This window comes from Vipera berus (assembly GCF_964194415.1).
Source record: "Vipera berus genome assembly, chromosome: 2".
Classification (NCBI taxonomy): Eukaryota; Metazoa; Chordata; class Lepidosauria; order Squamata; family Viperidae; genus Vipera; species Vipera berus.
In genome coordinates, this window is record NC_138203.1 from 120,725,775 (window position 1) to 120,780,843 (window position 55,069).

Below are 55,069 nucleotides of genomic sequence, written 5' to 3' on the forward strand. Positions count from 1 at the left end.
ATCTGCCTGTCAGCAGCCAACTAAAGCTTAACCCGTTTGGACTATTTCTTGACCTGTATCAGCATAAGAGCAGTTCCCCAATGTAAGTCATACTCTGTCCTGAAGATCTGACATGTTGTATGAAAGTCGTTTCCTAGTTTCTCTGCTGCGCTGCAACACAACAAGCAGAAAGCTTTGGGAAAATATTGAGTTTTAGCAGCCAATTTTCACTGGAGAATAAGAATGTGAACTCTTGCCATTATAATTTGTAAACCACAATGGATGGCAAGCATCTTGGATGAATCTGATCCTTGTGGCTTATTTCACAAATCATAGTTAAAGCAAACAACAGCTTGTGAATTTAGGGTTAGGGAATAGGATTTAAAAACGTGCCTGATTCTGAAAGCTTCTCGTGTATCAGTGTGGTTTTAAACAGCCTGCTTCTGCTTGCATTGTGCCTTCAGAGAGTTGCCAAGGGTTTAGCCAGCCCATCATCTTTTGTCTCCAGTTCGTTTCAGATGAACATCCAAATGCATCCAAACATGTCTCCGTTTCTTCATCTTACCATTAGTATGGTTTTGGGCAGCTTTTAAGTCTAGCCAATACAGGTAATAGAAATGAGTGGAAATGTAAGAGAGCCAGTATAAAATCACATCTTCAAAGCTGCTGTTTAAAGACTTTGAGCTAGTTGTGAGTTAGTTTTTGCCCTCATATTATGAAAAAAGAAAGCTTAAAAAAGCAGATGGTAATTAAAATTGAAGCTTGTACTTTAGATGTATATTAAAAGGATGGTTTTCATTGTTCCGTGACTTTTTTTATAAGTCATCTAAAATTTCAGAGATAGTCAGTTGAAAGTTTTAAATTAAGTAGGCAATAAAAAGGTCAGATACATTAAATCTATTTACTTAATGAATACCATATTTGAGCATCAAGGTGGGAAAGCTAAACCAACAACTTTGCAATTTCCAAATTTGCCTTGTAAATATGCAGTGAGGGTGAGAATACATTGCACTAAACCATAGTGTGATCAATTTTCTTATGGTTTAGGATACCACTAAACCTAACAGTTTATGGCTTACAAACCATGGTTTATAGCAGAAACATGCAAACTTTTCTGGGCTTGAAGGCCATGCAAAGCCCAGCATGTTAGAGAGGCACTTTAAAAAGGTAGTTGCTGTGACCATGTAAAGAAACTAAAGTGGACCTTTTTTTAAAAAAAATTAAATTTCATTAAAATGAACAGCGTCCTGGTGTATCAAACCAAGGAAGGAAGCCCTCTAGTCTAGAAAGCACAGGAGTCAAAAGCCAAAAGTTTCTATTAATTGCTTACAATTGGCACACATAGCAAGGAGGAACAACTTTAGAGTATCTTATGTTGTAAAAGGAAAGGGCTGCCCAATTTGAAAGATTCCAAGACTAGTCTACAAGTCCCACTTTAGTAAGGAGAATATTACCCTGATGACATTTTATCTTTTGATCTGGAATCGAGGAGCATGAATTACCCTACAAAGAGCGCTGCTTAAGCCTAATACATGCAATGGAGCCTTTGGGAAAGTTCTAATGACCCATACGTTAATGTAAAATTTTACATTACAATTTTACATTTACAAATTTATATTTGATTAGAGTGTGAGATCTCCATCCATGCTTTTTGCTTTATAATCATTATTTATGATAATCTTCTACCACACATTTCTGACGACTACTGATTGTTTATGCAAGAGATGTTAATAATAACATGCTCTCAGCCACACCATAAGCAACCTTTTCCCTCCCAAGAATGGAATTTAGGCTGATTCATGAGGATTGTTTTTTAAAAAAATTCTAAATGACATACAAATATTATTAGCTTTTTCTGTGTAACAATATCTAGTGTAGAATTCACTAAATATTCAGGCCAAGACATTTTTATTATTCAAGTGATTGTAAGGCTGCTCTCAAACTAAAGGCTCTACTGCAGTAGTGGGATTCAGCCAGTTCGCACCACTTCGGCAAAACCGGTAGCTAATGTTTTGTTGCCCAGGCCCAGAGCGGACTTCCGGAAGCAGCATCCACAGAGAGAACCGGTTGTTCACACATTTGAATCCCACTACTACTCTACTGTAGTGCTATCAAGCCAAAGATGCTCTTTCCAGCCTAATTTCTCTGTGCATGTTTGTGTGAGACAGATGGAAGAAAACAGAAGAAAGGCCTACTGAAGACATTGCAATCTGTACCTCGTGTCCAATGCTGCGTGAAAATGTCTAGCAAGCGTCTCCTCTACTCTCATCCTAGGATCGATGTCCTGAAGGACATTGCTGTCCTTGCCCCTTGCTCCAGCCTCTTCTTGACAAGGGAGTGTCCTAAAGTGGATCCCTCCATCTCTATTGAATTTTGATAGCAGGTGGGTGCAGAAAGTTTGGGCTGCCAAGCTCCAGCCCTCAGATCAGGGAAACTGGGGGTCAGGCATAAACGCAGAAAGAGAAAATGTGTGCCATTCTCCTCAGCCAGAGCATTTGGAATGACCAACATGTAAACATTTAGAGTCCTTGATTACAAGGCCAAGATTCAGGTTCCTGTCCCAGGAGGCTGCTCTGGGCTCTGGGGAGGGAAGACAGAGCATCTAATGCGGGAAGAATTGATGATGGGAAGGGATAAAGATTCTGCTGGCATCTTCCTGTTTATCTGAGCCTCGTTTCTACTAACAAGACCTTCCATTCTGCAGTACGTACATAGTTGAATAATTAGTCAGCCTCAGAAGGAACCAACAATATGAGGAGATGAGCAGGAAAAGGCCCTGCCTTAAGACACCAAAAGCCCTGCCCTTAAAGGAAAGCCCTAGTCTTACTTCCAGCCTGAATCTTCAAGAAGCTTTCATTGTCAAAAGGCACAATATATCTGATGTAAACATTAGAATTATTAGATTCAGGCCTCAGACCCGAAAGGAGTTACCTCATTTCCAAGATGCAAGAACAGATGGCTCTTATTGCTGAAGGAGGGATTCCTTTGACACAACTGATAGAAACTCAGTAGGTGACTTTCATCAGCTGTTAATGCCTCAAGAGAGATGGAAGGAGAAGATGGATGTAGGAAGACAGCAACCCCCCCCCCCGAGAAAGAAATATTTTGGGGGATATTTAAAAAGGCAGAATATATTTCCTCAAAGGAATAATAGAAAATCTTAGGCAGAACACCCTCCCCCCCAAGTCTCTGTGCCCCAAACAGAAACCAGCTCTGTAGAAATACACATTTGATAATCCTTTCAGAAAGACTGGAGCCAGGAAGCTTAAAGCTAATGGGGTTAGAATGACAAAAATCCCTAGAACCAACAACCCCTCACCCCAAAAAAAATCCAACACAGGACATAGCCATCAGCCACAGGCCCAGGAAAGTCAGACAAGACCTTTAGGACATAATAGGATCAACACACCACCATTAGAATACCAGAAGGGCACACTGAACCTCAGGTCAAAGTTCATGCCACAGGAACAACCTGAACACAAAAGCCCAAGAAGGTATAAAAACCCACCTCTCCCAGCACCATGTGGTCAGCTACCCCAGGAACATGCTGCTATCACTGAAGTTTCTGGCAACTCAATAAACAAGAACCTTATTTCCTAAAGCAGTCACCATTTGTTTATTCCTGGCTTGGACTGGACCCTGATGAAGATTTTTCTTTCATCAGGGAGAAAGAAGATAGAAAGAGGAATTGTGAGACTTAGGGAAAATGTATGTCTTCAGCTGTTGCTGTATCTTCATGTCATGTATTTTCATATCCATCACTGATTTTCTGTTTTTTCTGATTTGCTGCTTTGCAATGGGATATCTGTATTTTTGTTCCCTTTTTGCCAAAATTTGCTATTTGTAACACACTAATGTTCTAGAAAAATGTACTGTATGTGCCTTAATATTTTTGTGTCCATTTCCACTTCTTTAATAAATTCTCACCAACTAACCAATTTACCTTCTTGTTCTAATGTTGGGAGTCATTTACTTGCAATAATCTAACCCATTAACCCATCAAATGACACCATCTTTGTCCTTGATATGTTAAAATGCAAGTTCATACTCCTAGCTGCAACATGTGGTCTATCATTAAATTGCTCAGTCAACTACATGGCATCATCTGCATACAGAAGGCACAAGCATTCATGAACTCTGCTGTGATAAGGGCATGAGTGACTCTTGTCAGAACTCCTACTCCAAGAAAGTCACAAATGTTGCAACATTACAAACTGTTCCCCCACCCCCAAGTAGGTAGAAAAACATGTCCTCTGGCAAAAGAGCTGTGGCATCAATAGCATCAATTCCAACCCATATCCTAGTAATAGCAATTGTTGATTCTCAAAGCTCTGTTAAAAGAATTTTATTTTTACAGCTTTCCAAAAGGATAGGTGCCAACTAAACTTGGGGCTGGATGGGCAGGATAGGCTGCTCCATCAAAGAGAGCAGCCATAGAATAACATTGTCTCCAAGATCCTATCCCTCTTGTCCCATCCCATGTGGACAAGAGACAATGAACAGCCTAACCCAGGATGAGTGTGTAGAAGATGGGTGGGCTCCATATTGAGAAGATGCTCCTAAAAGTCCCTGAAACCAAACCAATGGAGGGCATTAAAAACCAACACCTTGAATTGTACGTATCTGAAGACTACCATAGTCTAATATAATGTGCATTACACAGGTTATTGTGAGTGTAGTTGGCTACTACATTTTGGATCAATTGCTGTTTCCATATGGCCTTCAAAGGCAGCTCTACATAAAGCATTTTGAAAGGAGGAGGAGGGGCGCTAAAATGTCAATCCTCTCCCCATCTGCTGTGCATCATGTCATCTGTTCCAGTGACCTCATTGTCTTTAGGAAGAGTGCCTCTGCATTCCCTGTAGGAATATTATATGCTAGACATTCTGTTTCTGTGCTTATTGCTCATCAAGTTACAACTCTCATAAAAAAAGAGTCTCCTGCAATAGTCCAAAATAGGATGAATGGTGGTTAAATGTCCCAAAGAGATCATTTGATTCTTGTCATCCACAAATTATTTTCTCTTCTATGTATTCCTGTGTTTTGACAGAAGCTATGAAGTCTTTCATGTGAACACTGTGGTCTACTAGGGGATTTTGGAAGGCAGCCAAGTGCTTAGCCCCTACCTGTACTCACTGTACACATACGACTGTGTATCGTCTGACCCATCCATTGTGATCATTAAGTTCACAGATGATACCACCGTAGTGGGTCTTATTACAGGTGGAGATGAAACAGCGTACAGGGGGGAGGTACAAAAACTATCCCCATGGTGTTTAGAGAACTTGCACCTGAACATCGGCAAGACAAAAGAGATGGTGCTAGACTTCCAAGGAAAAGAGAGGTACCTGCCCCACTTTACATCGGATAGGAAGATATTACACAGGGTGGTGAGCACAGCACAAAACATCATGGGCTGTCCCCTGACACCACTGGATGACATTGCCAGGGCTCGCTGCCTTGGAAGAGTGAGGAAAATTCTCAGGGACGACTCACACCCCAGTCGGTACCTCTTTACACTCCTACCATTGGGCAGGAGATACAGGAGTATAGCCAGCCATACCAACAGGCTGAAGAACAGCTTCTATCTATGGGCTGTCAGACTCCTGAATGGGAAATAACTTTATGTATGATTGACTTGCGAGGCCGGTGTGTTGTGCAATTAGCTCACATGGTGTAACAAGATGGTGGGTTTGTTGTCACTGTGAATTGTGGTGGTGGGGGGCACGAAGGGAGGCTCAGCCAATCTCAATGTATACATGGTTGTACTTTGACAATAAAGGTTCATTTGTTCATTCATTCATTCATTCATTCATTCATTCCCACCCAAATTCTAAATTTGGTTGTACCTGCTAGAGTAGCCTGATGCAAAGGAAATTGGAGCAGATAAAAATACTGCGACATGATCGTTCACATATCAGTTTTTCATTAGCTTCAGTCAATGCAGATAAGGGAAAGGATTATGGGAATTGCAGTCTAAGATGACTTGAGGGTCGCTTTCGCTTATTCATCCTCTTATTTGTTCCTGAACCAGAGGACAACCCAACTTCCATGCCTTTGTGTACATTTTTCTTCCTGCAAGATTGTATACTATTGTTACAAAGAGTTATTTCTGCAAGGGCACCTTGTCATGAAGAACTGCCAGAATCACCTCTCTTTTGAGGAAACTAATAAGAGATGGGCATGTTGTTGCAAACAAACAAGAACCAGTTTGGCTTAGTGGTTAAGGCAGCAGGGTAGAAACCAGGAGACCTTAAATTCTAGCCCCACCTTAGCCACGAAAGCCAGCTGGGTGACTTGGAACCAGTCATTTTCTCAGTCCACATGTGCTCTCAGCCCATCTGGTTGATCTGAAAAAAGCAGATCCTGAATTTGTGGGAAACCACTTGGGGGGAAAAATGCTAATGCAAGCAATGATCACTTAATAACTACCAGGTCTTTGTTTGTTAATTAATTTAATTTGTTTGCCATCCATCTCGCTGCAAGACTTTTAATTCTCACACACCCATCTGAAGCTAGGGTTAGAAGAACATAAGCAGTGATAGTTTAGGGTGTAGCTTCAAATTGCTTTGAAGAAGAAATATGAGCAACCACATCTAGCCAGTATAAATAACAACTAGTTATTACAATGCAAGAAAAGGCTTCTTTAGACACAGGATCATGCGAACGTTTCCACTGCCTGAGAAAATAAACTTGGGGCAGTGCACTGCTAGCAGGAAATGCTCCCAACTTTGTGAGGAATGGACAAAAACCTTAGTCAGTAAAATTCCAAACATAATCACATGCCCTGTAATTAACTGCATTTAAGTGTGTCTGTATAATTTTACATTCCATACAGATAATGGTCCATGGTCCATGAGCCCAATGGTCAGTGAACTTGTTCACACCACTGGAGGCCAATTTTCATTGCTTCAGATAAATCCTGTGAAAAATATCAGGCTTCTGGAGATCCTTGTCAGCCATTTGAACTTGTCTAGAACAGACTCCACAAGAAGACTAGAATTCCACTTTATGAGATACACTACATTAACAGGTTGGCAGAAGCTGGGACGAGTAACAGGCGCTCACTCTGTTACGCGGCACTCGGGATTCGACCCACCAAACTGCCGACCTTCTGATCGACAAGCTCAGCGTCCTAATCCACTGAGCCACCGCGTCCCTTCCACCGCTTCTGCCAACCTAGCAGTTCGAAAGCACGTAAAAATGCAAGTAGAAAAATAGGGAAGGTAACAGCGTTCCGTGCGCCTTTGGCGTCTAGTCATGCCGGCCACATGACCACGGAGACGTCCTCGGACAAGCGCTGGCTCTTCGGCTTTGAAACGGAGATGAGCACCGGCCCCTAGAGTCAGAAACGACTAGCACTAGCACCTTTACCTTTACCTTACATTAACAGGATCTTGCAAATCTGATTCTGATCTTCCTCCTCTTCCTCTTATGCAACAGTGAGCCAGGAAGGAGTCAGCTTAAGTCTTTTTCTCCCCTTTTCCTCTTTCTGATGGCTTTGGAACATTTCCCTCAAAGCCATCTCCATGTATCTCTATATCACTACATGAAGCAAGATTTACAGCAATAATGAAAAATATTCCATAAATATTTTGTTCCCTGAAATGAAAAATACAAATAACACTTAATCTAAGAAGCGTGGGCCACTAGGACAGCTTCCCCCAACTTGGTGTTCTTCAAACATTTGGATGGTCATCCTCCCCTGTTTTTTACAACGTTTGAGAATTTGAAAACTGATGTCTAAAGAGCCTTAAGCTGGGAAAGGTTGATCTAGAACATTTAGTTGTGAAATTCCATTGAGATATTAGAGCAAGAGAAAGAACAATAAACAGAAAGGAAATAGTTATCAATAAGTGGCAGAAAAACGTATGATTCCCTTTTAGCAGCAAAGAAAGAGGAAAAGTTGGAATCTGCAAGATACTAAAAATAAAGTCTTGTTCTACATAGTGGCTGAATTATTTTTTTATTTTATTTTAATTCCATTTATATCCCGGCCTTCTCCGAAGACTCAGGGCGGCTTACAAGCTTAGCAGTAGCCTTCATTCTATGTATATGCCTGCTTATTAGGGCTTTCACACACCCCCAAGCGGCATTATTACAAAGTCAGCTTAATTGCCCCCAACAATCTGGGTCCTCAGAATTACATGGTGACATTATCCATATGGCTGTCTTTTTTGTTTAAAGTAAGAGCATTACCACTGAAACTATTCATTCACATAATCAGTCATTTTAAAATCTCAAAGGCCTCCAAAAATCAAAATGAAGTTATGAAATCACCTGAAGAACAGCATCATAGTAGATTAGCCCAGGTTAAAAGTTTGTCCTAGGCTAGGGGCAATTCACCAGATAATTTTCTTTTTTCTTTTAGATAAGATTGTTGGACAAGATGTTCATGCAGCTTTAACTCCATAGTAAGTTATAACTATTTCAACCATGGAAGTAAGCAGGAAACAGGACACACAACTGGAACAATTGCAGAACATAATAGTAAACATATGACCAGGAGCAGAAAGAGTTTTGGTGGGAAAATATTCAGATTTGGGGGAAGACGTTTTGATATGTTTCAGACCTATTGTGCAAATTGATTAGCATTTTTGCATAAAACAAATTCTTGGATTAAAATTATCAATTGCATAAATAACAAATTCACATAAAGCAAAAGAAATCTGTAGATTTCCACAGTTAAATCAATGTTCAATGTTCTATGTTAAAGTCATAGCAACCCAGGCCAACAGACTGAGTTATTGGGAATTACCACTCATGTGATATCCTTTGCCAGGACTGAATGTGGTAATTTGGTTTATCTCATTGCCAGCAAAAACACAGTGAGAGAGGCCAGTTCTAGGATAGAGTAAGTTTAGCGAGGATCTGGAAAAATATTCTATAAGTTCAGTTATTCAGAGCTGGATTCTCCATCACTTAGTGCTATCTATCATACCAGTGTAGCCAAGCCTCCCATCTTTTCTGCAAAAAGGTTTTTATCCCAAGAATGTCATGGTTTAAAATAGGTATAAGTGATTGATTCTCTCCCTGCGACTTGTAGGAAAAAAATTAATGGCAGCTTCAGCAAACAAAAAAATCCTAAGGTAAGTCTTCTAGTGTAAAATGAATACCAATTTGTACTGGATAAATTCTATCAAGAAAATAAATATGCTGTTGAAGGAAAAGGCTTCATCATGGTTCAGTCCAAGCCGGGAATAAACAACAAGGTGACTGCTTTAGAAAGAAGGTTGCAGTTTATTGAAGAGGAGAGACAGACAGAAAGATGGCTCTGGAAGAAAAGAGAGAGAGAGCACATGTAGGGAACGGGTTTTTGTACCCTTTGGGGCTTTTGTTTGGAGTTGTTTCCTGTTCCTGTTTGAGACTTTGTATTTCCTGTGTCATGTATTTTGACCTGAGTTTGTGTGTGCCCTTTGGCATCTGTGGGTTAATCCTATTATGTCCTGTCTTTAGAGTTTGGGTGGGGTATGTAGATTTTAAGTGTCTTTGTCTTCCAACCTCCAACCTTCCTGAATGGATTACAGTATTTACATCTGCATTTCTATAGAGCTGGTTTCTGCTTGGGGGAGGGAGACTTGGGGCTATTAAGAAAACTGGGCATGCTTTTCTGCCTCTTTAAGATCCTTTGAGGAAATATATTTTTCTGCCCTTTTAATATTTCCTTCTCCTGGGGGGCTGACTTCCCACAATGCTTTAAACTAAAATCCAAAAGGTGAGATACAAAGGACCACACATTACTTCCTTGTCAGCATGAGACTCTTTCAGCTCCTCTTCATCAGCAGCAACGCATCTTATTTTTCCATTTTCTTTTTTCATATTCTTTCCAATGCAGTTCTAATAAAGATGAAAAGGAAAATGGCCACCTACCCTTACACAGAGATGGAAATACTTACATTCAAGCACAATGGAGCCTTTGTGTTCATTAGTGAAAACAATTGGTTTCAAAGGAGAAGTGGATCTGGAGAGAGAGCTTCTCAGAACTATTTACAGTGGAGAATTTCCCACTGTACGTCTCTGTAAAGAGACATCCACACCATTTGTGCTCAGAGGGATATTTACATTTTAAGGAAATTTCATTTATTAGAGTTTGCTAGAAACTGCTTCCATTCACAAAAGAGTTATCTGCAAAACACATCTTTCCCAGTACCAAGCTAAAAGCCAAATAAATTGATAAAGAGCACAGATCAGGGCAGAGGTGGCTTTGCTCCTCCCCAAAACTGCTTTTTTTAAAACTTTACAGGTATATTCCCAACAGCACCATCCTACCTAGACCAGAACATATTAGAGGAGTCCAAAAATAATTTGCAATAGCGGAGAATCTGTCTAGCTCAAGGTTAAAATGTTGGGATATTGGTTTCCCAGAGCTGCAAGAAGAAAACCAAGCTCATTGAACCCCAAGACCAATTTGGCCAAGGAATTATGCTCAAGTGAGGAACAAAGTATGAGGTTCAAAATCAATTCGCAGATTTGCCCCTACAAAACTGAAGCGTGTCCACTTTGGCAGAGGTTTAGAGGAACACCCCATATTTTTATGTCCTTGAAGGAAAGCATAAGATTTTGCAAAGAAGCTCCTCCATCTGTTTCTTTGCCTTTGTCTTGTCCAGATGTTTTTCTACTTCCTAGTGTAATCTACAGTTTTACTATTTCTGGTAGTCTCCAATGTAAATGTTATTCAAGCCCAAGACTGCTTACCTTTCAAGCCCCAAATAAGATCAAAACCAGGGAACCTAATGAATGCCAAAAGGTGTTGCTGTGGGCACATATCGGTTCCCACTGAGAACTGCAGTGCTCAAGGCTTGCTTCATTTTTTCCATGAAAATAAATCTGGACATTTTGAGAATGGGATATTTAAGGTAGGGATTTAGAAGAATACTGGTGGAGGCAAATTTGGATGCTTTATTCCTAGCAGATCCATGTTAGGAAGAAATGAATTCTGATAGACTTAATTTCCTTGCTTAAAAAGAAAGGACTGCAAAAAATATATCAACTGACTGGAAGAATTCTTGTGGGCATAGGATGTTTAAATGCAAAAGAAGTGCAAATGGAAGACATCTCCCAGGGGATCACCTACAATGGAGAATGTAAGTCCAATTTGCCTTCCCAAATCGTCTGCTTAATGTTTCCATGAGAAATTGTTTCCGATAAAGATTGAAACAGAGCAAACTTTAGCTGATACGTATATTCCTACCTTAGATAAGTTTACCTGAGCATGATGTTAAGTTTCCCTTGTTGCCTTCTTTCCTTCTCTTTGACACCTGTGTTCTAGATGATGTCCTTTTCATCTCCCAAATAGAATAGATGCCTAGGTGTACACAAACATATATTTACTTACATTCAGGTCTTCGACTTACCATTCATTCAGCGACCAACTGAAGTTATGAAGGCATCATATGGTGGCCATGACCCTCCTTTGGAATTCCCTTCCCAGACCAGCACTTCTTCCACTCTTTATGACCACATCACTGGGCAGGGGGTTGGACTAGAAGAACTCCAAGGTCCCTTCCAAACCTATGATTATGATTGTGATTGTGATTGTGCAATGGAAAGTTTGGTCACAATCACTGTTGTAAGTTAAGAAATACCATATACTTCACCTGATAGCTAAAGACCCAGTGGCTATATTTACACAACATGCTCGTCTGGTTAGTTATGTGCGACAGAGTGAAAAAGTTGTGAAAACCCAGCCCATTTCCCTGGCCCGCAATTCAGAATATCATGTGAATGCAGAAAAAGGGTTAATTCCAGAAACTATCTGGAGAGCAACAAGGGGAAGGGAACACACTCCGTTCCTTTAATTCTTATTATAAACAGTTCTATGACTGCCTTAAGAGGAAGTTGGAAATCATATCCTGATGGGCTACAGTGTGAAGTGCAAGGAATTTAACACTTTTCCCTGGCGCTGGCAGAACGCATGATGTGAGAGACAGACGAGGGTCTGCCGAGAGATTGAAGTCTACGATATAAGGGGGTTCTTCTCCCTGCTTCAGCAAAAGACGTGGGTTCACGCAACAAAAGAGCTGGATGATTGTTTTGGACACTGAGGTGACCAGTACACAGGTAAGATAGTGGGACATTGAATAGATTGAAAGGACAAGTTACCCAGAGGTCCTTCTACACAGAAGTCCTTTTAAAAAAACTGCCAATTCTCATCTATATATAGAACAAGGTTATTAATGCAGGTCATTTTGTATTCCTTTTGCCTTTTGGTTTGGAGAAACTTTGTGTACAAGGAGCAGTGCGTCTATGCAGGAAATAATCTATTCTGTTTATAAATATCATGAGGGGGTGCACAGCTGTTTAATCTTTACGACAAAATGGAATTGAGTAACATGAAACAAGTTAGTAGGAAATAGGCCTTCCATATCCAAATAATGTGGACGAAGACTTGAAAGCGTCCTTGGCTGCTCTTCCTTCCATGCCATTGCTCGTACGGTGTTGTCTCGTGGGGTTGGTGGCAGATTGGTGGTAACGTTGACTGCTTCTCCCCAGTCCTATATCCTACAGGCTCAATTCTCTGTTCAGAAGTAGGAATTCAAATGGCAGTAAAATATTGAACCGATACCAACATTTCTACCTGAGCCAGGCAGAGTCTGCCTATTCGCATCAGACAGGTTAAGGGGTACAGGCTGAGAAACCATCTTTCAGGAAAGATCAAAGGGGAGGGAGCCAGGAATCTGACCTTCTCAATGGCAGATCCCTCAGTGGAGAATTCTACCTGCCCACCCATTCCAATTGCATATGGGTGAAGTTATGTTGCTCTTTCTGGAAGACCTCAAGACGTTTCCTTCAGGGATTCAGGGCAGAGGATGCAAGTTAAATGGATGCAGCCAATCCAAGGAGGACTGTCATGTGGTTTAGATGCCAATATAATGGGTTTTATTTTGATGATTTGAATCTTTATTTTATGGTGGCTTATATGTTGTTATTTTACCTAGAGGTACCTAGAAGCTTAAGAAGAGGCAGGATATAAGTTATTGCAGTAGTTCTCAACCTGTGGTCTGCAAATCCCTGGAGGGCCATGATGTCATCATAGGGGGTCCGTGAAGGCTTGAAGAAATGTTGTGATTTAAATCTTGAGTTAAATCTTGGGGATCAAAATACAAAAGATATTTAAAGGGGGTCTGTGGTAAAGAAAAGATTGAGAACCATTGAGTTATTGAACAGCAAAAAAAATCTATATGATTGCTAGAACTGAAAACAACTTGCTAGTAGAATAATTAAATAAAATAAATTTCCCATGGGAGTTTGGTCAGTTCATTTTATAAATATGTGAAAGAGAATATCTCACATGCATAATGGAAGGCAGATATATGTAATAAATTATTATTATCTGTTCATAACAATGTGAAGTCACAGCTGCCAATATCCATCAAATTCTTTCCAAGAATCTCAGATGTCGTAATGTGTCAGCATATTATCTATGTAAAATCAATTGATAGATGGAAATTTTGTCAATGTGCAGATTTAAAGGTAGTCCTCAATTTATGATCACAACTGAGCCCAAAATTTATGTTGCACGTTTTGCCCCATTTTATGACTTTTCTTGCCAGATTTGTTAAGTGAATCACTATAGTTGCTAAATTAGTAACACGGTTGTTAAATGAATCTGGTTTGCCCATCGACTTTGCTTTTCAGAAAGTGGCAAAAGGTGATCGCTTGATGCTGGAACACAGCAACCGTCATAAATATGAGTCAGTTGCCAACCGTCTGAATTTTGATCACGTAACCATGAGGATGATGCAACGGTCATAAGTATGAAAAATGGTCATAAGTGTTGCTGTAACTTTGAACGGTCACTAAGGGAACTGTTGTAAACTGAGGACTACTTGTATTATGATTCATGGCAGAAGTCAGCTAGATGTTCAGAATGGATTTGGCATTTTTATCCACCCATCGAGTCCTTTCCAAGGACCTGGGATAGGCAGATGTGGATGTTTGATGGTGTTAAGGGTATTGTCACAGGATGTAAACTGTGTAACTTACTTGCAATTGACTGAGGTGCTTTTTGTCAATGCCAATGGTGTTCTAGTGGTGGTCCAATTGTTTTGGGATTGCACCCAAGGTGCCTATTACTATTGGTACAATCATTTTATTTGCAGGTCTTCGAATTTTGTGATTTTTCTTCATTTTTTTCTTTTATATTCTGTTATCTCCAGGTACTATCCGCTATCCAGACTTCTTTATCATTATCATTATTATGCATTTTTTTTTTAAAAAAAGGTTTTGTACTGAATGTTATTTAAAATGGTGTTACGTCATAACATACTGTAATTAGTTTTCCATTGCCTTTTTCATCAGGTTGAGAGAAAATGATTGGCCCAAAAATCATGTAGCTGGTTTCATGACTAAGGCAGATTAGAACTCGGTCTCTTAGCTTCAAACTCGCTGCCTTTCACCACATTACTAAACTGTCTTTTGTTTAAGATCTACCTTTGCTTAAAGCCAGTGGCATAGTGTGGGGGGTGCAGGGGGTGCCCGCTGCACCGGGCGCAACATCTGGGGGGCACGCGCTCGCACTTGCAGCTCTCTGCCCCTGCCTGGCTCACTCACTCTCTCTCACTGCAGTGCTGGCTGTGCGAATCCGATCTGAGCCGCCGGGTTGCCGCCCACTGTGGATGGGGGGGGTGCCAGGCGTGCAGTGCGGTGCACGGGTTAGGGGGCGCAAATTACTTGCCTTGCCCCGGGTGCTGACAACCCACGCTACGCCACTGCTTAAAGCCATCCTATGTGAAATCTGGGAAGGAGAAGGAAAAGTTCAGTTCCAAGAAAATGACACTCTGTATCATACAGGAATAGTGTAACTTATCAATACACACTCTGTGGGGGCTCACAAGCAAAAAATCTGATTAGTTTAATGCAATTTCAATTCAGTTCAAATTTGTGGGGTCCTTGTTTCTCTTTGAACCTGTTTGCTTTCTTGCAGATGTTTCATTACCAAACTAGGTAACATCATGAGTTCCTATTAGAACATACATACATACCTAAATACATACATACACCCCAAAGTTCAGCCCAACAACTATTCTCTTCTATCAATTTATTAAAGCCATAAAGCCAGATTAGTGCCATTTTATTTACATTCCTTAGAAATAAATACAACCGTATTTAGTAATTCTTTCTCTCAAATAAGAATGTTTAGGACTGCAGCCTTTGTTGATCTATGGGTGAAGCAAAATGAGACTTGAGACTATAATGTTCTGATTTCCAGCCTAGCTATGCTTCTCTTTAAGTTCCACGTTAAAGTTGCCTTTAATACATTACATCTTAACGCTGTGCTTTTTTTCTGGATTTTGTTGAAATCCTAGATGTACCTTACAGTATATCAAAACAAATATCTATTAAATTTCGATTCTCAGATTTTTTTTTCATTCAAGTTGAGTTTAGGAATTTGGAAATCTGGAGGCAACTGGTTCAGAAGCTCATGCCAAACGCAGAAGAAAAGATTGTCTAGAGCAGCATTTCTTAAACTTTCTTCTCTCAGGACTCCTTCCCACTTTTCAAAACTATGGGAAACCCCAAAAAAGCTTTTGATTGTATGGCATACATTTATGGATGTTTATGATGACGCGGTGGCTCAGTGGGTTAGGACGCTGAGCTTGTCGATCGGAAGGTCGGCAGTTTGGCGGGTCGAATCCCGAGTGCCGCGTAACAGAGTGAGCGCCTGTTACTCGTCCCAGCTTCTGCCAACCTAGCAGTTCGAAAGCACGTAAAAATGCAAGTAGAAAAATAGGGACCACTCCGGTGGGAAGGTAACAGCGTTCCGTGCGCCTTTGGCGTCTAGTCATGCCGGCCACATGACCACGGAGATGTCCTCGGACAAGCGCTGGCTCTTCGGCTTTGAAACGGAGATGAGCACCGGCCCCTAGAGTCGGAAACGACTAGCACGCATGTGCGGGGGAAACTTTACCTTTACCTTTACCTTTTATGATGTTAAAAAGCTAAAATTTACACATTCACTACCACTAGTGCTTCTCACATTTTCTTGAAGGGATTTTAATATTTACTATTTTTCAAGATAGGCTGGCAAATAATTTTGATTTCTCAGACCTCTGAGAGGTCATGAGGACCCCCAGAGATCCCAGGACCATATTTCAAGAAATGCTACTCTAGACTGCTCCTAAGAGCAAATGGTGTAATATTAAATGCATCTTCCTCTTTAATGTATAAGATAATATTTTCATGCAAATGCAATAATATAATTGCATTTGCATGAAAATGCAATTATTTTATTGGGGCTAGAGAAAAGAGGTGTATTAGGGGGAATTCAGTGCTTTTGCTCCTGTGCTGCAATCTTGAAAGAAGGGGTGGGGGGAATCCTTCTCTGACATTAGATGGAAGAATATTGGTCAACGACATCAAATAGAGCAATTTTCCTCTAAGCAAATGCTGGTAGTCCTCGACATATCACCAAAATTGAGCCCAAAATTTCATTTGCTAAGCAAGACAGCTATTAAATGAGTTTTGCCCCTTTATATGACCTTTTTGCCCCAGTTGTTAAGTGAATCACTCCGGTTGTTAAGTGAATGGGCTTCCCACTTTGACTTCGTTTATTGGGAGCCAGCTAGAAAGCCTACAGATGATGATCATATGACCCCAGGACAGTGCAACTGTCATGAAAACATGCCAAATGCCCGAATTTTGATCACGTGACCATGGGGGTGCTGCAATGGTGGTTAAGTCTGAAAAACGGTCATAAGTCACTTTTTCCGGTGCCATTGTAACTTCAAACAGTCACTAAATGAATAGTTGTAAGTCAAAGACTACCCATGTGGGTTACAGGGAAAATATTTTTCTCAAGGCCACCTGAGAAAAGGTATGTTAAAATTCTGTTTCACGTCAGACGTAGACTGAATAGTGATGAGTCCCTTCTCAGCTGATGCTTAAAAAAAAGCTGAAGGTGACATACATCAAATGCCAATGCATACTTTTGGCTCTTATGGTACAGTGCTGTGTATGGCTAATTAAATGTGGCTTAATTCAGAAGGCAAGTGCATGGGATTACAGCTGTAGTTGGCTTGCATCTGATCTCTTGCAAGGCATATCTGGGGGGGGGGGGAATGGAATAAATTGCTTGAAATGAAATTATTTTGGCAAAGTAGCTGGCTGACACGAGATTGCAGACGGTGTAATGATTTTCTGTCCTTTCTTTACCAACTTGTCTGAAAATAGCCAAGTTGGCTGGTTCCAGCCCTCCCACTGCTAACAATAAACACTACTTGCAGCTATTTTAATCTCCTCTTCTGCTCTTGAAAGCCAGCGTGAGAACAGGGACAGGGAGAAAGGGTGGGGGTGAAAGAAGCAGTGATAAAATCCAGATGGAACTGCCCAAGAAGCCTGGGAGTGGACGCTCTTGTTTACACAGGAATTAGGAACCTCATCTGTCCAGGGTTTATCTCTTGCTCCCCTTCCCTCTCAAATCCCATTGCAATGTTAAGCCAAACCTAAACTGATTATTTGCCAACCATGAAGTTTGTAAGATGGAAACACCCTTCAGGGTTTCTGCCTTGGCTGCTTCTCACTTGTAGAAGAGAGATGTCCAAGGCATTGAGCCATCTCACATGTGAGACTTACATCAGTTTTGTTTTCAGTCGGCTCCAAATACTGACGTGCAAAGTGGAGTTTTCTCCTCTCATGAATTATGATAATGAAAAAGTCCAAGGGAAGGCCCAGTGCAAGTTTTGTATCATTTGTGTAAACAGGTGGCTTTACTTATTTCATTGTGCATTCCTTGTTGCTAAGGCCTTATTGGGTTTGAAGCTGTTCATCCTCTGCTTTGTAGGTCTTCCGAGAGGAGGACTTGTTTCTGATCCCCCCTGCTGGCGGCTTTTGGCTCTTTCCCCACAAGTATGGAGCCTCAATCCTCAGTGTTAGTGCTGCTGTTACTGAGCCTGGCCAGGCCAATCGTCTCAGGCCCTGAACCAATCACTGGACCAAGATGTACCCATACCTTCATCTTGCCTCAGCAGAAGTTCACAGGAGCAGTGTGCTGGAGCAGTGTACGTCCTCCCCCTGAGCCTCCAGGTCCCAACCGTAGTGAGGTGGAGGAGATCCATGTCCAGCTGAGCCGGCAGCAGGCCCAAATGGATGAACTACGGCGACTGGTGGAGGTGGATGGGGCCATGGTGAGCGAGGTCAAGGCGTTACGCAAGGAAAGCCGCAATGTCAATGCCCGGGTGACCCAGCTCTATACTCAGCTGCTTCATGAGATCCTTCAGCGACGAGAACGGCCAGTGCAGACCTCTCAGCTGGAATGGCGTGTAGCCAATGCTTCTGCTGAGGCTGCACAGGTGGCGGCCAGTTATCGCCAACTAGAGGGGAAGTACAATGCTTTGGCTGCCCTTGTCAACAATCAGAGTGCCCTGATCAGCCGCCTAGAGAGAGAATGCCAGCAAGGAAAAGCCGGCAAGGAGGTGCCCCCACAGGTACTGGCCAGCGGGAACTGGGACTCAGGAACCAAAGAGAGGACAAGAGGGTGGGCAGGGTAGAAGGAAGACTGGTTTCAGGATTATGAGGATAAATGAAAGCTGATTTTTTTTTAATTTGAAACCGGAATTTTCTAAAATCATACTTTCTCCATGTGAAATAAGCAAATCCATAAAATCGCATCATTTCAGTCTTGATGTCAGCAAAATCCATTAAGGATTAACAACATATCTATTTTAACCTTGATCAAAAAATCAATTATATATTCCTTCCTTTTATTTTTAACAGTCTTGAACTTTAGTCCCGTCACATAATGTCCTAAGATTTGATTCTTTTTTATGTATGTATGTATGTATGTATGTATGTATGTATGTATGTATGTATGTGTCTCTTTGCAGAGAACTTCATAGCTTCAATAATCCTCTTTTGTAAAACCAATATAGGAAAATTATCTAGATCACTCTCTTGGTTTGTTATTTGTTTATCCCTTTTAATTTTTAAGACATCAGCTCGTTTGTTTTATATATCTGATATGTAACATCTTTTCCCATGTCATTAATGTAGCATGTCATTTTAAAATGCACTTTCAAATCAGTATCAATCAGTCAGATAATTTCTATAGCGCCTTTTAAATACAGTCTATGTATAGAGGCAGACACTTTTAAAATTAACTCCTTTAATGTGATCTTTAGTTCTTTCTAGCTCCCTCTAATGTACAATTTTTGGTCTTATTATGTTGTTTTTAAAAGAATTCAAATGGAGAAAGATATAAGATATAAGTTTCCCCAGGAGAAAGATTTTTATAATTATTCAAAATCGTATTTCAAATTCATCTGGACCCTTAGTCTGTTTCTAACTTTCCAAAATCAAAGTCCTAATTACTCTTTTGCTGCTTTTTCAAAACAAAAACAAAAAATCCAACAGTTTAAGTCCTTAAATTTGTATTTAAAATTCTTTTGCTAAGAATTTAAGGAAAGGCGCCTGGGGTTTTCAGACTTGACTATCCAAAGATTTCTAATAGCTGAGAAACAATTAACAAGCAATTCCTAAAAGTAGTGACTAGAAAAGGAACTATGCAAACCCAGTGTCCTTTTAAAGACACCAACCTGCTTTGGACAAAGGTGCCATTCCTTTCTCTCTCAGAGCATTAAACCTGCCAAAGACCTCTATCCTCCAGGCTCCTTGTGGAAAGCAGTTGTCTGGAGCATTTTTGGGTGATCCCAAGTCCTCACCTTGTCTCTAGAGAAATTGTCGAAGATTTGTCCAGTCTTCATTCTGTCACAATTGCCATTCTGCTTTTCACAGAACCATCTTCAGTTTGCCATTTCTTTTCTGAATCCCATTTTTCTCATGGAATGAGAAATATATTCAAGGCCTGATCTTGGAGTCTCCCGGTTATTTAAAACAAAATCCTGCAGAGAGACCTTTTGGTTATCTTTATGTGTGCAAATGCATGTGTGTGTTTCCCTGCCTTAACAGCAACCTTGGAATGATAAAAGTTTTTCCCACCCCTTTATCTCATGTCTTCAAAAGCTACATACTTGTACATCAGGAACCCAGGAATCCTGATAACAAGAAAACCTAACCTAACTTCACCTAAGCTAAACTCTGTCTTACTTTCAATTCTTGGACAACTTTATTCCAGCTTCAGCTGTAAGCCTTGATTTGTGTAACAACCACCCTCTCTTTCACAAACTTAGGAACTCAATGAGGTTGGAGCAAAATTCAAACCTGTGCTGAGCTGACTCCAGGATTTTCCAGGGCCATATTTATAATGGTTTGAATTGAAATATTTTTCTGGCTAGACATTTAGGTTTAGGTTTAGGTTTATTCAATTTCTATACTGCCCTTCTCCCGAAGGACTCAGGGCGGTTAACAGGGCATATATAAATAACAGTACAAAAATTAAAAAGAAATTAAACCAATGCCCAATTAAAATACAATGACAATAAAATAGTAAAAAACCCATTAAAAAAAACCTAATATTCCCCATCAGGCCAGGCCAGCTAGTTCAAATAAGTGGGTCTTCAGCCCGCGCCGGAAGGAGCAAAGGTCCGATGCCATCCGGAGCTCAACCGGCAGTTGGTTCCATAATGCCGGAGCACCCACAGAGAAGGCCCTCCCCCTGGGGGCCACCAGTCGACATTCCCTGACCGGAGGCACCCTGAGGAGGCCCTCACTGTGGGCACGCACAGGGCGGAGGGGAGTTGACGCCGGCAGCAGGTGGTCCTCGAGGTATCCCGGACCCATGCCATGTAAGGACTTGAAGATCATAACCAAAACCTTGAACCTCACCCGGAAGACAACTGGTAACCAATGTAGCTCGCGGAGCAAAGGTGTAACATGGGAGTACCGGGAAACTCCCAAGACAACTCTCGCGGCCGCATTCTGTACCAGTTGGAGCCTCCGAGTGGTCTTCAAGGGAAGCCCCATGTAGAGAGCATTGCAGTAGTCCAGGCGAGAGGTCACGAGCGCATGAGTGACCGTACACAGGGCATCCCGGTCCAGATAGGGCCGCAACTGGCGCACCAGGCGAACCTGGGCGAAAGCCCCCCTAGTCATTTGGGCCCAATGTAAGAGCAAAGGTGCAGAAAGGTTTTCCCACTGCTAGTTGAATCTCCTTTGGCAAGAAAAACTTTTACCTGCTGAAATTTTATGTGTGCTGCACTGCTGCCACAAGTCCAAGCTCAGAGGAAATAAAATGGTAATTGTGACAGCCTGCATTCAGTCGCAGTGGCCTGCTGGCTGTTCATATATCCATGCAGTTACCCAAACAAAGAGAAAGTGAAAAGTGAATGGACGGTTTAGTTTCCCACTTTCTCACAGGAGAAAAAGGGGCTGTTGTTGAGCTGCCATTACAGAGTTTTTTTAGAATACCCAAAAGAATTCTGGAAAGAACTAGAAGGAGAACTTTGACGAAGGAAGTGTAATGGCTGGAAGAATCTAAAATAAGATCAGAATTTCTTAATCTTGACAACTTTAAAACTTGTGGAGTTCAATTTCCAACATGTTGGGGAACTCCAGGAGTTGAAGTCCACACATCTTAAAATTGGGAAAGGTTTCCCAAGGTCTGGAAAAACTGGTCTAGACTATCTAGATTTGTTGTTTTAATAAAGTGTAATCAAGGCTAATCAACAAATTGGACTGGGCAGTGTTATATTACTGCAGACCTGTGTGTCTGAGAACAGTTCCAAAGAAGACTGATAAAGAGAGCTATTGGATGACATCTGGAAGTTTTTACTTGGCAATTTTAGTAGTGTCAAAATCAACAAGATAGCAGATGGAGCATCGCAGTTAAAGCTGCTACCTTTTGCACATGTGTCATGTACACATTCAGAAAGGGCAGGGCTTGCATTATAACGCACCAGCCACCATTCTTGTTGATTTTGACTCCAGCCACCCATGGATACCATTACATTAATTGAAGATCCAAAAAGAAGGATGCCCAGGGGAGCTTTTTCTATTCAACAAATATGAGGGATTGAAGAAGATGGAAGGAAAAACGTGTCAGAGCCAAGGCAGAAATCTTTTCCTGGATTGTCCGAGAGAGAGGACACTGGCCAGCATATACTTTGTCCTTTCTTTATCTCTTGAGCAATTCAAAAATAACTGTGTGGATATTTCTGTTAAAATAACATCATTGCCTAGACTATGATACTTGGTTCTCTCTGCAATTTAAAAACCATGTGGCAGCATTACTGGAAGCAAACACTGAAATGCAGATAGCTAAATGTAAATTCTGCGTGCAGAGCTAAACTGGGGAAGATTAAACTAACTGGTGCAATTAGCCTTGATGTGTTTTCTTAATAAATTACCCACATCCAAAAATCCAAAGAAGTTGTTGCACTGTTTTATCCATCAACTCCTATGAACCCACAGGAAGCCCATGTGACAGTAATCATAGGGTGAAAGGCTTGTGATTTGCACCACCCACATCTGCAGCACTCCAAGTTAATCTGCTTTCAGACCACCAGGGTGGGATGAGCAAAACACTTCCCCCACACTTCAGATCTAGCATCTTGTTTTCACTTTAATCATCTAGCTCCTTAACTATTGTTTAGAAATAAATACACACACCTATTCTATGGGGGCATAATTCTCTTCAAGTGCATTGCTCTAAGACTGGGACCTTTTGGTTTCTTCACAAAATAGCCTTCACCAATTTCATGCTTTCCAAATGTGTTGTGGAGAGCAACAGGCAAGTTTAGGATGGGCTTCTACAGATGTAGCTCATTTTCTCCCACATATTGAAAAGATTTGGGTTTGCTCTCTGTAACTGGTTGTATCATAGTCAGCCAACAGCAAGTCTGCCTTGAAACATCCGTTTTCTGGGGAAACATTTCCCCCCCCCAAAAAAAACCAGCATAGGAAGAGTTGTAGAGCTCAGATCAGATGGTTTAAACTGGATGTTGCTCCCTGAGGATATGATTATTGGATGAGATTGCTCCTCTTCTTCACACAGCCACCTTTGGCACCAGTGGTACCTCACAACCCGGCAAGCACTTCCAATGAAAGCAGAGTCTACTTTGACACCATCAATGACATCCAGCGAGACCAGACAGCAACTGCCCAGTACTGGCCTGACAAGGCTCCCTCTTCACTGGATGACACTCCTCTGCTCCCTGCTGTTGGACCCACCAAATCTACAGGTGAGGGAGCACACAACTGCCAAGAAACACAGCTAAAGTTGTGCTTAGCAGTCTGTTGCCATGATGGGAAGTGACCAGATCCTAGGTCACCCAAACGGGGAGGTAAAGTTATTTCCAAAGATGAAGATGTAGCGCTCCTTTACCCACCGGTGAGAGAAATCTTGAGTTACCCTTCTATATGATATTGGTATGATGATTTATGCTTCATTTTCTGTAGGGAATTATTCAGCTATGCAATTACTCCACCTATAATTTGAAGTAAATCAGTCCTGGAATGATTTAATGCTACTTCTCTGTGTAAAATACAGATTAACATGTACAATTCTTGGGATGTTCATGCAGACAAAGCATAGATATCCCATGAATTCTTTATCTTGTAAACAGTTCGCCACTTTTCTCTGCACTGCTTGATTCCCCTGGCCCAAAATATAAACTGCAAGTGCTTCATGCTATTCCTAGTATACCTTTAGACTGCTAACTAAAGGGTGTTCCATTCCTCAGATTTATTAGTTTGGTTTTGAAAGCTGAAGTAGAATTATAAAACACTATGAATAGCTCATTATAGTTATATTCTTAATGCAGAGTATTGGTCTTATAGCTTCTCCCCACCCAATACTATACACCCTTACTCAATCATGGGGCCTCCTGCTTTTTCCATAAAGCATCTGTTGACCAGAACCAAATAAAAAATAAAAAAGATCGCAGTCTATACTGAAACTACATTCCATCCCTTTCATCTTAGAGAGGCAAGCCCTTGATCTGATGATCTAGCTTGGCTGAGCATCAAACAGTGTTTGCTAAGAGAAACCAGTGATTTATTCATAGGCTTTCAAAACTGACCTAAATGCCAGAACATGGCTTCCTAGTATATAGGAGGCCCTTGATGCAGGGGAGACATTCCCTCTGTCTGAGTCTTTCTATGGAAAATGTGGTTTATGATTAAAGGCATGCTTACCACAAGGCAAAATATCAACAGTGGTTCCTTAGACCAAAATGTGTTGTTTTTCTAAAAGCCACAAGAGCATCAGTCACTTTGGAATAAGCTTTATTTTGTTTCTTGTGCAGGGCCTTGGCCTGACTGTCAAGCAGCTCAACAGGATGGCCAATCCAGTGGAATCATCATGCTACAGCCCACTCATGCTCAGGGTATCATCCAGGTTTGGTGTGACCAGGAATACAATGGAGGTGGTTGGACGGTCATCCAGCGGCGGCAGGATGGATCAGTCAATTTCTTTACCACTTGGCAGGATTACAAGGTTGGAGGATGTGGCTTCTGGTACCCCCACAAAGAGAGGAGCTCTGAGGAGGAAGGATACCCAAATTGTGGGTACAGTTAGGTGGAGAGAATTGCAGGATGCAAGCTTACCTGAAGTTAGCATTAGAGAGCTGAAGTCACCCAGCAGGGCTGAGGATGAAGAGCCATACATGATGAAGCTAGGAGCCAGGTTCATAAACTGAACTTCATTGGGTGGTTATAAGTAGCATTCATGAACCCGAAAGCAAAAAAAACCTCAGGCTTACATACTTTGGAACCTGGTTACCATTATAGAAAAATATTTATATTTATCCTCATTGACAAGGAATTGAGTTATCTAACCTAGGATTGTTTGTAGTTTAGTTCTTGAGAAAGCTATAATGGATGGATTCTTCCATAATGTTAAGCTATAAATCATGGTACACAAAATACATTAAGCCAAAAAATACACATTTTGCCTTAGTAGCATACCAGGGATATAGGGCTGTTCTCTTAAGCGTCCTAATGGTTCCAGAGATACCAGATGATCTCTTTGCAAAGGAAGGAGATAGGGTTGAGTCTGGATGGCAGATTATTTTGGGTATTCACCTGGCATGATTGAGTGCATGTTCTGTGAAAGAAATTTGTAATTTCCCACCACAGAAGTACTCTAGAGAGAGTCATCCACCTTAATGACACCTTGGTAATCATTTGCCTGTTGTGTTTTTCTTAGAATGGTTTTGGGAACCTGGAAGGGGAGCACTGGCTGGGCCTGGAATTCATTTACTTGCTGACCCACCAGGGTTCATACATGTTGCATGTATTAATGGAAGACTGGAGTGGGCGACAGGCATATGCTGAATACAATACCTTCACTCTGGAGCCCAAGAGTGACTTCTATCGGCTACGGCTGGGCAAATATCAAGGCAATGCTGGAGATTCTCTCTCCTGGCACAATGGTCGACAGTTCAGCACTCTTGACCATGACCATGATGCTTACTCAGGTAAGAGGGCATAACTGCTGGCAGAAACTGCTGGAAGGACATATCAAAAACCGAGCAGGAAAAACTATTGGTAAAAATAGTTTGGTGTAATGTTTAAGGACGTGGACTAGAAGCCAGAAGACTATAAATTACAATCTTCCATTAGCCATATAATCTAGCTTGGTGACTTTAGGCCAGTTACTCTTTCTTAACTCACCTCACAAGGTTATTGTTGTGGGGAAAATAGGAGAAAAGAGCCTCATGGACGCTTCTATGAATTGTACAGAGAAGGGTTTATACTCATTGTATTTTGATCCCCTTCTTTCTCCTCAGAGCTCAGATTGATGGGTGGGAACTTTCTATTTGTTTCCTCATGAAAACTGTGAGGAAGGCTTCAGCTCAACATCAGCCAGTTGAGCTGAGGCAGCAATCAGAACCTGCTTCCACATGATGGTAAAATAGGAGAAAGCTGTTTTGATGGGACTTGGAGGCAGAACTATATCATCTAGAACAGGGGTCTTCAAAATTGGCCCTTTTATGACTTGTGGACTTCTACTCCCAGATTTCCTTAGCCAGGCACTCTGGCTGAGGAATTCTGGGAGTTGAAGTCCACAAGTCATAAAAGGGTCAAGTTTGAAGACCCCTGATCTAGAATCATTAATATAAATTTGTGACCAAAATATGGTACTCACTTCACATTAATCTCTAAGCTAAATCAACATATGCAGACCATAAGGATAGAGTATTGGGAAAGGTAATTATTCTGTCTCTGAAGAGAATGGTTAAAGGGCTAGCTTATTTTTTCAAAACAACACACTATGTGTATATGTATGTGTTTTCCATATCTTTAATTAAAAAAAGCCCAGATTGTTAAATGTACAAAGAGATGAAACTGGTCCCAAGACCAGGATTACATTTATAATCAAATTTCAGCCAGTTTAAAAGATTTTGACCTATAAAGGCCATATGTTGTCTTGTGTACATCAAGGAGACTTGGAGGTTTCTATTCTCCTGCAAAATGCATTATCTACTTAGATATGCTGCCTCAGCAGAAACTTTCATTTTAGGAGACAAAGCTATTTTTTTTATTTCCAGAAAATCAAAGATTTCCAGGTAGAAGACTGAAAAGGCCTTGTGCAGCTAATCTGTCTTTTCCTCTTGAAGATTTTTTTGTCATAATTTATATCAATCATAATAGGGAAAAAATAAGAGGGAAAGAAATAGCAAGTCAGCACAAACTGGGTTTTCCACTTGCCTAAACAGAATTTTCTATTTGGGGCAGAATGGCTGCAAAAGAAAATCCTTGTCTGTTTTATGATTTTAGCAGCTGACTTGTACTCTGGCCCAAGGTATATCATATTAGCTTCAGTGACGTCCATTGGTTTTATTTACCGGTATGTCTTTAAAACACAGTGTTGGCTCTTATCTCCCATTTTGTTGAGCAGTGGGAAGAGCAAGTATTGTGCTACATTAAAGAACACTGAGAATCTAGAACAGAGGTGTCCATCTGCCGGCCTGTGGGCTGGATGTGTCATGCCGAAACCATGCCTACTACAGCTCCGGCAATGGGGAAAAAGTCGTGATATGTCGCGACACGTCACAAGATGTGGCGAGTTTGACACCTCTGATCTAGAATGTGCAATTCACAAGATATTAAAGGAGAGCTTAGCAGCAGTAAACTTCTTTAATTCTGCCTCAGATTTCTAGAAGGGTGACTGAACATTTAAAGGATTTCAATTTCAATTGATTATCTTTCTCTCTCTCATTTGTCTTCCACCATTGCAAAGTTGGTTCCAACAGTTTCTTTTTTTCTTCTTCCAATAATTGGAAGTTATGTTCATTCCAAATGCTGCTTGATACACAAAGCAAAACTGGAGAGAAACACACTGCACCAATAAAACATCATCTGATTTATCTACAGGTAGTCCTCATTTAGTGAATCCAATTGGGACTGGGAAGTGGGTCATTAAGCAAAGCAGTTGCTAAGATAAAAATAATCACTGTGTTGTACAGTTTTGTATAGGATAACCTATACTGACTGCATTGGTGAACATTGCTTGCTAAGCCAATGCTACCCAAATTTATCTAATCAACTGATATTTTCTCAATGCAGTATAACATTTAACTCAAGTTTTGGCTTTTGGTATTGTGTAAAGTTTGGATAATATGTAAATGTATATGAATATATAGACAAACATGCAGCACCACATTAATTAAGCTCCAAATTAAAAGAGAAAACAGATTATAACTTTCCTGCAATATTTGTTAAAAAATCATAAATATCCATTTTCCAAGGTTGCCTGGAAGGAATGTAAGGGAATTTCTTATGCACTCATATTAAAGATAAAGATGGTCAGCAGCCTTTGAAGGTCTTAAGAAATTGTGGGCACCCTTTTTCCTGCGAAGGAAACACCATATTTTTTCAGTAATTTTTTTAGAGATTGCATTGAATGCTAACACTAGATTGGGCTGAAGCCAGTGGAAGGCAGGGCCAAGAGTCAGTGATTTCCTTCCTTCCTTCCTTCCTTCCTTCCTTCCTTCCTTCCTTCCTTCCTTCCTTCCTTCCTTCCTTCCTTCCTTCCTCCCTCCCTCCCTCCCTCCCTCCCTCCCTCCCTCCCTCCCTCCTTTCATACCATTTGCTGGATTTGCTTGATGTTTAAATGTGTTATCTGCAAAAGTCATTTCAATTAGGCCAAGGAACATCAGTTAAGCTCCATGTGACCCAGTGGCTGCCCAGTTTTGACCTAGGTTACCAAAAGTTAATGGCATCTGAATTCATGGTTTCACGTTCTGATCTCCTCCCCCTCTCCCCCTATTCTTTCTCCCTAGGGAACTGTGCCCATTACCAGAAAGGTGGTTGGTGGTACAATATGTGTGCCCATTCCAATCTCAATGGCATCTGGTACAAGGGTGGTCATTACCGAAGCCGCTATCAGGATGGAGTCTACTGGGCAGAGTTTCATGGTGGTGCCTACTCCCTCCGTAAGGTGGTAATGATGATCCGGTCTACGCAAGGCAACTAAGTTCCATTTTTATCCACAGAAAAGACGGCAAAGCAGACCAAAATCCAGATGGATGTACTTTACAAAAGAATTCACTGAACTCTGGATGCACACCATGCTTTTTTAGTATCTGACCTCAGGAGAAACATCTTTAACTGTGCAATGCACTGATTGGCTGAGAGCCTTGTACTTCACAGATCTCCCCACACCCACCCACCTGCTTCTCAGGCCGTTCTTTCATAAAAAAAAGTATTACTTTTATCTTTCATCAAAAGAAGAAAGTGCCAAAGATATCTCAAATAGTACTTTAAACCATTTTAAAAGTCCTTGAAATCTGGCAAAAAAGAAAGAAAAAGTATATTGAGGCACCGTGTGGCAGAAAGCAATATTGTACAGTAGTAAAAAGAATTACATTTTAAAAACATTTTTGGCTTTTTCCTGATATACAGTAGTTCTCGTCACCCACCTTTGAGCTGACAGAAAATACTAACATCCAATTTGCATTCCCTGTTGTTGCCAGCCCTGGTCCCTGCAATTGACCCAGTCCTCCAAAGACACAAATTAGATTTTATGCATCCTGAGGCTGACCTTGGGAAATGTTAGGGTAAAGGAAAAATACTTGCTCACCAGAACAACAAAAGACATCTTAAATCTGTCTTATACACAATGTAGAGTTAAGAAGGGAGGGCAAGAAAAAATGTTGCCAGGGTGAGTTTATCCAGTGTTTTAAGTGTATGTGGGGACATAGCTTTGAAAGGGCACCTTCATCCTTAACCTGGCATTGTGCAAAGAGAAATTCACTCCTCCAGTGGAGTTCTCCAGTCTGGCTTCAACTGGGAGTCTTGCAATGGTGATGCTGTCATTTCCAACCTGCCTGCATCCTTTTTGGAAATTAAAGGCTAGTCTTCCTGCCCAGTTTTTAAAGATGGAAACTGGAAGTAAAACTGGCCTTCACACAGCAATGAAGTCGAAGTTGCTTGGATCACTCTCTTACTTCCTGGTAAATATATTGACATCCCGGGGTTTATTTTTGAAGGGGTGCTTTTATTAACTCTGGTGGATCTTTTAACACTTGATGTGGCTCGTGTTCTATTTCCCTGCTCAGAAAATAAAATCCTGAACATAAAAAATGCAAACACAAATCCTGCAAATGAAGACAGATGAATTTATTATGGATAACACTGCCTTCTCCACTTTCCCCCCCCCCAGCACCGTTTTAACCTCTCTTAGATTTTTATTCCATTAAAAGGCGCAATAGCTTAATAGCTGCAAAAGAAAGCTGTAGAAAAGCAGCAAAAGGAAGGGACTCTCAGGCAGATCTATGTGTCACCCTATTAAGAGCTCCTCTCTGCAAGTTTTCGTCTCAGCAATCCCCTAGTAAGAATAAGAGATGAATGCATAAAGCCATATTATACTGTAGATACAACTGTGTCCTGATTAAGGTGTTTTATACTAGATCTTGGACATAATCATAATAATCATAATAGTAAAGTTGGAAGGGACCTTGGAGGTCATCTAGTCCAACCCCCTGCTCAGGCAGGAAACCCTATACTATTTCAGACAAATGGCTGTCCAGTCTCTTCTTAAAAATTTCCAGTGTTGGAGCATTCACAGCTTCTGGAGGCAGGTTGTTCCACTGGTTAATTATTCTGTCAGGAAGTTTCTTCTTAGTTCTAGGTTGCTTCTCTCCTTGATTAGTTTCCATCCATTGCTTCTTGTCCTGCCTTCGGGCACTTTGGAGAATAGCTTGACTCCCTCGTCTTTGTGGCAGCCCCTGAGATATAGGAACACTGTCTATTCTGAGGGAGGCTCCCTTGAGTCTCTTGCAGAGGTCCCCTGGTGCTGCTATGTGGACATGCCTGAAACAATCTAGGACATTTGCCTCTTCAAACCAATCCTTAACATTTCTTAAAGAACAGTTGTTGCACTTAGTAATTCCAAGAGAATAGTTGTGGTCAAGATCTTGAGAGTTTCTCAACATCCCCTCTCAGGTGGTATAGCAGGCAACTTCTGATTGATTTTAGACTAATAGTAGGACCTTTGTTGGTGAAATCAGACGTCTTCATAGCAAAAATATTTTAATTTGCATTTTAATATACCAGGGCAACGAAAGATACATTGAAGTTTGTTATGTGCACATCACTGATTTTTTAAAAAATATCTGCACAGTAGGAGACATATTAACGCTTTTCATTTTAAAATCTCAATTTTAAGGCATTGTATATATTAGCTTTTCCCCACTCTGATGCCCTTTAAAAAAGATAAATCTCTAATACCTACAGAGAAAGACGGTATATATATGGTATAACTAATACTTGAATAGCATTACTATTATTATACAAGTACTTTGGAGGGTATTTTCTTGCTCTTTTTAATTAAGAAAAACATTTGGTCTTTCAGTTTCATATTTCAATAATTAAAACATATCACAATGAGAATTATTCTCTCCATCAATTAACTTATTACTTGGGATCCTCCAATTCCATCATCTTTATTGTTTTTGTTAAATAGCGGGTTCTTTGACGCAGGAATGAAGACGCGAACAGAGTACAGGAACTCATACTTTATTTCGTGCTGTGACTGTACTAAGGGAAATGGCTGCAACCAGCCGCAATAAATAGTCTAGCCCCTAGGCGGCAGCCCATAGGTTTGAATCAACCATTGCCACCTGGGAATAACCAATTGCAGCACAGGAGACTGGTAGTCTGGGTTGCTGGAGAGCTGTTAGCTGCTCCAGCAACCCACGTGGTATTCCCTCAATAAGCCCAGTACATAACAGTTTTGGCCCCATGAACTTAAAGTGCAGGTCTATGAGCTTTGTGATGACGACAAAGCTTCCCCAGTCCCCATCGTATCTTTTTTATAGTATCAAAATGGGCTTGAAGCAAATAACTTTTCATAATTAGAACAGACAGGCATGGAGCTCAGGAGAATATAAAGCAAGACTCCATACAAATGCCACTTTCCCTAATTTGCAACCTTCTGCCCATCTCCCGCAAGGTGGTTGGTTTCTCAAGCCCACAGATGGCTAATTGCTGCCCTCGCTATCGTTCTCCTCATCCTGTTCTTTCAGATCCTCTAAGATGAGATCACTGATGTTCGAACATGCCAGGCTGCCTTGGCTTATGCAAGTGGCCACTGTGGAACCCGTGCAATCATGCTCTTCGCTGGGACAGATGACTTTTGGCAAGTGATTCCTGACCCGGCTTCGCGGATGAACACAATGGGTTCCAGGAATGTGAGGCTCTGCAAGAGAAGAGAAAATCAGATAGTAATGGCTGCTTGCTGCCCCTCTGATGAAAGTGGAGATCTATTTGTTGAAACCTGAGCCTAGCTTACCTTGCTTTCTGACCCCCCTCCACTTTCACTTTTTCTAGATGACAGCAAGGTCCTTTCCAAGCCCCAGGGCCTGACACAGATAGAGGGCACGGAATCCATAACCGGAACAATCCCGCGAGCCCAACAAAATTGCTTACCTGCTGTCATATTTTTGAAATTATCCCCAGAAAGTATTCCGTACAGCCCTGCAGAAGGCTGTTTGAATTTTTTTAAAAAAATAATGTGGTCAGGACCCACCTCAATCCACATCTTAGGAAATAAGAACTCTTGGATGCAAGTTTAGTCCAAAAGGAAAATGTTTACTAGGATGGAATCGATTGTGGCAATACAAGACGGAATCTAACAAAGTTACATTTGAATCCTATATAAAGCATTCCCATTTCAGCCCCTCCCCTCATCCATTTGGTCAGGCTCCCATCATTTGCTTAGGTGTCAGGCCCTTCCATGGGAAAGGGAACCCTCCTTGGTTTTATGGTTATTGCTTTCCTTTTCAGTTGTAAATGAAGATGCGATCCAGATCTGTCTCTCCCCCTCCCTCCCCCAGTTCAAACGTTCCCTGTTCTTTGAAGATCGCCTTAAGTAACCATCCTCTCCCCCCCCCTCGGAGAGATGGCAGAATCCCCAGAATAAGCCCAATGTTCTAACTATACATTTATGAAATGTGATATAAATGGATTCTGACAAAGGTATTAAAACCAGTTAAATAAAGAAAAATGAAAACCACATTTTAACTGCCTTTTTGGTGATAATGACCAACATCAATTTGCTGTAGCATCCCGGAAGATGACACGCATACTGCCTATTGGGCATGGCTGGGATCCTGAAGATTCAGGCACAGCCAATCTCACCTGATCGGTTGTAGCAATCCTCTGCAAAGCAAGAATGCTGCTGTCTGCCTCGGGGTCCTGGGTTCTTTCGAGGTGGGAGGATACAGCTTGGGAGTACGGGCGTATGGCACTGGAAGCAAGGAGATGGTGTCCCCATCTGAGCTGATCCCCTGCATGGGAGAGAAAGTAGTAGTAGATCCTTTACTTATTTGATTTATATAGCCACCCATCTCACATATGTGACTCTGGGCTGCTTACAACAAAACTTTATGGCCAGTTCATTCTACCCCCCAACTCCCATGGCCTGATTTTATTATAACTCATAGCACTGTATTTTGCAACTCTTCCTCAGGCCACTGAACTAAAAAAAAGACAACTTTTAACGATTCAAAGTGTGTTGTGAGACTGTACAGATTTTGCAAGATGCAAAGTTTGCAAAATAAATACACATCGGTCAGAACAAGGAAGCAGCAAACTAGCTTATACCAATGGACAGCATCACATCCATTGCTCCCTGTGTGATAAGAAATACTAAAACGATTTTTCTTTGTTTGAACACTGGTAAGTAGTGTCTTAAACTCAACATTAAGAAGACCAAGATCATGGCATCCAGCCCTCTCAATTCCTGGCAAATAGATGGAAAAGAAATGGAGGTTAGTGACAGATTTTATTTTCCTGGGCTCCAAGATCACCGCAGATAGGGACTGCAGCCAAGAAATTAAAAGACACTTGTTCCTGGGGAGGAAAGCTATGGCAAATCTAGACAGCATAGTAAAAAGCAGAGACATCACCTTGCCAACAAAAGTGCATATACTCAAGGTCATGGTTTTCCCACTTGCAATGTATGGCTGTGAAAGTTGGACCATAAGAAAGGCTGAGTGCCAAAGAATTGAGGCCTTTGAACTATGGTGCTGGAGAAGACTCCTGCGAGTCCCTTGGACTGCACAGCATTCAAACCGGTCAGTCCTAGAGGAGATCAACCCTGACTGCTCTTTAGAAGGCCAGATCCTGAAGCTAAAACTCAAATACTTTAGCCACCTAATGAGAAGGAAGGACTCACTGGAGAAGAGCCTAATGCTGGGAAAGATTGAGGGCAAGAGAAGAAGGGGACGACAGAGAATGTGGTGGTTGGATGGAGTCACTGAAGCAATAGGCATGAGCTTAAATGGACTCAAGAAGATGGTAGGGGACAGGAAGGCCTGGAGGAACGTTGTCCATGGGGTCGCAATGGGTCGGACACAACTTCTCAACTAACCACAAGTAGTGTCTTCTTAATATTTTATGCATTGACAAATATTTTGTTCTATTATTTTGTTTTTCAGCAGCTTACATGATTACCTAACTCATAGCAACTAACTATTTTCCCCACAACCACCCTGTGAGGTGGGTTGGGCTGAGACAGAACAACTGGCCCAAGGTCACACAGCCAGCTTTCATGCCTAAGAGAGGCCTAGAATTCAGTCTTCTAGTTTCTAGGCTAGCACTTTCACCACTACACCAAATCAACCCTCTGATGATCTTGACAGACTTCAACACTAGGCTAACAAAATGAAATTTAATGGTGATAAAAGTAAGGTTCTACATTTAGGCAAGAAAAAACAAATGCACAGGGACAGTAGAGATGATACCTCACTCAATAGTAGTAACTGTGAGAGGGATCTTGGAGTCCTAGTGGACAATCAGCTAAATATGAGACAGCAGTGTGCTGCAGCTGCCAAAAAAGCCAACACAGTGCTAGGCTGCATTAACAGAGGAATAGAATCAAGATCACGTGAAGTGTTAATACTACTTTATAATGCCTTGGTAAGGCCACACTTGCATCCAGTTTTCGTCACCACGATGTAAAAAAGATGTTGAGACTCTAGAAAGAGTACAGAGTAGAGCAACAAAGATAATTAAGGGAGTGGAGCCTAAATGTATAAAGAACAGTTTCTGGAATTGGGTATGTCTAGTTTAATGAAAAGAAGGACTAGGGATGACATGATAGCAGTGTTCCAATATCTCAGGGGCTGCCACAAAGACGGAGTCAAGCTATTCTCCAAAGCACCTGAAAGCAGGACAAGAAGCAATGCATGGAAACTAATTAAGGAGAGAAGCAATCTTGAACTAAGGAGAAACCTCCTGACAGAACAATTAACCAGTGGAACAACTTGCCTCCAGAAGTTGTGAATGCTACAACACTACAGGTTTTAAAGAAGAGATTGGACAATCATTTGCCTGAAATGGTATAGGGTTTTCTGCCTGAGCAGGGGTTGGACTAGAAGACCTCCAAGTTCCCTTCCAACTCTTATTCTATTCTATTCTATTCTATTCTATTCTATTCTATTCTATTCTATTCTATTCTATTCTATTCTATTCTATTCTATTCTATTCTATTCTATTCTATTTTCTATTCTATTCTATTCTATTCATAAGGCAAACAGATGCTTCTTAGGTATGGGAGTGTTCTATGAACAGACTGAAGATTCTAAAAAGCACCATCTCAAGTTATAGAAACACACAGAGCATCCTATTTCTGAGAGGCTGCTTTCCCCAAAATTCAGATAGCTCTTCTGTTCTAAATACCAAGGAAAGATTTGAAGGCCTTCACATCTTGTCATTCAAGATTTGTTAACACATCATTCTGAGGCCTAGATATCAATTGAGCTAACAAAAGATGATCAATGATCATGCTACATATTTTTGGTTTGCTACATTTAACAAATACGTGGCTTTCTAAGACTTAGGGATGGTAACTATACCAGGCCATGCAGGGTTTGCCTCTCACCGGAAAGTATGGCCACACGAGGGGCACTTAAACTCTGCTGTGCCCCACATTTTATTGTATGGCACTGGATCATAGCGGGTTCGACATCGGCGGCAACGGGACACCTGTGAAAGATACCAAACAAAGAGCTGAACAAGCTTCCAACTGCCAAAGTAATGGTCACAAGAGCAGAAATTCTGTCAGAGTTATATATCAGTGTGTTGTTGCTGTGATCGTTGTGCTAAGGTTGATTAAATCTAGCAATTTCTTTCCTGGAGTCCTACCACACTGCAGTCTGTTCCATTTGCAAACTGCAACCAAGGTCCTGTAATTCTAACCCACTTCTCTTCTTTTCTGCTTTGGCCTTACCAAATGGGAATCACAGACATTTTCAAGAACTCACAAGCACTATCTGGGTTAGTACAAAATATGAGCTGAGAAACAGGGGGGAAGATTGGCAATCAATCTATTTAATGGGGGAAAAATGTAAGAAAAATGTGTTGGGATGTATATTTCATCCAGTGCAGTGGTGCAGGAAGTAATGGGAAAAAGCTTGTTTCCTGAGGTTGCAAGCTCCAAATTTTGGGTTAGGAATCAATACTACACGACTGATGGGAGCTATCCAGAAGCAGATGCAGCATATTTATTCAGACAATGACCAGTAATAATATAGATCACATACCATACAAAATGAATAAGGTAAAATGCCAATATGACAGAAAGTCTCTGTGCTAATATGCAACTAAATTACTATAATGATGCAGAACAATAAACTGTCAAATGTGAATCCAAAATAATAGTTTGTAAAGTAAATACACATTACTTCAAATGAAGTATGTCAAGTGATTACAAGTAGTTACAACAGCAACTGGGACTGGGAATTGTGTAGCTGAGCCATCCAGTTGTGAAGCATGTGTCCACATCACTTAGAGTAGGCAACTCTTGCAGGCAAAGTTGTCATCAGTAAATAAGGACTGTAAGCTTACAAGTCACTGTAAATCTCATTATTTATCAGATAGGATTATGCATTAAGGCCATCAATCCAACCTGTTTTCTCTCTGGGACCTGACGCCACCACATGTTGTCACAGGACTGGCAAGCAAATTGGCGAATAGCTGGAGGGATGCGATTGTTTTGGGCATTATTGAACATCTGTAAGTTCTCCTTTGTCAAGGGCAGCAGCTGTCTAGCAACCTCCTAAGGAAAACACAAAAGAAAGACATAGAAGTAATCCCAAGTGCTCCAAAATACTAAACTTCAAAGTACTTTCTCCATAGGTTAAATTAATGTGTCTCATCAACAAGGGAAGGAAAGGAAAGGAAAGGAAAGGGAAAGCTTTGTATATGGAAGTTCTGACTGATGCTGTGGAGAAACGTACTATGGATTAGTAAGAAAAGAAGCTATTTAATAGAACTTCCAACATATTTCTAAATAAGTTTTATTTTGCAATATGTTGGAACATCAATAAATATTCCTTCACCATTAAATATCTAAAAGTATTGTCATGAAGGGATGAAGAATTAGGTATTCCAACTCTTAGGTAGCTTTCCTATTTTAATTCTTTTAGTACTCTGATAGTTGGCCAGGCACTGGAATTAATCTCCAGAGAGTAATAATCATATTCATACAGAAGCCTACTAGATCTAATTTCCGAGATCTATTGCCCAGGAAAGCACTAATACAGGGGTGTCAAACTCAATTTCAGAGATAACTGGGGGGGGGGGGGGAAGGTGAGAAGAGGTGAAAAGTTAACCAGATGCCTTGAGTGTGAAAACTCAGATCTGGCTTTGCTACACTATAACCACTTGGCTTTAGTAAAGTCTACTTTCATTAATAATGGATTTGAGAGTCTTTCTTTTCTAATTGACCAGATTGGGATGGCTGACATTAAGCTGGATCTTCCTGGAGACACCAGCTACTGTGGAGATTATGGGAATATGCCTGAGAAGGAGTCAGAAGAGTTGGAAGACACCGGGGCAAAGGGAGAACCTGAAATCCTGGGACCTCAGCAGGGTGGGCAGCTTGAGTTTGGTGTTTGACCAAAGGTGGCAGGAGGGAGACCAATGCCCCCGCCTGTGATCCCGGAGGACTGGCAGGAGGGCTCACTGGGAGGAGCAATGCCCTGTTGGTTGAGGGCAGTCAGAAGGATGGAGGAACCAGAATAACCCTTTCTGGGGTTCAACGTCATGTGAGGCTCCTGGGGCCAAACTCACTGGCCCCTGGATTGGGATGAAACTGTTGAAAGAGGACCCCAAGCTGCAGCGCTCAACCAAGCACTCAACTATCTGAGAGGGAGATTCCAGGAGTTTGGGATACATTACCCACCTATCCTGGTGGAGCAAGCCCTAGCTGTGGTGGTGGCAGTGCAATCTGAACCAGAGGCACTGGTTACCTAAGCAGCACCTGCCACTACACCAGTCCCAGCAGCTACCCTGCCCTATCTGCACTCCCAGCACCAGTCATACTCCCGGGCTGGGGAGAACACCAACCATCCACCTTGGGGCGAAGTATGATGGAAGACTGAAACGACTGAGCTACGTTTTGGCCCACGTCTGGCACTATATGATTCAGAATCAGAATACAGCTGGAAGAGACCTTGGATGTCTTGTAGTCCAGCCCCCTGCTCAAGCAGGAAAACCTATACCATCTCAGACATGTGGCTGTCCAGTCTCTTTTAATGAAGCACCAACAGTGTCTGAAGGCAAGCTGTTCCACTGCTTAATTGTCCTCACTGTCAGGAAGTTTCTCCTTAATTCCAGTTTGCTTCTCTTCTTGATTAAGTTCCATCCATTGTTTATTGTCTTGCCTTCTGGTGCTTTGAAAAATAAGTTGACCCCCTCTTCTTTGTGGTAGCCTCTCAAATACTGGAATACTGCTATCATGTTCCCCCTAGTCCTTCTTTTCTCTAGATTGACCATACCCAAATCCTGTAACCGTTCTTCATATGTTTTAGTCTCCAGGCCTTTAATCATCTTAGTTGTTCTTCATTGCACTTTTTCCAAAAGTCTCAACATCTTTTTTGTAATGTTGTGACCAAAATTGGATGCAGTATTCTAGGTGAGGTCTTACTAAGGCTTTATAAAGCAGTACTAATACTTAATGGGATTTTGATTCTACACCTCTGCTTATACAACCTAGGATTGTATTAGCTTTTTTGGCTGCTGCCACATACTACTGGCTCATATTTAAGTGATCGTCCTCTAGGACTCCAAGGTCCCTCTCACAGTTACTGTTTTGAGCCAGTTTTCACCTAATCTGTACCTTTGATTTTTCCTGACTAAGTACAAAACCTTGCTTTTCTCCAGATTAATTTTCATTTTGTTGGATAGGGCCTGTTATTCAAGTCTGTCAAGATTTTTTTGGATCATAAGCTTGTCTTCTGTGTTATTCACTATTCCTGCCAGCTTAGTGTCATCTGCAAATTTGATGAGTTTCCCCTTCTATTCCTTCATCTAAGTCATTTATGAAGATATTGAAAAGGACTGGACCTAAGATGGAACCTGGTGGTATCCAACTGCTTGCTTGCTTCCGTTAAGAAATACTTGTTGAGTACGGTTTGTCAGCCATTTACAAATCCATCTGGTGGTGATGCTGTCTATCCCACTTTTTTCTAGCTTACCAACAAGTAGTTTGTGGTCTACTTCAAACAATATGGACTTTTCCTCCCAGATGATGTGGCCAGGTGCATTGCATGACCCTGGCATTAGACCAAGACATAGCTGACTGGCTCATGGCCCTGCACAACAACAATGTGGACGAATTATACCACTTTGACCACTTCATATGTGCCCCAAGACAACATTTTGAAGACTCTCTTGTGGACCAGGAAGTTGCCACCCAAATCAAGATAATCATACAGGGGAAACAGCCCATCACTACCTACATCCAGGAGTTCCGAAGTCTGTCTGGCCAACTGGGGAATTGGCCTCAGGTAGATCCTGAGAGATTACTTCTGAGAGGGATTGAACCGGGAATTACACTACACCTGCCTGTCACAGGGAGCACTGAGAAACCTGTTCTATCATATTCTAGCATTTCTATTCTCACCTTAATTTTATCATCCTTGTCCTTGGTGTCCTGCAAAAAAAATTATATTAAAAGCTATACATTTGTTAAGCTTCATACATAACAGTGTTAAATTGTAACTTAAATAAACAATTGATAAAGTTGTTCTTTCCCATTCCACTTTCCTTTCTTTTAATGTGTAAACCACAGAGAGCTGTGGTTACTCATTCTTTAATTTTCCAATAATGTCTGTGTATTCTATGGGGCTTCAGAGGCATGCCTGGAAATAATAATGCTGAGAGACTAATGATTTGCTTTTCGATATCTTAGGTTTCCATTTAATTTCTTTTTCAAATTTTAAAAAAAAATCTTAGAAGCAGCTGGAAAATGTTAGCAAAAGTGCTTCTGAGCACAGGGCTTGCACTGCACACCTATGATTGAAGAGCTACCTATCAACAAATGATACATTCTTCATGCCAAATGATTAAACTGCTAACCAGTCTGTTAAGTGTTAAAAGGAATGGACAAAGAAAGCATCTTAGCTTTGCCTAAAAAATTAACCATGTGATTTTCTCTCCTTAAAACTTCAAACTGACAATGCAACTTCTCAGCGAACCTGATCTAAATAAAGTAGGGGAAAAAATGTTACCAAAGTAATAGCTGTAGCTGCCCTGTGCATCTGCTTCCTCCCTTAATCACCTGTTTATTCTGCTCCTCTTCTTCCTTCAGTTTATTCACTACTTTCTGAAAACACAGGGAAAAGTCAAAGTCAAAAAGTAGACGACAGAAGTATAGACAGCTATGAAATTACAACCATACAACAACAAATAACTGTTTCCAAATCACAAAAATATATTATCGGGGAAATTAGAATGGCAAGTAATTGAATGGGTAAACCAAACCTAGAATGTTACATCTGGAAGCCACAACTCATAGATGGGTAGAGGAGCTCACATATAATGGCAGAATATGAAGCGGGTGAAGGTTTAACAGGAAAAGCTAACTAGATTGTAGGCATATGCTTTGAAGTCTAGAAGAACTTGATATTTAAAAAGTAAAGTGATGCTGTATAGAATTCAATTCTATTTCTATTTTTATATTAGAGTTTTAGACATGAAATTGTGCTACATCCAAAATTCAGATTTTATTTATGTCTTGACATAGTGTCTAGATATAATTTACAGTATTGTCTTAATACATTAACTGTCAGCTGGAGCTTCTCTCTTACTCTTTTGTTTTAATGATTTGAATTATGTTAATTGGATACCTGTAAAGTTTAATAAATGTTTTAATTAGAAAATGGTATAAAATACTTAAAGCATTAAAAACTTTTAATGATGCATTGGTTGGCTATCCAGTCATATTTATCCTTTATCTTCGATTTTCTGTTTGCATTACATATTTTTATATTCTTTTAAATGTATGTACTTGAATTTATAGCATCATTATCCCTTAACTATTTTATAAATATATATTTTTTAAAAAATAAAAAAAATACTGAAAACTATTCCAAAGGGAAAAAAAGATTTTAGGGAAGAGTTCTGGATCGAGCACGGGCAACGTAGGTGAATGGCACACATGGGGTTACCCCCACCTTACATTTTTGGTCATTAATGGCTCCAGTTTACCGCAGCTTCAAATCTGGGGTAAAGATGTCCTTCCTATTGACTTCAATGGAAGGGAGAAATAATTAAAACAAGAACTGCCTACTCACATCAGCATATCTAAGGAGAACAGTCATAAGGGCTGTATGACTCTTAAGGTTTCTAAAACAGTTACATTTCCTCTTTACTCAGAAAATAGCAGGAAGAGGGGGGGGAAAGTATATGGAATGCTACATAGAGCATACTAATCTGTAGAATGACAGCTAGTTTCCCTTCTAAGGCTAAACTATTGGTTCTTTGTATTCCCTTTCCTAGTGTCCATCGTAACCCTTTCAATATGATCTTTCATTCCTCAGAAGGAAACAGAGCGTCAAATTGAACAGATTACTATTATTACCAATGCTATCGGATCACTTCTGAGCTTTTCTCCATCTTCTGGCCCTACACCTAAAGAACAAGAATACATAGTTAGAGCAGATGAATTTTAAAATAAACAGACCCACCAACGTGAAGATTTCTAATTCTGAAACTATGAAATGCATACTTTATGGAAATCCATGCACAGACATGTAGCATTTGACCGGGGATGAAGGTCAAGACTAAATTAGCAAATTGGCATAATTTTTATTATTTTTATTATTATTTATTGAATTTCTATACCGCCCTTCTCCCGAAGGACTCAGGGCGGTTATACAGGGCAATTAAAATACAACATACAAAAGTTAAAAGTAAAATTACATTAATTTTAGCCCTAACAATAAATAGTTAAAAAACCCAAACCCTTAGTCCAGGCCGGCCTGTTCAAACAACCAAGTCTTCAGGTCACGGCGGAAAGAGCGAAGGTCAGGAGCCATCCGGAGCTCAACAGGCAATTGATTCCAAAGGGCAGGTGCGCCCACAGAGAATGCTCTCCCCCTGGGGGCCGCCAGCCAGCACTCCCTGACCGACGGCACCCTGATGTTTATCTTTAATGCTCATGGATTATCTTTTCTCAGCATTATCCCTGCAAACGTAATTACTTGTGTGGTTTTCCATACATTAAAGTCCTTTAAAATCAGGCGACTGGATTTTTACTGCAACATGGACAGGCAATCTTTAGACAAGGCTAAGGACTGGAGAGAATGTGGTCCTTCCTTCTTCTCTCTCATCTCATATATACAATACTTTTCATCTATTTCCCTCCTCAGCAGATGAAAAGTATTGTATATATGAGATGACAAACTGTATATATGTATGCTCAAAAAGGAGGGAAACTATGCCAACAATGTTCAACAGTCATCAAAATTGCCTGTCCTGATACCAGAGGAAATCATAAATATAAAATTTAATATTTTAAGCTGACCAGAGTTGCCTTGTGATAAGATAGGCAGCTAATAAATTTTACAAATAATAAAACAAAATAAAGGAAAACAAAATAAAATAAGTAGAAGAAATAAATGTCCACATGCACATATTTGCAAACCTGCAGGGTGCAATGAATATGTTAATAAAAGAATCCAAGAAATTCAAGGAAGCAAGGCCAGGTACGTGTTGAATGGAAAATACACATGTCAGTGGTTAGTCTAACTTGGGTAATGTGGGTTTTAGATTGGTTAAGCAATTTTTTTTAGAAAGATTTTTTAAACTTTCTTTCCCTCAGCACTTATGACAAAGATAAGATACCTACACCTCTGGTCCCTATGAGGCAGGACAGGCTGCAGAAGTAAAAATATAAAAAAATATGATTAATAATAGCAACTCTGTGTCTGGACATGCAAGCAGGAAGAATAAGGATATTTCAGAGTTATAACAGACTGAAAGGCGAATAAAGATATTTCAGAGTTATAACAGACTGAAAGGCGATCAAACCGGTCAGTCCTAGAGGAGATCAACCCTGACTGCTCTTTAGAAGGCCAGATCCTGAAGCTAAAACTCAAATACTTTGGCCACCTAATGAGAAGGAAGGACTCACTGGAGAAGAGCCTAATGCTGGGAAAGGTTGAGGGCAAGAGAAGAAGGGGACGACAGAGAATGAGGTGGCTGGATGGAGTCACTGAAGCAGTAGGCGTGAGCCTAAATGGACTCCAGAAGATGGTAGAGGACAGAAAGGCCTGGAGGAACATTGTCAATGGGGTTGTGATGGGTCAGACACGACTTTGCAACTAACAACAACAACAACAACAGACTGAAAACATTTTTTAAAATCTACAATACAGAAGATACTGTCTGAATCTTCAAACAGGCTATGGAAATCCTTGAGCTTCTTCCTTCAACTTGTTCCCTTCTCTGTGGATATCTCCCTAACCACCACGAATTGTCCAAAATGTTTGAATACGGACTCCTGCTTCCCTCACACAGTATAGTATATGAGCATCAGTGCCAGATTCACCTTCTGTTTCTTTTACATCAAGGCTGATGTACGTGCCGACCATTTCATGATCATTGTGGTACATCCGCATCAGAATCACAGCATCCGTAATGCTCACTTTTCCATGGAATTTCTCCCGTAGTCGGCGGACACTTTTTTCTAGCTGCATTGGAAATATGAAAGCAATTAAAAATGTAAAATTTTCAGAGATCTGTCATGTCTTCACTTAGGGCAGGCTTCCTCCTTAGCACCAACCCAGACTTGCTGCTCAGTAGTTGGATTAATAGATATATTTATGCAATCATTTATTTAAATGAGATGATGGATGAGTATTAAGATAGGACCAAGTTTAATTCTTTCCTCTCTTGTGGTCTTGACCAAACCCTCCTTCTGACTACTATTCACACAAATAAGAGCTTTCCATCCAGACCCACAGATAGCTGGGGGAGGGGGATTTCTTTATGAAGATTGTAGCAGGGAAGGAAAGGGTTCACACACATACTGATGCACACATGAATGCACACCCACACCTACATACACCTTTTCCCCACTAAAACATTTAGCATATCTAGCATAATTTCTTCTTTAGCCTTTACTGAGCAACTGTCTGGAATTTCACCAGTACTTTTTAAACTGTTTGCAAATATTCTTTTCAATGTCTGAATTCATAAGTCATGCCAGAGTCCTCATTCCCCAACAGCAAGAACTGGACCAGTGAGAAGACCAAGAAAGTTAGCAGGAAGGCTTATATATATATATATTTGGATGCTTTTGTACCTTTGTAAGCTTAAATCATGGATTGTAGAGCAAATTATTGTTTGCTGTGACATTTTCACTGAGCAGACAATGTGGACTTTGCAAAACTGGAAAGTTCATCCTTCTTGGCGAACATCCCATATGTATGATTAGAAACAAAAAAAAGTCAAGTCAAAGCTGACTCTCATGAATACAACCATGTCAAATTTTTCACAGCAATTTGGAAGTAATTTGTTATCCCTTTCTTCAACTTTCCCATGTAGCCTACAGCCCTGGAATTAACTGGTGCCCCCCAATTATGTACAAACTGGGTTCAATCCTGCTTAGTTTCTGGATCAGCATAGGACCTAGGTTGTTCGATACATACACATATGTATAATTTTTATTAAATATTGTTTTTCCACAGAATAAAAATAATACAAAATTTTAAGATAAAAGAACTAAAGTATGAAAAAAGTGAGAAAGAAATAAATTACAGAATTACAGAGTTGGAAGGATCCTTGGAGGTCTTCTAGTCCAAAACCTTGCTGAAGCAGGAAACCCTATAACATTCTGGACAAATGGCTGTCCAATCTCTCAAAAACCTCTAGTAATGGAGCATCCACAACTTCTGAAGGCAAACTATTCTGTTGATCAATTGTTCTCACTGACAGGATATTTCTCCTTACTTCTAGGCTGGATCTCACTTTGATAAGCTTCCATCTGTTACACTTTGTCCTGCCCTCAGGTGCTTTGAAGAACAGATCACCCCATCTTCTCTGTGACAGTCCCTCAAATATTGGAAGACTATGATTATGTCTGTTGTGTTCGGATCGACGACACACAGCGAGGCAGTTGTAACAGTAATATTTATTGATTACACGTGGAGCGAACTGGCGTGCCTGGTCCGGGTATATATATGTCCAGCAGCCGCTGGACGCTAGCCAACCCCCGGCCCGGAATCTCCCGCCAAGGAAACAACACCCAACCCGGGGTCGTGGATTTCCCGCCGGTGGAAAACCACTCCCCTACTAATCTACATATACAACAATGTCACCCTTAGACCTTCTCTTCATTAGACTAGACATATCCAGTTTTCACAACTATTCATCCTATGTTTTATCAGCTCATACTTTAATGGTTGTCTACTAGGACAGAGTTCTCCAACCTTTCTGGCTTTGCAGACAGGCGGGGCGGTGTGGGGGGAGAGGAGATGGTTCCACACAAGAGGTGGGCAAGAATGAACAGGTGGTCTGGTTTCAAACAGCTCAAGACCCGATAGTGGGCCACAGCCCGGGGATTGGAGACTCCTGCATTAGGACACCTAGATCCCTCTCACAGTTAATGTTGTTGAGCCACATACCATCTATTCTACACAATTACATTCAGTTTTTATTGCTTAAGTGTACGACCTTACTTTTCTCACCATTAAATTGCACTTTGTTGGATAGGGCTCAGTGTTCAACTCTGTCAAGATCCTTCTGAATCTTGAGTCTATCATTTAAGGTGTTGGTGTAATCTGCAAATTTGTAAAGTTCTCATTTTATCCCCTCATTTAAATTGTTTATGGAGATGTTGAAAAGTACTGGGCCTAAGACAGAATCTTGGGGTACCCCACTGCATGCTTCCTTCCATGTAGATGTAGTTCCATTGAGGACTATACATTGAGTGCAGTTTGTCAGCCAGTTATGAATCCATCTGGTGGTGATGCTGTCTATCCCACATTTTTCTATTTTACCAAGAAGTAGGTTGTAGACAAATGCCTAAAGTCTAAGTAAACTATGTCTACAGCATTTTGTTGGTCCAATAATTTAATCACTTTCTCAAAGAATGTAATTAAGTTTGTTTGGCATGATCTGTTTTTGACAAACCATGTTGGCTTCTAGTAATAGCTTGGCTTGTTTCTAGGTGTTTGCAGATTCATTACTTGATTATTTTTTTTCCAGGATCTTCCCAGGTATTGATGTCTAACTAATCTGCAGTTTCCTGGATCCATTTTTCCCCTTTTTTGATGATAAGAACTACAACAGCTCTTTTCTAGTCCTCTGGTAGTTCCCCAGTGCTCCAGATCTGTAAAAGATATGATTCAGTGGTTCTGAGATCACGTCTTCCAGCTCATTTACATAATCTTGCAATATAATCCATCTGGTCCTGGAGATTTGAAGTCATCTAGAGTGGATAGGTGTTGTTTTACCATTTTCTTGCCTATTTTGACTGTATTTCTAATCTGTTTTTTACAATACTCCTTTTGATAGATTGAACTATTTTTCCCTCTTGTGTAAAGACAGCTACAAAGAATGAATTAAGCATTCTGCTTTCTCCCTGCTGCCTTCACATTCTTGTCATCTTCTTCTATTAATGGACCGATCATTTTCTTTTTTTCTTGCTTTATACATGTTGAAAGAAATGTTTTATTATTATTGATTTATTATTATTATTGATATTTGTTGCAAGTCGTGGCTCGTTCTGAGCCTCAGCTTTCCTGACTAAATCTTTGTAGATTTGGGCTAATTGTTGATATTCTGTTTTAGTATCCCACTTTCTATTTCTTATATTTGTCCTTTCTGTATTTCAGTTTATCAGAGAGTAATTTATACAACCATACTGGTTTCCTCTGAGATCACTTATTTTTCTTTCTCAGTTGTATTGTGCTGGGCTAGGTTTTTATAATCTCATTTTTCAGAGTTTCTCAAGCTTCTTGAGCTGTTTTCCTCTCTAAGATTTCCAACCATAGGATCCTTCCCAATCTCTAAGTTTGTTGAAATCAGTTCTCTTAATGTCTAGGACACTACTTTGACTTTGTTCTATTGCTTGTGCCTGCATTATGTTGAATTCCAATATGACACGGTCATTCTCCTCCCAAAGTTCCTGAAATTTCAACTCCTTCTATCATTTCATGTCTATTAGTAAGTCCAGTATAGACATTCTAGTTCCTTCCTCTACATTTGGGTGAAAAGTTATCTACTGGGTTTGTCAGGAACCTGTTTGATCTTCCACTTGGTGAAGAATTTGTCTCTCAGTTGATGTCAGGGTAGTTAAAGTCCCTCATTACTATTGTAGTGTGCTTCCTGCACACCTTAGTTAACTGATTAGAAAAAGCTCATTTGTTTGGTTGGATGGTATGTAGTATACACCTATGGCAATGTCATTCCTTTTTTCCTTTTCTATTAACCCAAATGCATCCAAGGTTTTCTTCCTTTTTTGGCATTTCTATAGAGGTGTAGTCATTTCTTACATACAATGCAACTCCACCTCCTCTTTTGTTAGGTCTGTTTCTTTTGAACAGTTTAAATCCTTCTAGCAGTACATTCCAGGCATGGATTTCATCCCACCAGGTTTTGGTAATGGCAACAATGTCATACTTGGTCTCATGTACTAGAACTTCAAGTTCACCCTGTTTGTTCCTCATTCATTGAGCATTAGTGTATAGGCATCTGAGGCCTTTTTGATTAACCCTGCATTTGCTTCCTCCATCTCCTGTTTTGTATCTGAGTTCCCCTTCTTTCTCACCAATTGGTTGATTGCCCTGAGGTTTATCCTTGGGATTAGCTCCTTAAAATTTGTTTCCCTCCCCTCCCCGTTTAGTTTAAAGCCCTTCAGATAAGGTAAGCCAGTAGATTTGCAAAAACATTCTTCCTGGTTCTTGTGAGGTGAGCCCATGTCAGAAGCCTCCATGCAGGTATAAGAAAAAGAGATAAGAAAGAAAAAGGAGAAAAAAAGAAAGAATACTAACAAAGTGGTTTCCGACCTTCTTAACTGTTATTATTTATAGTTAACCTCCCCCTCTCTAATGTTCCAGCAAAGTTTCCTTCTTTCCATAATCTACCCTTAAAGGTAAAAGTAAAGGTAAAGGTTCCCCCGCACACGCGTGCTAGTCGTTTCCGACTCTAGGGGCCGGTGCTCATCTCCGTTTCAAAGCCGAAGAGCCAGCGCTTGTCCGAGGACATCTCCGTGATCATGTGGCCGGCATGACTAGACACCAAAGGCACATGGAACGCTGTTACCTTCCCACTGTAGTGTTCCCTATTTTTCTACTTGCATTTTTACGTGCTTTCGAACTGCTAGGTTGGCAGAAGCTGGGACAAGTAACAGGCGCTCACTCTGTTAAGTGGCACTCGGGATTTGACCCGCCAAACTGCCGACCTTCTGATCGACAAGCTCAGCGTCCTAACCCACTGAGCCACCGTGTCCCTAATCTACCCTTACTATTCATCAAATCCATAAAACTGCTGTTCATTTTTTCTTTTTTCCCCAGCAAAAAGTCCTTAAGGGGTTTTCAATCATTAAGTTAAACTAGTTAATTTTGCCATTTCTGCTAATTCCATCATTTTCACTGACCATTTAGTAATTATTGTCTCCCAAACCAATATGTCTTCATCCCTACACAAATTTCTAAGCAATCCATAAAACATCAACTTTTCAATCCTGGTGTCAGCAAAAAGTCTAAAACGGGTTGCCAGAACTTTGCAAAAAAAAAAAAGTAATAATCTTTTTTTAAACTAGAACAAATAAACTATTTTATATCCCTTCCTATTATTTCTAACAAACTTAATATTTAATTCACTCAACTATTGTTATAAAAATTGATCTATCTTTAATTCTTCTTTATCCCATTGCACTGACTTCTTCCTTTATCTGAACTCTTAATCCATAAAGAACATCTTAGATCAAAATCTTATTTAGCTGTTTTTTTCAATTTTTTTCAGTTCTTAAACTTATAATTAATTTTCCTTTTGTTCAGACTTAAAGTAAACTCACCCAGTAACTTCTCAAACTTACCATTCTGAAGGTCTCTAATAGCTTTAGGATGGTTAATAATTTCTGAAAGCGATTAGAAAGTGAGATCTGCAAACAGGACTGTTTTTTAAAATTGTAGTCCCCAACCTTTCTGGCTTTGCCGACCGGTGGTGGGGAGGGCAGGGGGGATGGTTCCATGTAAGCAGTGGGTGAGTGTGTTCGTGCTTGCAGCTCCATTTGTGCGACAGGCTTGCATACCCACCGCTCACGCAAGTGGAGCTGCACGCATTTGCCTGCTACTTGTGCAGCCCAATACCAAACGGGACACAGCCCAATAAGAACATTATTTTATTTCGCAGCAGCCCTTTTACTTTCATCCATATCAAACAGCAAGCTGCAAAATACAATTTTAAATCAGGCAATTCCAATTCTCCTCATTCCTTTGCATCTTGGAGGACTTTAACCTTTGGCTTTTTTCCTTGCCATTATTTATATATATAAAAGATATATCGGTTGTCAAAATAGGCATTGTTTGACACAAAAACATCATTCTAGCCAATACATTCATTTTTATCAGAGATTCTCTCCAAAAATGACAGTTGTAATTTCTCCCATCTGAACATGTCCTTCTTAATGACTTAACACAAATTATTCTGAAATATCATACAATTCATATTAGTCATAGTAATAACCAAGTATTTTACTTTTTGTAGTCTTAAAATTTGTTTTTTTCCATCAGTTTCATTTGGTTTTCCACTTCCATATTCTTTGTAAACATGTTTTGGTTATTAATTTTAAAATCAGATAATACACCAAAATCCTTTAGTTTTTCCATTAATATTTCTATTCCTGCTAAAGGAGTTTCAAAAATCATCAGCAAACCCCTGCAATTTAAGTTTCCATTTTGATCATCACGCCAACAATTCTCTCTTCTTGCCTTGTATTCAATACTTCTAAAACTATTTTGAATAATAGTGGTGATAGGAGACATTCTTGTCTTGTCCCTTTCTGTATCTCACAAGGTTTTGTTAATTCTCTGTATCTCTTTTGAGGTATAAATTGATTTTACCTATTTAATAAAATCCTCATCAAGGTCCATATCTTCCAAAATTTTAAATAAGAAAGTCCAGTTCAAATTATCTAAGGTCTTTTCTACATCTTGAAAAAAATCAATGTTTTTTTTATTATGTTGTTCTAGGTCAGGGGTGTCAAACTCACATTTCATTGAGGGCCGCATCAGCACTGCAGTTGCCCTCAGGGGGCCGGGTGGGTGTGGCCTACTGGGTGGGCGTGGCTAGAGTGTGTATGGCCTACTGGGTGGGTGTGGCCAGCTCTACATCGTTCGCATCAAGGGTGCCTATGGGGGCCTGGGCAGGAGTGGGGCAGATCTGAGGGTCTCTGGCAGAAGGAGGGTCTCTGGGCCAGGGCCAAGGCAGCGGGGGCTGTTCCCTCACTGTTTCCAGGATGGCTTCGCGGGCCGCATGAAACCACTTCGTGGGCCGGATCCGGCCCCCGGGCCTTGTGTTTGACATGTCTGTTCTAGGTATTTCAAGCCAAGATTGTTCCTAAAAGTGTTGCAAGGGGGCTTGTGCATGACATGCAACTTTATCATATCATAACTAGTCTTGTTAATCCTTTTTAAAGGTCATGTCTTCATATCTCATCCAAGCCTATCATGGAAGCTGCCTTTAGCTTTTCATAATGCAGAACAATCTCTGATGAGGTTGATGATGACAGAGACAGAGGGGGATCTACTTAGCTTCTACTGTTCTTTTAAGCTGCAGAACGTCTCCTGTTGACAAACTAGGATAAGGATGTGGGGTAAATTGGATGAAAGTTTTTCCAATGAACAATAGAACTACCCCTGATTCATCCTGCACCCTTCCTATATCCAGGCTATTTTGGGACATAAGAGCACTACACACATATTCATAAATAGCCCAGGTGACAAATCACCAACAGAGAACAGCTCCATGCCAGTAACCTGTTTTTCAAGTAAATGGAAAACTGATTAAAACTTCCATCCCAGGCAATGGCCCACACTCACCCAACCTATAGGGAATGGTTGCTGGAATTGGGTATGTGTAGTTTAAGGAAGAGAAGGGTGAGGGGTGACATGATAGCAGTGTTCCAATATCTCAGGGGCTGCCACAAAGAAGAGGGAGCCAAGCTATTCTCCAAAGCACACAAAGGCAGGACAAGAAGCAACGGATGGAAACTAACCAAAGAGAGGAGCAACCTAGAACTAAGGAGAAACTTCCTGACAGTTAGAACAATTAACCAGTGGAACAACCTGCCTCCAGAAGCTATGAATACTCCAACACTGGAAGTTTTTAAGAGGAGACTGGACAGCCATTTGCCTGAAATGGTATAGGGGGTTGGACTAGATGACCTCCAAGGTCCCTTCCAACTACTTCTTCCTATTATTATTATTATTATTACCCTTAATTAGGGAGAGCAATTAGAGGCTGTTTCATCCACCAATTTGGGATGTTCAGTGGGAAGGGGAATGTTTTGCTAACTTAAACACTAGAGGAAAGCCCATTAACCTAATTGCCTGTTGATGCCCTCCGGTCCACCCAGCCTTTTCAAAGATGTTTTCTGAAGGAGCAAATACCTAGAGGAAACTTGACAGGAGTAAAAGATGTCAACAATAAACAGACCACTTAGCTTGTGACATTTGTTGTGCCATTGTCCTCTGGCACTTCTGGTAAGAAGAACAATATTTACAGATTGCATCAGTATTACATCAGGGATTTTTTTCTGTACCTTTGTCCCCTCCTTGGCCATAGCAATTTACTCAAGATAAACACAAAACTAGCTAACTATTGCTGAATACAAATCCATCCACTGAGCTAAGAATCAGGATTTGGTGTCTGTGCGTCTGCTAAGAATTGATTTCTCTTTTCTGAAGAATATTGGTTGTGCTTGCACCTGGGGTTTTTGAAGTTTCAATATTAATGAAACTATTGGTTGGAGGCCAAGTGTGAGCCTGTAATTTGCATTTGTTAAATTTAACTTTGCACAGTTAGGAGTTTGGATACTATTTGGCCTGTGCATTAGAAAAGAGCAAAGCTGGCCCAGGGACCGAAAGGTGCTTCTCCAAAAGCAAGTGGACTTTCTTTGTTCTTTGCTTCGCTTCTCATCCAAGAACTGAAGAAGCTTCTTGGGACGAGAAGCAAAATGTCTTCAAGGGAAAACAAAGGAAGTTTAGCTGCCCTTGGAAAAGTACCTTTGGGACAACCATGACCTAGATGACTGAGAATCTCCATAGACATCTAGCTCACAGACAGTAATCTAGAGCAGGGTTCCCCAACCCCCAGTCTGTGTACCGGTACCGGGCCGCGACATGCCAACAACCATACAAAGAAGCAAAGTCCCATCCGTGAGATGCAGGCAGCACACAAAACCATGTGTAAGCATACTGCAGTTCTATCAATACTTGGGGAAAACATATTTTTCCACCTAATAAACTCCAGGCCACTGACAGAACAGATAAAGAGGAGGAAGAGGCCCAATTTGCTGAAAATAGAAGCATCTGGAAAATATACAGGATTCTATAATAGTTTGTAAATTGTCTCTTTCGTATATCCATTAGCAAACCCATGACTGGGAACTGCATGTTTACAAAGCATACAGCCCTGCTCTTGACGGAATACACCACACACACACACACACGCACACACACACGCACACATGCACAGACACAGACATCCAGTAGCATGCAAAATGTTTTAAATGTAAACTCTTTTGTATTTAAACATGCCATTTTGAGTCCCAGACAATTGTTTCAAGTATAACACAGCTGTTTTGCATTAGACTCAGACAATGCCAATTGCTTTCCCAATGTGTCAAACGTGAAACAGCTCTAGTTTGAGGTGAACACATTTTCAAAATGATTGAAGCAGACCTTTTAGATATGAATCAGAAATCAAATTTGGTATTTTGTACAAACTTCTTTCATTAAAGCAATTGCCCTTGGCTGGCAAAATCTGCCTCCAAGCTATGTTAAACGTTTTAGAAAAATGTAGTCTAAGCTCAGAAATGATTAAATAAAAGTTATTGTGTAGCTATAGGAAAAGAGTGATATGCTGGTTCTGGGAAAAGAATTGAAATTTTATTTATTGATTCTTTTCGTACCTTTTCAAACTGACTTTTAAGGCCCTGTCCTTTCTCACTTAAAAGTTACCCATATATATCGTATCACTAAAATTATTGCTAAAAATATAAATTTTAAGTTGATTCTATGCATATTTAGGCATCTATACTGGTAGAGTCAGAAACTCGGCAATAACTGTGGCTACAGTCTGCGGCTACAGATATTTTGGGTGGGAACAGATATAAAATTCTATACTATTATTTCCTATCCTCACTCTGACAGCAACAGTAAAAATCTGAGACTATTCCTCTGATGCAACTGTTGTTCTCTTTTCTGTTTGTCTTTTATTAAAATGTTACATTTGGGATTTTCTTTTCCTTGTACTTGGTTGGGCAAATAGGTTTCAGAGGATGACAGCTTGAGTAAATAAAACAAAAATTCTTTGTGTAAACCCTTTTGCACAGTGCAATGTACAATATTCACTACTTCCTGAATATCCTATTCCTATTGCTCTTTCTTTCTTTCTCTTGTTGCTCTTCTCTCACGGCTTCCCTTCTGCTTTAATATTTACTATCTCTATCAATAATTTTTTTCTTCAATGTGGCCCAGTATGGGAAAGTTAGTTAACGATAGGCAGAAATAGTGTAGCAACCAACAAGGAAATTATAACAGAATAATAGGGTAATCTATTTCTCAGACAAAGATGGTTTAACACTGAATATCAAATACTATAGATCGGATACAACGGGAGAGTTCAGGTTATCCTTTTTCGGAAACAGGATACTGAATGATAAGGCTGTTGATTTGATATGGAGGACTTTTTATTAAAATTGTCATCAAAATCGCCTGCCCCTAGAACTGGAGCTGCAGAAATCCAGATGATCCATGGGGGTCCCTCTTTATTGCCCCCTAGCGCTCATCCGGGGATTTGCAGGCAAGTACTTTCTCGCAGAGACTTAACTGTTTTACACAGAAACAGCCTTCCTCGGACATGTCGTACTCTAAATTGGCCAGGAAAACGATCCACACAACCCCGCCCCCCCCAGATCTGATGCTGATCAAAGATGAAGGCTGTTGCAGCCTCCTATCTCCGGGGGGGGGGAACCATCAACTCGGAGGAAACTCCTTCGCAGGGCATCGACCAAGTACTGCAAATTCCTCCAGACCTTTTCTTTCATATACTGTTGCCCTCTCGCTACCGTGAAGAGTAACGCCTACCTCCACCTCATCCTGCCTTTCTGCCCGGTGCATGGTGCTGAAGGCGAGGAAGCGCTTCAATCCGCGCCAGTTCCTTCTCCAGCTTGAGGTCGGTGCTCCGTCCGGCTGGGCTGGGGCAACGGAGGGCGGCACAGGAAGCCCGCCGGGCCAAGCCCAGCCCAGCCCAGCCCAGCCCAACTCAGCCTGCCGTTGCTTTCACTTTCAATCCGCTCAAAATCGGGGTCCGCCCCGAGGTTTAGCTTAACCCAGGGGTAGGCAACCTCGGCTCTTTTATGACTCATGGACTTCAACTCCCAGAATTCCTGAGCCAGCCAAGCTGGCTCAGGAATTCTGGGAGTTGAAGTCCATGAGTCATAAAAGAGCCGAGGTTGCCTACCCCTGGCTTAACCGAACTTCCTTTTTCTTCCCGGCGAGAAAATTCGCCCTGCTGAGGGGCTCGTCTGGTGAATCCGGTTCGGCAAGTCACTTTTCATTCGGAAACCGGCCCTCCCCCCCGCCCCCCCGCAAAACAGCTTATTTGCTTGCATTTGCAATGCGAGGGATTGAACCGGCATTCAGCGGGCGCTCCCTCTTCTGAACTTTAGAAAGCTTAGAAAGTTGGATCCCGTTGCCTCGGGCGAGCGGATCTCCGTTTGTGTTGAGTGCCTGTTTTGACATGCGAATATAATGATCGGTGTTCCGGTAAAATCGACTTTCTATATGGCGATTTTCTGTGGACATAGTATACTTAAGACTTCAGTAGGACATTTGGCAAAGTTACAGGTAGTCCTCGCCTTACCACAATTGAGCCCAAAAGTTCTGTTGCTAAATGAGACATTTGTTAAGCGAGTTTTGCCCCATTTTACGACTTTTCTTGCCGTGATTGTTAAGTGAATCACTGCAGTTGTTAAATTAACAACAACAACAACTTTATTGATTAGCCCTTGGGCCATATCAAAGTACAAAGTTCCAGCAACAAACCGTCACCGAAACTAGATAAAAACAATCCGAAATGGAATTTGATAAAATACAATTTAAAATGGAATTAAAATACAATTTAAGTTAAAATAGTAATAAAATACAAATTTAAGATATAGATAAAATATGGTAACATTATATAGTTGTTAAATTAGGAACACAGTTGTTATGTGAATCTGGCT

General features: G+C 40.8%; 2 protein-coding genes across 2 annotated transcripts; one reads left to right on the forward strand and one right to left on the reverse strand.

The window, feature by feature from the left end:
• The first annotated feature begins 11,922 nt into the window (after positions 1-11,922).
• ANGPTL6 (angiopoietin like 6) lies at positions 11,923-28,471 on the forward strand. The gene is made up of 6 exons (XM_081315493.1): positions 11,923-12,039; positions 17,762-18,404; positions 22,868-23,054; positions 24,120-24,310; positions 25,022-25,292; positions 28,101-28,471. The coding sequence occupies exons 2-6, from the start codon at positions 17,829-17,831 to the stop codon at positions 28,292-28,294; spliced, it is 1,419 nt and encodes a 472-aa protein (XP_081171619.1). The 5' UTR covers positions 11,923-12,039; positions 17,762-17,828; the 3' UTR covers positions 28,295-28,471.
• Positions 28,472-30,200: 1,729 nt separating this feature from the next.
• Positions 30,201-54,192, reverse strand: SHFL (shiftless antiviral inhibitor of ribosomal frameshifting). The gene is made up of 9 exons (XM_081318242.1): positions 53,931-54,192; positions 43,163-43,304; positions 41,192-41,241; positions 39,890-39,934; positions 39,233-39,262; positions 36,233-36,382; positions 35,207-35,310; positions 32,461-32,609; positions 30,201-31,519 (listed from the first exon to the last, which is right to left on the reverse strand). Exons 1-9 carry the CDS (start codon positions 53,961-53,963, stop codon positions 31,302-31,304), a joined length of 921 nt encoding a protein of 306 aa, XP_081174368.1. The 5' UTR covers positions 53,964-54,192; the 3' UTR covers positions 30,201-31,301.
• Between the last annotated feature and the right edge of the window lie 877 nt (positions 54,193-55,069).

Coding starts and splice junctions, on each gene's coding strand:
- ANGPTL6 (XM_081315493.1), top strand. CDS start 17,829: ATGGAGCCTCAATCCTCAGTGTTAGTGCTGCTGTTACTGAGCCTGGCC. Junction 18,405..22,867: donor GCAAGGAGGTGCCCCCACAG/GTACTGGCCAGC, acceptor TTCTTCACACAG/CCACCTTTGGCACCAGTGGT. Junction 25,293..28,100: donor TGACCATGATGCTTACTCAG/GTAAGAGGGCAT, acceptor CTTTCTCCCTAG/GGAACTGTGCCCATTACCAG.
- SHFL (XM_081318242.1), bottom strand. CDS start 53,963: ATGCACCGGGCAGAAAGGCAGGATGAGGTGGAG. Junction 39,935..41,191: donor GAAGTGATCCGATAGCATTG/GTAATAATAGTA, acceptor CTGTGTTTTCAG/AAAGTAGTGAATAAACTGAA. Junction 39,263..39,889: donor AAGAGGAGCAGAATAAACAG/GTGATTAAGGGA, acceptor TTTTTTTTGCAG/GACACCAAGGACAAGGATGA.